The sequence below is a fragment of the Hevea brasiliensis genome, chromosome 3, assembly GCF_030052815.1.
Source record: "Hevea brasiliensis isolate MT/VB/25A 57/8 chromosome 3, ASM3005281v1, whole genome shotgun sequence".
Lineage (NCBI taxonomy): Eukaryota > Viridiplantae > Streptophyta > Magnoliopsida > Malpighiales > Euphorbiaceae > Hevea > Hevea brasiliensis.
Window position 1 is genome coordinate 7,542,285 of NC_079495.1, and position 72,089 is coordinate 7,614,373.

The 72,089-nt window shown below is 34.3% G+C and overlaps 2 protein-coding genes and 1 pseudogene across 4 annotated transcripts; 1 reads left to right on the forward strand and 2 right to left on the reverse strand.

Annotated features, from left to right (window-relative positions):
* Window positions 1–17,505: 17,505 nt before the first annotated feature.
* Window positions 17,506–29,287, forward strand: LOC110647298 (enoyl-[acyl-carrier-protein] reductase [NADH] 1, chloroplastic-like; annotated as a pseudogene).
* A 669-nt stretch (window positions 29,288–29,956) lies between these two features.
* Window positions 29,957–32,927, reverse strand: LOC110647297 (non-structural maintenance of chromosomes element 4 homolog A). Of its 2 annotated transcripts, XM_021801059.2 has the most exons (7): window positions 32,533–32,927; window positions 32,333–32,413; window positions 31,667–31,919; window positions 31,496–31,583; window positions 30,983–31,202; window positions 30,793–30,884; window positions 29,957–30,366 (listed from the first exon to the last, which is right to left on the reverse strand). In XM_021801059.2, the coding sequence occupies exons 1-7, from the start codon at window positions 32,705–32,707 to the stop codon at window positions 30,109–30,111; spliced, it is 1,167 nt and encodes a 388-aa protein (XP_021656751.2). In that variant the 5' UTR covers window positions 32,708–32,927; the 3' UTR covers window positions 29,957–30,108. The 2 variants fall into 2 exon arrangements, with proteins under 2 accessions (XP_021656751.2, XP_021656752.2); XM_021801060.2 differs by lacking the exon at window positions 32,333–32,413.
* Window positions 32,928–34,598: 1,671 nt separating this feature from the next.
* On the reverse strand, window positions 34,599–43,366 carry LOC110647301 (protein EMSY-LIKE 1). Of its 2 annotated transcripts, none has more exons than XM_021801065.2 (10): window positions 43,067–43,366; window positions 41,286–41,488; window positions 41,083–41,192; window positions 40,882–41,002; window positions 40,421–40,639; window positions 37,808–37,876; window positions 35,646–35,888; window positions 35,503–35,571; window positions 35,352–35,415; window positions 34,599–34,941 (listed from the first exon to the last, which is right to left on the reverse strand). In XM_021801065.2, the coding sequence occupies exons 1-10, from the start codon at window positions 43,092–43,094 to the stop codon at window positions 34,904–34,906; spliced, it is 1,164 nt and encodes a 387-aa protein (XP_021656757.2). In that variant the 5' UTR covers window positions 43,095–43,366; the 3' UTR covers window positions 34,599–34,903. The 2 variants fall into 2 exon arrangements, with proteins under 2 accessions (XP_021656757.2, XP_021656756.2); XM_021801064.2 differs by having other exon boundaries at window positions 40,421–40,642.
* Between the last annotated feature and the right edge of the window lie 28,723 nt (window positions 43,367–72,089).

Sequence of the window (72,089 nt, forward strand, 5' to 3'; positions counted from 1 at the left end):
AATTACATGATCTTTGTCTTTGATCCTCAGAATCTCTGTTGATGTCCATTCCATAGGATATTCCGCTCCAAGAACAGCGACTCATTAGGCCTACCCAATTAACACGTTCTTCATAGCAAATGAGGCAAGCAAATAGTCTGGCAATCGAACCGACTCAATACTTGCTGCTCTGCTCTAATGGCTAGTTGGCAACATGCATGCAGGGGATTTAGCTGCATGCCTAGCATGTGACACGTGTTTGCTGAGTGCTCGCATTCATGACACGCAATATATATATCTTAAGCCTTCTGATCAATGAAATCGCACTCTCAAGAATATGGTGTGGCTATCATTCATTTGCCCATTTGTAGTATGCTGATGATGTAAATTAACTACTTGGGGTTCCCTGTTAATGCAAATTCTAGGTGAAAATCTATTTCTTCCTTAAAAAAAATTTGAATTTTATAATTATTTTTTTTATTAATTTTATAAAAGGAATCATTTCATCAAAGGAGGAAATTTTTCTTGGATGACTCTCTTGGGTAAGCTAAACTAATCACTTGCTTCTTTTTAAATGTACTATTACTCGGAAATTAATAGGAGGGTGTGAGTTTAAAAATAAATTATTAAAAGGAGTTATGGTAAAAAGTATTTACTAAAAGGGGGTACTTTTGGTGATGTGGAGGAGAGAGAGTGACTCCGGTATAAATAGTGATCAAGTACTAAATTGTAAAATAAAAACTTATTTTGGATTGAAATGTATAAAAAAAAAAAAAAAAAGACCCAGCTGGGTGCTACTAGCTGATCAATAGTAAGATTCTCTCAATTTTCGAAATATCTGAAAAAAGTCTCAATTCCGAAATGTCTGAAAAAGGTCTGGGGAGTTGACCGAGGCAGCTGGGTGCTACCCACGGTAGCGCCCAGCTAGTGTGACCTGGGGCCCACCTGCCAGACGCTACCATAGGTAGCATCTGACTGCACATGCTACCCATGATAGTGTCCCACTCTCCTCGTTTGGCATGTGTCTCACTATCCTCGCCTTGTCTGGCATGTGTCCCACTATCCTCGCCTTGTCCGGCGTGTCGCAGTTCCTCATCTGGAGTGTAAGCGTGGTTGTGTGGTTTTGTCTCAGCAGCTGGACACGATTGATAATAGCGTTTTTGAATGCTATATAAACCCCCCCTCCCATCGACTTGAAACTAAGGGTGAGCAGATTTGGTTCAAATCGAAAAACTGAACAGAACCGAGTCAATTTGGTTCAATCGGTTCGATTTTAAAATTTAATAGGTTCGGTTCAATTTTACATTATATAAATTTCGATTCGGTTCGGTTTTGAAGAGAAAAAATCGGTTAAACAAAACCGAACAGAATAGTAATTTATATGTTTAAATCGAATCAAATCGAACTGAATCGATTTTTGAATTGATTTATTTTTATGGAGAATTTATGAATTATATTTAATTATATATATATTAATTGTTTAATTTCATTGATTAATGATTATTAGGTTCAAACCAAAGTCAAAATTAAATCAAATAATTTGAAAATTAAGTCTAAATTAAAAATCAATTAAAAATCAAAATCGATCGGTTTAAATCGAATCGAACCGAAATAGAGCGATTCGGTTCAATTCGATTTTTTACCTATTTCGATTTGGTTCGATTTCTAAAATACATAATTCGATTTTTATAATTTAATTTGGTTCGGTTCAGTTCGAACCGAATGCTCACCCCTACTTGCAACCATGAAAAAGAAAAAATTTTCACAAGCCTACTCTGCTCTCCCTCCAAATTGGTGTAGGTAAATTGTAGAGAAAAAATTTTAGTACTTATTTATTTGATTAATCCTCTTTGATTATAGAGAAAAAAAAAGGTAAGTAAATATGTTATGAGTTAATTTTTATTATTTATATTTCATAAATAATTTACAATATAAAATGTCATTTATAAATTTTTTAATACACTAACAACATCTCTATCTCTACTTGTAGATAAATTAAAGCGGATTCCCAAGCCCGGATAAAGGAGGAGGGTTGCGGTAGGTGACAACCAGCGTAAAAATTTCGTCACACCCTATGATATGGATTCAAAAGATATAAACGTTGGGGCGTCCTCTACTAACGACGCGCTACATCGGAGCCCGGGTGTAGTGATAAATATGCAAGGGTGTAGGGCGTTCACCGAAAGCGACGCGCCATGCCGGCGCCCGGGTGTGGTGTTAAGTGAGCAAGGGTTCCCACATCATGGACGGGTGTGGGTAAAGAAGTTAGTCCATAGGACAAATAGTAGAACAAATAGTGGAACAGAATACAAGATAGACATAGAAAACAATAGAAGATATCATAGAAGGAGACCAATTAGGAAGGAGCAGGATAGGAGGAGGATTAGGGTTGGTACTTGGAATGTTGGATCACTTACAGGAAAATTAATGGAGCTTGTGGATACCTTGGAAAGGAGAAGGGTGAATATTGCTTGCATTCAGGAGACTAAATGGGTAGGAGAGAAAAGTAAGGAAGTGGGTAATTCAGGGTACAAACTGTGGTTTATCGGAAAGGAGAGAAATAAGAACGGAGTGGGTATAATCATAGACAGAACATTGAAAGACGCAGTAGTAGCTGTGAAAAGAGTAGGAGATAGAATTATACTAGTAAAGCTAGTACTAGAAGGAGAAACAATAAATATAGTTAGTGCTTATGCCCCACAAATAGGACTAGACAGTGAGAGTAAACAAAGGTTTTGGGAAGATATGGATGATTTAATGCAAAGCATACCGAATAAAGAGAATGTTTTCATTGGTGGAGATTTGAATGGACATGTAGGAAGTGATAGGCAAGGTTATGAGAATGTTCATGGAGGTTTTGATTTTGGTAGTCAAAATGAGGAGGGAAAAAGCATCATGGATTTTGCTATGGCATACGACCTGATACTAGCAAATACCTACTTTATAAAAAGAGAGTCACATTTAGTGACTTTCAAAAGTGGTCAACATAGAAGCCAAATCGACTTCCTCTTAACCAGGAAGACAAATAGAGCTCTATGCAAGGATTGCAAGGTCATTCCAGGAGAGGCTTTAACAAGTCAACATAGGTTGGTAGTCTTGGATGTCAAGTTTAGGAACAATTCAAGTAAGGTCAGAAGAAATAGTGTAGCTCGAACAAAGTGGTGGGAGTTCAAAGGAGTAAAGCAAGTGAAGTTCAAAAATGAGCTTCTCGAGTCCGAAGTATGGAAGCTAGATATGGAGGCCAATGATATGTGGATACATATGGCATTAAAGATTAGAGAAGTAGCTAGAAAAGTACTTGGAGAGTCTAAAGGACATGGACCACCCTCAAAAGAGAGATGGTGGTGGAATGAGGAAGTACAAAAGGCAGTGAAGAGAAAAAGAGAATAGTATAAGAAATTACCTAAATGTGATAATAATGAGGCATATGAACAGTACAAGATAGCAAAGAAAGAGGCAAAAAAGGTAGTTAGTCAAGCAAGAGCACAGGCCTTTGAAAAGTTATATGAGAAACTTGGAACTAAAGAAAGGGAGAAAGATATTTATAGATTAGCAAGGAGTAGAGAAAGGAAATGTCAAGATCTCAATCAAGTTAGGTGCATTAAGGATAAAGAAGGAAAAGTGTTGGTGAAAGATGAGGACATTAAAGAAAGATGGAGAAATTATTTTAATGATCTCTTTAATAATAGTCAAAATGGAAATAGCGTGAATATAGATTTTAGAACAATAGAAAAGAATGTAAATTATACTAGAAGGATTAGATCTTTAGAAGTAAAGGAAGCACTTAAGAGAATAAAAGTGGGTAAAGCCTGTGGACCCGATGAAATACCAATTGAAGTGTGGAAGTATTTGGGAGATATGGGAGTGGCATGGTTAACTAAATTATTTAATAAGATTCTAAACTCAAAGAAAATGCCTGATGAATGGAGGAAGAGTATTTTAGTACCTATTTTTAAAAATAAGGGAGACATACAGAGTTGCTCAAACTATAGGGGAATTAAACTCATGAGCCATACTATAAAGTTGTGGGAGAGAGTTGTGGAGCATCGACTACGTCATGGTACTTCTATCTCTCTCAATCAATTTGGTTTCATGCTTGGTCGTTCAACTATGGAAGCGATCTTTCTCATTAGAAGCTTGATGGAGAAATATAGAGATGTGAAGAAAGATCTACACATGGTTTTTATTGATTTGGAGAAGGCTTATGATAGTGTTCCAAGAGAGGTCTTATGGAATGTGTTAGAACAAAAGAGGGTATCTATTAGGTACATACAAGTATTGAAAGATATGTATGAAGGAGTAACTACTATTGTGCGCACAGTGGGAGGGGACACAAGAGATTTTCCGATCTCAATTGGATTATACCAAGGATCAACCATAAGCCCTTACCTTTTTACATTAGTTTTAGATGAACTGACGAAACATATACAAGAGAGTATTCCTTGGTGCATGATGTTTGCGGATGATATTGTTCTGATATATGAGACACGAGAAGGAGTCAATAGGAAGCTAGAACTTTGGAGAAGTACTCTAGAGTCAAAGGGTTTTAAGTTAAGTAGAACGAAGACAGAATACATGCATTGCAAGTTCAGTGATGGCCAAACTGGTGATAGGGAAGGAGTTAGTTTGAATGGAGTGGTACTGTTCCAAAGTAATCACTTTAAATATCTAGGCTCAGTCCTTCAAGTAGATGGGGGATGTGAGGAGGATGTTAGTCATAGGATTAAAGCCGGATGGTTGAAGTGGAGACGTGCCACGGGAGTTTTATGTGATTGTAAGATTCCCAATAAATTAAAAGGAAAATTTTACGTCATGACCATACGACCGGCTATGTTATATGGTAGTGAGTGTTGGGCACTGAAAGAGTCGTATGCATCTAAGTTAAGAGTTGCAGAGATGAGAATGTTAAGGTGGATGAGTGGCCATACTAGACTAGATAAAGTCCGTAATGAAAGTATTAGAGAAAAGGTAGGAGTGGTGCCAATAAAAGATAAGTTGAGAGGGGGGAGATTAAGGTGGTTTGGTCATGTGAAGCGTAGACATACGGAGGCTCCAGTTAGACAAGTAGAGCACATTAGGTTAGAGGATAGAAAGAAAAAAAGAGGTAGACCTAAATTGACTTGGAGGAGAGTAGTACAACATGACTTAGAAGTATTACACATTTCTGAGGATTTAACCCAAAATCGTTCAGAGTGGAAAAAGCGAATCCATATAGCCAACCCCAAATTTTTGGGATAAAGGCTTAGTTGAGTTGATTTTAAAAAAAATTTGTCTTAAAATTAATATAGTATAATTTTCCATAATACTCTAAAAAAATGATTGTTTATTAAAATTCTTCCACACTCTAAGAAAAAAAAATTTTTTTTTGCAAAGTATAATATTTATTTTTTATTATTGTTGTTAAATAATATTTTTATAATAAAAATGACTATAGTATAATTTTATGCAGCACTCTACTCTCTCTCTCTCTCTCTCTCTCTGTAACAGTATCTCTTTAGAAAAAGTAAGATACAGTGTATTTTGAGGTATTTTTTTTAATTTCTGATGTTATATCATAAATTGTTATAGTATGATTTTTATGACGCTCTAATGTCTCTCTATCTCTCTCTCTCTCTCTCTGCCTGTAGAGAAATTAAGGCACAGTAAATTTTGAGGTAATTTTTATCTTGAGATTATTTTTTTATTATTGATGTTAAATGATAATTTTATAATATAAATTACTATAGTTTAATTTTTTATTATACTGTAAAAAAAATGATGTAGTATTTTTTTTTTGACACTCTAATCTCTCTCTCTCTTTGTGCTTGTAAAGAAATTAAGGTGCAGTAAATTTTGAGGTAATTTTTATTTTGAGATATTTTTTTATTATTGATGTTAAATAACAATTTTTTGATAAAAATTACTATATATTAATTTTTTTATTATACTATAAAAAAATAATGTAGTATACATTTTTGTGACACTCAAATCTCTCCCCCTCCCTCTCTCTCTTTGTGACTGTAGAAAAATTAAGGTGCAGTGAATTTTGAGATAATTTTTATTTTGTTGATGTTAAATAATAATTTTATAATATAAATTACTATAGTCTAATTTATAAGAACACTCTAAAAAAACTGTTGTAGTATAATTTTTTGTGACACTCTAAACTCTCCCTCTCTCTCTCTCTCTCTCTGCTTATAGAGAAATTAAGGTGTAGTAAATTTGGAGAAAATTTTTATTTTGAGCTAATTTTTGTTTATTATTCATATATGACATTTTATGATTATTGTGGAAAATTTTAAGGTAATATTTATTTTGACATTAATTTTTGTATTATTATTGTTATATGAAAATTTAAATAGAAATTGATGTGAATACAAAACTTTATTTGTTAAGTTTTTTATATAAGGTGTTATAATAGATATTAATACATTAAAAGATTAATAATTACAATGAATGTTTGTTAATTTTTTTGATAATGGAAGAGTAATAATACAGCACTGTAAGAGATTAATAAGTTGATTATTACGCTTGATAAGAATGGAAGGACAACAAATGCACAGTAGAAATTATCTCCGGTCAGGTCCATCATATCCATCAATACTCAGACACTAGAGACTTAATTGGTCGGAGTCCATTTGGGAAGGTACAATGCAGGAAGAGTTGTTAACCTGTAGAAAACATGCAGATGTTCTTCACTTGGATGCCCCTCCACAATTGATTGTCCCTCATTTGACAGAAAGTGGTTTTATTGGAGTATCTTGAATGAAGTTTTTTGCATTAGATTGACATCCAATATCAGCTCTTGTTGAAAGGTTAAGGCTTGAGACGCACACATTTATGTTACCAATAAGAGAGTGCACTATCACTCTAGAAGATATCGGGCATAATTACTAGATTGCCTATAGATGGTCATGTATAACTGGCAATTCTAGATTGGATTGGCTATCTATTTGTGAAGAATATCTAGGTGTAAGGCCACCTCCACATGTATATAAGGGATGTGGACTATCTATATGATAGCTTATGGGTCAATTTGAAGCTATTCTTGAAGGAGCAGATGACGCGACTTTACTTATACATGCATGAGTATATATAATGCGTCTAATTGGAGGTTCACTTTTCAATGACAAGTCAAATGCTTGTGTTAATTTGATGTTCCTACCATTGCTTGCAGATATGGGACAGGCTGGGCAATATAGTTGGGTTTCAGCATGCCTTGCATATCTGTATAGGGAGCTTTGCCGTGGAGCAGATCCTGAAACTAAAGAGATATCTAGTGCCCTTTTCATCTTACAAATTTGGGCCTGGGAGAGAATTAAGCAGGTTGCTCCATCATTACCAGATCCAACACTGCATAATGATGCTCCATTGGGTAGTAGGTACGTATGATAATATTATTTTTTATATCTAATACAAAATTCAAATATTTATAAATTAAAATATAAATTAATGTATTACTTTGCAGGTGGAGCAATATGCGACAGGTAACACAAGTAACGACGCATGTATTAATCCAAATAAGAGATAATATTTATAGAATGACGAATAATGATGTAAGATACATCTTAACATATTTCTATTAAATTAACTAAAAGAGTTAATCTTATTTTCATGATTTCCATGTAACAACTATTTTTCCCTCTGTTTATATTTATAGTTTATATGGGAACCATACACCCAAGATGTACTAAACGGTTTACCTGAGTATTGCATGCAAGGGGTGGGTGTATGGTAGGCAATGGTGCCACTAATCTACTTTCACATTGTTAAGTGGCACCAACTTGATAGGGTATTAAGGCAATTTGGGTTGCAACAGCTTATCCCTCGGCCCCCTCATCAAACAGATGACATGCATTAAACTTCACTGCGATAAGGTGATGGTGCGATAAAGTGATGGTGACTGGGCAACATTTAATGCCCAGTATATTAATAGATGGAATAGACGTCACCAATTCATTGTACTAGGTGAAGTTGCTACGAGGCCACTCCACCATCATTCACAATACATGAAGTGGTATCACTGCGTGTCTAGAAAATGGATCTCAATAACAGGAGCTGCTATAGGTTATGTGGTAAAGTGTCATTCTATATATTTTTTTTTCCTTAACTATGTATTTGCCTATTAAGTAATAAATGAAGTGTATAATTTTGTTATATTCAATATTATGTTTTACATAAAGATGGCTGGGAAGAATTGCTTATTACATTGGAAGACCCATCTGCACAGAATGTTACATATAACAAAAGATTAGTCCTAAACATGCTATAAGCCTTGGAAGAGGATAAGCGTCTTATTAATCGACGATCACCATATCCAGATCCGGTCCCACAAGCGCGTGTTTTTGGGGAGTTGTTAGAAGATCTATCGATTGCACGACCACAGCGACAGTAGAGAAAGCGTAGGGGTGGTCAAGCAAGACAAAGGGACCAATCGCAATCATATAGAATGCCCATCACTGAACCGATGCCAGACCCTGTCTTTTACCATCCCTTTGACAGTTTTGATGTAGGGGCACAACCTCCCACCCAAATTCCCAAAGTTGGTCCATCAACATCTATTCCGACGTTCACTGAACTCTTACAAAGCTAGTATACGGATTGGACCCTTGGTCCATCCATGCCAGGCCCTTTTGGACAGTGGATGCCATCATCCTCACATCATATGATGCAACAAGAAAGGACATCATTTGACTTCATTCCACATCAACATGAGAGGACACCATTTGATGCAACGTTCGCCTCTTTTTCTCAACCATACACAGATGTACCTTTGACATCACGGTATGGGTTTTGTGCTGTAGAAACTTCAGAGATGTATTTTGTACCTCATGATTCTGGTCTTGGTACTTTTGCATCAAGGGTGGGACTCTTTGGGAATTATGAATCCAATTCAAGGCAAAATGAGGCAGTCAATCTTCAAGCATGCGGCAAACTGGACGAGAACTTCAACTAATGTCCACACATGATGTTGATGTACCTGAAGATGAAGGAGAACATCACATACACGGGAGGTGGACTGGTGTGTTACATCATGCAGGACAGAGGAGGCGTCCGGGATGTGGCACGTGACCCTTTTTTATAGAACAATGTGCATTTATTATAATATCTGAAATTAATTGTATTGATGTCATTAATTTTACAAATGTAAACTTTGTTTATAGAGCAATGTATTTATAGATATAATAAACATAAGTCTCGAAATTTAACTTAACCATCAAGAACGTAGTTACTAATTTAAGTAAACATAATTTCATCAAATAGTAACAGTCATAAAAATAAAAATTATACATCCATACAATAATCAGTACAGTCCATACTTATGAATATTATGACTAGGCAATTTTCTTGCAATATCCGAATTTTTCACCTTCAATTGTGCGCTTGGCAACTTTGAAACTTTGATGAGTTTTTAGTTGTTTCATATATTCATATAATTGGAAATAGTTATTCCCAAATTCTTCTCTCACACAGACTGCATTAAAATACTCAAACATAATACAAATGTGACAGTATAAATAAATTTACAATCTATTTTAAATAACACTATAGTTATAAACATACTTGATCTTTTGTTGTTTTCTCTATGACAATATATCTCTTGTGGAACAGGTAGAGTTTCCATCCTTATTAAGGAACTCTCTGTATTTGGGATGACTTCCTTTAAGAAAAATGTTAAAACTAGTTCATCATAAATGTCAACAGCTTCTTGTTCCCAAATTCGAGATAATGAATGGAAATATCGAAGGGGAACAGTTTCAATCAGGACATTAACTTTTTCAGTTTCTTGTATCTGGTAGCTAGCGTTAATAATTTTTTGTAAGAAATTATTAATCTCAACAACATACTCTGTTATGCATATTTTGAGCTTCCATTTAAATTTATCAATATTCTGTAGCTTAGACCTAACATTTTCTATTGCAAATTGCCCTCTTAAAACGTTGGAAGTAAATTTCATAATGGCTATCTACAAAATAAATAAATAAATAAATAAATAATGATAGGACTATTAAAGGTGCAGAAAATTATGAAGACATAATAATGAATAAAGGTAATAATTGACAATATAGAATAATATTGTTATGAATTTATTACAATAATATCATATTACTAACAACATGGCGGAAGAGAAGATGAAAGAAATTTTACAAAATCATTATCGTCATTATCACTAAAATCAGAAATTTCATCATAATCAACAATTAATTATGATATAGTTGGACGTTGTTTTTCACCCACATCTTTGTATGGACTAAACAAATTGTGAAAATATTCAAGACGACTATTCATTTTATCTATCTTAAGTTGTAATTATGCTTTCACTTTGCATATTTCTTCTTCAGTATTCCTTTTTAATTTAGCTGAACGCACTTTCGGGATTGGTAAATCTTAGAATCTATAATATGCTTCCATCTCACAACGTATCTCCCATAATCTCTCCCATTCATGTTGTGGAGAAATTATAGCTTTACCAAAATCAACAATATTCTTCGAATGCTTTCATATATTTATGCATAGCCTTTCTGAATACATGTGTAATTAGGCAAGTTGACAAAATATCTTTTATGACCATACCATGTGCATCCATTGGGATCAATATATTTGTCTACAACAGCACCACTTACATTAACACATGATAGTGTAAAATGTTTCTTATTCGATGTAGCACCAACATTTATCCTACTCATATTACCTGTTACATGAGCGACAAAATTGAAATAAATTTATATTAGTACATTCAGAGAATTTATTCAATTGAAAATATTCAATTTCATTAATGATTTAGAAAAATACATAAATAATAATATTAGTGATCTACATTCTTCATAGGACAACTTTGTTTATTATGTCCTGCTTCATGACAAATTGAACAGTGGATCGTAGATCTCTCTCCCAATTTTCCCTTAAGCATCCAGTCCATTTTGTTCTTCCTTCTTGTGGAGTTTGGCCTCTCTTTCTGCCTTTTCCTTGTTGAGTCAGGAACAAGAGGATCGCTATCCGATTCTGGCCAATAAGCTTCATCTCCAATGGCATGAAATATTAACTCATAACATTTCAATGTTCATTGCAACTTATAATAATCAGACACATATTGCTCATAATCTATTACTTTGGATAGACATGCTGCAATGACATGAGAGTACGAAATTCGCATCTCTTGGAATTTTCCACAACTGCAAGTTTGATCATTCAGCGTCACCACCTGCTTTTAACCTTGCCTACCAGTCCTCACTTCAAATTCACAACAATTGGTGTTGAAGACCTGTACATGATGTCCATTAGCTTTTTGTACATTTTCTTGCAAAATTTTGCTACACAATTGCATAAACTTAAAGCCTATTTATTCTTGTTCCTAAAACATCGTGCGTCGTGCATCAAAATACTCCACGCATTGATAAAATATTTTTTCTGCCATTGCAGTTATTGGTAATGCACGTAATCCTTTAAGCATTCCATTCACATACTCAACAATGTTTGTCATCATTGAACCATACCTTTTGCCTTCATCGTGAGACTAAGTCCACTTTTGCAAATCTATCATCACTGCCCAATCATATGTTTCTCAATGCACATCTCGAATTTTGTTCATTGATTCATAAAATTTCTTCTTTTGGTTTTGATGTGCTGTAATCATTAAGAACAAAAATTTTTTTATCATTTATTGGCTGATATTATTATTCTATTTAAATTTTAAAAAATACATAATAGTATTTGTACTAACTAGCCTTATGTAGCACGTCTTTCATGATTGGATTTTTAAACTTGGTATTATAATTGCTTAAGATGTGTCGAATACAAAACCGATGATGAGCTGCAGGAGGTTGCCACCAATCATCCTCCATTGCCTTTATAATCCCTTTGTGTCTATCCGATATGACACATATCTCTTCCCGGTCAATGACAAATACTCTTAAACATTTTATAAACCAGTCCTAATTCCTTGTATCTTCATAATCAACAATAGCCCATGCAATGGTAAATATATAGTTATTTTCATCTAGGGCTGTTGCACAAAATAAACAACCTTTATACTTCCCGTACAGAAAGATGGAGTCAATGCATATGACAGGGCGATAATGCTTAAATCCCTCGATTAATTGTTTAAAGGACCAAAACATTCTGTCAAAAACCTTGTATCCCAAAACTAAATGATTATTGATAAATAATTCCTCATCTTCAATTAGGACAGAAGATCCAGGGTTTTGTTTACACAATGTTGTCATTAATCGTCTCAATCGACCACAAGATTCTTCCCAACCTCCATAAATCTTCACAATTGCCATATGCTTTGCTTTTCAAGTTTTCCTATAACTCCGTTCATAACCAATTTTGTCTTTAAATTCAGCTTGTAAAGCTGAAATCGTTACACTCAATTGTTCTTCAACTATAGGCATTATGAAATGACAAATCATTTTTGAATCTAATTTGCAATGATCCTTGGAGATGGCTGGATTTGAACACGTATGAGGTCCATTGTAAAGAGTAATTTTCCATACATCTAAACCTTTCTGTTGGGACGCATGCATTTTCTATTTACAGTTACTATTCTTATCACTGCATCTAATAGTATATATTCAACTTTTGGTCTCTTTCTTGCAAAAGTCATGGTGTCTTAACATATGATATTTTTTAGCAGCATTTTTAACAGCCTCTCTTGACGAAAATAACATCCCAACTTCAAACTCACTTGACTCATCCAAAAGTGAAGAAGACATCGGTTTTGAGAATGCATCAACAGTTAATACAAAAAAATCTATTTCCGAGTAAGGTGGAGGAGGCACAATCGGGATAGCTGGGTTTGACACACTAGTATTATAGTAATTAACCAAATTCAAATTGGCACCACAATCATCATTATCTGTGTCTTTATCGTCATAAAAAAATTCATCTTCATCTTCTGAATCTTCATCATCTTCGTTATTGATGCAATAATTACTGTCATTTGATTCATTTTTGTTATCTAATTGACTTGAACTAACAACATGACATTGAATTCGAACGTCAGTTGCACTGTTATTGACATCATCCGCAACCTCAGGATTTTCTAATGTACCAACACTTGATGGGCCGGCTTTATCTATGACATTTACACTACTATTGGGTCGATAAATGTCAACGTACAATTCTATCAATTCCAAACCTCCAATTTGCTCAATGAAATTAAATATTATTAACACATCATCATCATTTCTCAAATCCTTACAAGTCCAATTCAAAACACCTTTGCTTATTTTTGGTTTTCTAAATAGGATAGGCTCAAGGAATTCACATCCTTCTATCAGGAAAATTGTACGTACTATTCTCATTGCGAGATTTGCATATTTTAATCTACTACCAATGCTAAACACAGCTGATCTACCTTTACAATAATCATATCCATCATCACTCAAAATAATATTGCCATCCCAGTACACAACAGCAAAACGTGGACTTGACATCTTCACATGCAAAAAATAACAATTCTTACAATTTATAATATACATTTAAAATAATACGTAAACACAATACAAAGTTTAGATATAAAAATTTCAATATCATTTCAAACAATTGGACCAGTTAATATATGAGGGCAAACCGAAACATAATATAATTGGCTTTTTCATTAAACCAATCAGACCAATAAGCACAACAATATAAAATTTTAATCTTATTATTTGTAATAAATTAACGATTAACTAGGCAATAAAATATTTATCATTTTTTTTACATCAAATAACATATTCACAATTAAAGTATAGAATTAAATTTTTTTATAATAATGTAAATTTAAATATTTCACATATAAGACGTTACAAAAAAAAAAATTCATTTCAATCGATTTCTTTTACATTATTATACTTTTAAAATTTTTTTCCCTAATTTCAATTTTACAACATAATATATCAATTTCACTAATAATAATTTTTATTTTTACATTTTTACTAATACAAACTTTTTTCCACACTACTAAATTTATTAGACATAAAAAATAATACATATATTGATTTTATCCTATTTTCCTAAATCTAATAATATATTGACATTTATACTACATAATAAATTTTTTCTAATAATATAAATTTACCTCATATTTATTTTAAATACTATATAAAATTTTTCTTAAAAAAGTACGTAATATTTTATCTATATTTTACCTAATTAGTTTTATCAAAAAGTACAATAGATATTAAAAAAAATTACCTCAACATTTTTTTAACTTATTGTACTTTTAATATTTTTCATTATTTACAACTTTTCAATTACATTTTATATTAATTTCACTTAATTTTTTCCCTCAACAAATTTGTGAATAAATATACAAAATAATAATATTATTTTTTTCCTTTTTTGTAACTATTTTGTTATATTCTTTACACATAAAATCATATTATAAACCTAATAAATTTTCAAATTTAATTTTTACAACATAATATTTAAATTTTATTACTAATATTTTTTTTATTTTTACTAATGCAAATCATTAATTACACTATTATAATAATTATATAATATATAATTTGACTACAAAATTTTTAAAGTATTTTACTAATATATAAATTATTTTCTTTAATATCAAATTTATTATCACATATAATTTAAAAAAAGAAACACATATACATATATACTACACATACCTTAAAATATTGGAGAGAGCTTATGTATAAGATTTCATTGTCTGTCTATAAAATGAAATATGCATAAATGAGAGAGGGGGGGGGGGGGGGGTATAAATAGCACTATTAGGTGCTACTATAACCAGAGTCTACCTACTACTGATGTAACACTGTTGATGTGAAGTGTGAGTAAGACTGCTGATGTGAAGTGGGAGTGACGCATGGCAGCTAGGTGCTACCATGGGTAGCAACCGCCAACAAGCTAGATGCTACCATAGGTACCGTCTAGCAACTGGGCCCCACGCCACAGCAACTAGGCACTACCATAGGTAGCACTCAGCTCCCTTAGTCAACTAACCACTCTTTTTTTTTCTCATACATTCCCAGACATTCCCTTTTTTCAGACATTTCGAAAATTCAGAGAATCTTACTGTTGATCAACTAGGCGCTGCCATGGGTACCACCTAGCTAGGTAATTTTTTTTTTTACGTTTCAGTCCAAAATAAGTTTTTATTTTATAATTTAGTACCTGGTCGCTATTTATATTGGTCTCTCTCTCTCTCTCTCCTCTCCACATCACCAAAAATGCCCCCCCTTTGGTAATTTATTTTCAAACTCACACCCTCCTGGTAATTTCCCCACTATTACCACAGAAAATACCAATTGCCCATTATGTGAAATTGAATTAGAGGTTGTTGATCACCTTTTGTTCTGCCCATGTGTTTGTCAACTTTGATATAAGGTCATAAATCGAAGAAATCATAACGTGAAGCGGTGATAGCATGTCGTAATAGGAGATGGATAAATATGTAAACGTAATTATTGATATTTAAAATAATAATAATAATAATTATCTAATGATATAATTTTTTAAGACCTATTATATATACATGTTTGTTCATATTAAAGTCCTATTCGACAAAGGCGTTAAGGTAATGTTTGATACATTATCTCTCTTATTTAAACTGTTTGATAATATAACATTTATATTAGTGTTCAGATATTAAAAGAGTGATTAATAAGAAGTTAACCTTTTAACTTTTAGAGGTTGATGAATCATTTTGATTAGAGTCAACAAGATGATACTGTTATTTTTATATTTAATAGCTAATCTAATAACTATTTATCGAATATTTCTGCTTAAATCACAATATAAATAGTTAATAGTTAATATCTAACTGCTAATAATTATTAAAATAATTAATAGCTCCTAAAATATCTAATATTGTTAAATGGAACCTAATTTATCATTCTATGTAAATTATCCTACATGAAATTTCTCCATAATTGGTGTGGGGTTGCTGTCGTTCCCAAATCTTTAACTTGTCTTCTTGTTGAAGGGGAGACTCTGGTTATTGGAATAAGGTATGGTTTTCTCAGCTTCAAAAGATCCTAACTAAGATTGTCTTTTGAACAAAGGGCCAAATAACACGGCTTCAATCCGACTGCCATGGCTGAGATCATGTCTTTTTCTGTGTAAAACTTTATCAAGCATAGGAGTTGAGGTGATGTTGTTAAAATTTGCCAATAGATAAGGCAAAATATTTTTGACATGCATGGAAGTCATTATGTAATTCCTTTATCAACAACAAATGGTATTTGGTGGATCGACATAAAGGCGTCTTGAACATAAAATGATTATGCAACGACACAAAAAATTAAGAGTTACATACGATGGGTGAAATAAATTTATATTTAACAACATATCTTTTGAATTTGAAAGTTGGTGATTTTGTTTTTCATCCTTTAATGGTGGAGAAAAACATGAATTAAATTTCTCAAAAATTGTGAAAGAAATTGCAGCTGCTTTTGTATATATCCATCATCATGATGTAATAAGCTTTTAGGTCATTTTTTGTCATATTTGATGTGACATAATTAAATTTTTAATGTATTTATAATTATATTATATATTTAATTATATTATTTAATAAAATAAAAAAAATTAATGTAATGAGATGATAAATATAATAATTATTATATAAAAAGAAATATAATTATAATTATTTTTTTTATTTTTTTTTCATTTATTGTTAATACTATCATTATTATTACTATCTGATTATCACTGCTTCGATCATTATTTATTCTTACTCTGTAACTATTACCACCACTAATATCATTCTATTATCACTATTGCTATTACCACTACTATTACTTGACTATTGTAATCACTACTTAGCTACTATTACGTCTATTACCACTTGATCATTATCATCACTACTTTACTTCGTCGCTGTTGCCACCACAACTTAACTATTGTTGTCGTTACCACCACTATCACCACTTAGTAATCACTGCTACTTGATAATTAATCAATGTAATTAATATTACTTATTATTAACATTATAAATAAATAAAATAATTAATTATACATATATACATGGAAAATTTAATTATACAATAACTAAGCTTAAGCCAATTTTTTACTTTAATTTTTCTCTTTGAAACAAAATTTCCATATACTTTATTACTTTATTAAATTCATGTAATTTTTTTTTAATTTGCATTAGAATAAATTATATCTATTTTTTTTTTTCATTTTCGCAATTCATGTAACTTATATTCTTTATAATTTTATTCACTTTGTATTAATATCATAATGTGTAATAAATTCTAAATTTAATAAGATATATGTTTTATTTTTTAATCTATTATTTACATACACTTGCAATCATTATTTTCCTTGTATAAATTTAATTAGCACAACTTTTCCAAAATTTAAAATATATATATATATATATATATATATATATATATATATATTTATCTTTTAAAAAGGAAAATTATCGGTTTGTCTTGAAATTAAACCAAATCAAACCATTTACAAATGAAAATCGAAACCCGTAAAAAGTAGAATTAGCCTGCGAACTTAAATGAAATCTAAACACGACCGGCTAGGCATGAAAGTATGAAACCATAAAGAATCAAATCAATTTGGTCTGATCCTGGTTGTCCCTCCTCAAATCAGAATCGGCGGTTTGGGCCGGACCGAACCGCTGCCCCAGGACCACATTCGACGGGGCGCCAAAGCCAGCAGAGCAGAAAGCCCATTCCACCTGTTTCCCTCGGCAATTCCAAAGCTTCTCAAGTCCCGACTCCTAGAAAAACCACAAGTCGGTTTCATCAAATCCCTCGCAGATCACATATATAACTCTTACATTATATACACATTTATGTATATATCCAACTCATTATTTCCTCCTCTCAAATTACTGGCGTCGCACTGGTGGGCTTCCATACCATCTCTGTGATTCCAGTTCAGTGAGTTTGTATTGTTGTAAGCAAAGAAAATGTTGTTTTAATCATTGGGATCTTCTCATTTTATTACATTTTGTGTTAAATGTTTCAAAGGCTCATTGATCTTCTACTACCATTTGCATATGAGATTGTATTCTGTGATCAGGAAGTAAAATGCTGCTGCTACTGCTGCATTTATCTACATCTGGTTGAACCCATTTCCTGTTTAGTAGCTTTTAACAAAATCCTTTAATTTGGCATGCTGAAATGTTAGTTGGGTTTGATATATGTTGTGATATTGGCTGGCTATTAGGGTCGTAATACTCTTCTATTGGTACTTTGTTGTTCATAGATGAGTGCTTTTAGCATTTCCAATGGAGGCCTTCACTACTTTTGACATAAAATGTTTTCCATGTAAATTGTTCTTCTCAAAGAATTGGGAATGCTTTTGCGTTTCCTGGTTCATGGCTAAATTTTGCTTGTTATTGTAAATAATTTCAGCCAGAAAATCATTAACGCCATTTTTTTATGTGCATATTCAAAATTTGCTACTGATTAGAATTCTTTGTTTTGGTTACTTCTAGATAAAGTAATTCTAGTCGGTAATTTAGTGATGAAAATGTTGCTTTTTTGACTTTCAAACTAAATAGATTTGGTTTGTGATTTTATTGGCAATTTTGATGATCTTCACATTCTGTAAATTGTATTGTGGATAACTTCATTGTGATGCAATTCTACGTAACAGTTTAATAAATAGGCATTACTATGTTCCTGTGTTGATCATGTATCATTTTGCTTATCTTGCAGGCCATTGTGAACTTTGGTAATTTGAAATAAAAAACATGGCTGTGGCTGTGACTGTGACTCCTATTACACACATGGCAACACTCAATCCTTGCCTATCTTATTCTAACAAAGTATTTATGTCAAGCATAGCTAGTTTTAGCACCTAGTCTAAAGAGGAATCTTGGACTGGGCTCAAAAACTCTTCTCACATCCTATCAAAGCAGCCATTCTTACAAAGCATTACTTTAGCGCCTATAAAATATAGAAGCCTTGTTACTAGAGCAATGTCTACACCAAAGGAGAACAAGCCTCTGCCAGGATTGCCTGTTGATTTAAGAGGTTATGCATCTTTGTTTGTTCTTCAAATTTTTAAACAATTACGATATCTGTATTTTCACTCATTGTGAAATTTTGTACTTTATTCAGAATAACTGGTACAGAATAAAATATAAAAAAATAAAATTCCCATATTGTGCTATTGCTGTCTACTGTAAGCTTAGAATGGTCTTACAAGTGCTTAGGCTTGACATTGAAGTTTTCTCGTGTTGCTCCTAATGATTCTATTTCATTGGAAATCATAAATTTTGACATTGATGTAGTATTAGAAGAAGACTCAACTTAGGAATTGTATTTAGTATATAATTAGGAAGTTTGAATTTCTATTGTTTAGGAATTTTATTATTATTCAGGAATATTTATAGAGTTCTATTAGATGTATTAGTTTGTTATTTGGGAATCTTGTGTTGATATGGGATTCCTAATTAGTAGGGTTTTCTTGTTTAAGGATTCCTAATCCTAGTAGTAAAAAGACTAGTTATTTTACCATAAATACATGTCATCTAGGGATTTTATTGAGAATTAATATGAGTTTTGAGAATTTTTTTTCTCTTCCTTTGTATCTTGAAAATTTGCTTCTCTTGATCCTCTTGTGTTCTTGTTCTGCATCAGATATGCTTCTTTCTTTACTATGTGCTTGTAGCCTACAAAGATCGTTGCTTAGGCAAAGTTCCCCTAAGTTATACCCATGGAACTAGCAGCATCTGAACAATATGTCAATTTGGTGTTGCTAAATAAATACGTGTGTTTGAACTTTGAAGTTAGATTTGTTTGCTTGTGATACATACTTTGGAGAACCACACCCCAAAAGCTAGCCATTGAGGTTGTAAAGCTCAAGTCCATATATGGCCCACATCGAAATCTCATATTTTCAATGTGAGACACAAGTTACCTTGCAATTAGGATTGTAACATTCCACCACGCTCCATAGCCTTAGTGCCTACGCAGGCTGGAGTTGCACTAGCTTAACTTAGCCTTGTGTGAGTACTGCAATTCTAACATCACCACGTGCACCACGCGATTGCAACAAGGAGTCATAGTGGATGGTTCTGATACTATTAACATGAACTTAGGAGATCCACACCCTAAAAGCAGCCATTGAGGCTAGAATCTCATACTTTCAATGTGGACACAAGCTACCTTGCAATTGGGATTGTGAATGTCTAATTCTATAAAATAATGTCAAATAAAATAGACAAAGCAGATGAATACATTTTCCGTAAATATGAATTATGAGGTCAAATAAAAATGCAGATATCATTTTTCTTTCTATCACATTAGTGAGGCATGGAAGCTTGAAGACTAGGAAAAGAAACTGTAACGTCCCGAGAATTCTGAGCTCTGAATAGTACTATTTCCGGTCTGTGAATAGTATTATTCAAAGCCAGCATAAAGAATAAAAATGAGATAGAAATTAATTAAGATAAGCAGAATAAAAATTAAAGTGACCATCGGGTTATGGACTTAATCGGTATTATTGAAAAAGATGAACTATAACTCAATGAAGGGCATTTTGATCAATTCACTTGAAGAGTTGACTTTTGATCAAAATGTTAATTAAATTAAGCGAGAATGATGTATCAAAATGAGATTTAATTAATTAAAAGAAGTATGAAAATTTAATGGGGACATAGATGGAATTGTTGAATTTTAATAATTATAATTAGAATTATACTTATAATTATTTAGGTAATTATGTAACATAAAAATATTAATTATAATGCCAACTCATTAAACACCTCATCATCACCATCACCTCATCTTAGTCATCTTCATCTTCTTCTTCCCTCACCTTGCCGTCCACTCTCTCTCTATATCCTCTATTGAAGCTTCATTTCCAAGCTTTAAAATCCATAAATTCATCCATCATTTTTATAGCAAATCAAGAGAAAACCTTATATCAAGCCTTGATTTGAAGAAAGCAAGCAAGGATTTTAGGAAATTTGGAAGATTAGTGAAGGAGTGTTGGCCAATTGAGGTAAGTTGAGATTTGAGCTTAATTGGTTATGAATTTATGGAATTTAGGTTTGATTGTGGAGATTTCTATGAATATTGATTGAAATCATGGATGCTATTGAATGAAGGAATTTGGCTTGGGGAGACTAAGAAGACGAGACAAGGGTTTTGGTGAATTGAAGGTTAATCAAGAGTGATTGAGACTTGTAATCAAGGTTAGTGCTAAGTAATTTCATGAATTTTGAAAGTTTTTGCTAATTAAGTTAGGATTTATACAATTAGGGTTTTCATTATATGAAGCCTATTTAATGCTATTATGCTTGTATTATGACCATTTGATGTGTATTTATTGAGGAACATAAATAATATGGTGAAGAAATTAAATGATTTGGTTTTGGTGCATTAAGTGTGAATCTAAACAGCTTGAGTCTAGTGAGATTAAATGCTCATAACTTGAGCTACATAATTCCAACTGATGTGAAACTAATGGCAAATTAAAGATAAGACAATATACTAAAACTTTCATAAGGATAAGTTCCTCCAATTTTGTGTGTAAATACCTTGAATAATTGCTAAAAAATAAGTCACAAAATCTGGAACCTAGGAGTAGGACACTCTAAATAGTCCGGATTAAATGAGTATAACTCACTATAGGAAATTCCAAATGAGATGATTCTTAATTTGTAGAAAAGCTAAGATATAAAGAAATAACTTTCATGAAGAATAGAATGACAAATTCTAATTGCAACTTGTCCAAATTCGGGCTCCAAAAACTGCCTAGACCCTGTCCTGTTATTAGTAAAGAATGCATCTGAACATGTCTTGTTTGCTTGGACATAACTCACCGTATATAATTCCAAATGAGGTAAATTTTACCTTGTTGAAAATCTAAGATATAGAGGAACCACTTCTATGAAGAATACTTGACCTGAAACTGACTGGAAGATACCTAAATTATGGCTGGAATTCGGAAATGCAAATATGGAATCCTGAAAATGACTAAATGAATAGTACACACTTAATTGAGCATAACTTACTCTACAAAACTCAAAATTGAATAATTCTTGAACCTGTGTAATCCTAAGACACAGGGGAACAATTCGTATACGGACCATGATGCTAAATTATAACTGTAGCCTATTCAAATTTGCTTGACAAAGTGAGTCCAGAAATCTGCCTGGATTCTAGAAGTGACCTGAAAACTGGAAATTGATCACCTAACAGTTTTGGCAAAATGGCCATAACTCAAGCTACATAAATGCAAATTGAATGATTCTAAAAACAAAATAAACATAGGACATAGATCTATAATTCTCATAAAGAATGTATGGCCTAATTCCTGTTGTACCTTAGTCAAATTTACTAAGGAAGTTGAGGTACCAAACCTAGAAATTATGAAATATAAACATAATTCTTTAAAATGTGAATTGTGATGAATGCTAATGGCATGTTAAGCATGAATGGCATATGAAATTGTATTTGGAACCAATGTTCCCGTGATGAAAGTATGATAACGAAATGATGAAATAATGAGAATATTTAATTGCTAATAAAAATAAATTAGCCCAAGTATGCCTAAACAGTAGTGGAATGGTTGGATAGATTGACATACCAAGAAGGGATGAGATTAGCAGTACTGCCCATGACTTCTATGCCCGGATACCATTGGCAGGCACCAAGTATCCAATATGGTTATCACTTATTCATGATTGCTTTAAATAATTATTGGTAGGTATCAAGTGTCCGATATAATTATTCTCATGGCTTTTATGCCCAATTATATTGCATACTTGGCAGACACTGATGTGTCCGACGGTATGACGGCCCGAGACACCGAGTATTCAACGCCAATAAAACCCGCATATCCAGTCCAAACGGTCCTGTTAAATGTTACTTTGGGCACTAAGATAAATTGAGAAAGTTGAATATCGAAATAAAGAAAAGGAAAGATCCTTTGAAACCAAATATTTTCAAAGATCGTAAAAATATGGAAACATGAGGAAACGAGAAAAGAATATTGCGAAAAGTATCCAAAATCATTATATAGTTGAACAAATGAAATGACTATAAAATTTTGATGTTATAAATTCTATATTCTTTTAAATGGTTTATGAATATTTAAATGTGCATTTTCCTTATTTCATACAAGCATGAAAATTATTTTGTTTGTATATTGTACTTTTATTATGTAGTGCACCACTAAGCAGAAATGCCTAGCACGATGGTTTCTCCTCGTGCAGGTCCAGGCAATAAGACTCAGTAGACTTGGACAGAGATTTTGGACTAATCTGCAGTAGTGGTCATTGTCACTTCCGTACACAATTCTGGTAGAGATCGGTGGCCCAAAATAGTGCATGACCATGTGTATTGTAATTAAACACAAAATTTGTAATTAAATTTTAAAATGTATGATAAATGTGTACATTTTGTAAATGAATGAAATGAAGGAAATTTATGTATAGAAATGGATGTGAATAGATAAAGAAATATGAGTTGTGATTTTGAAATTGTTATGAATTTGAGATTTTCCAATATGGATAATTGTAACAGGTCAATTCTTTAACAGGTAGAATATTAAAAATACGGAAAACTCTTGTAGTTTCCATTTAAAATTTCCTTGGTTTAAATTATGATGAAATTAAGTTGATATTCAATTGAATAAGACAAGATTAGGTGCTTTGGCATAAGATGTGGCATTCTTTTGCTTGGCTACATTGTAGATTGGGTAAGGAGGTGTTACAAAAGCTATAGGTTGGCTGAAATTGTGTTCTGTTAGTACATTTTCCTGAAAAGCAGTGGTCATTGGTGTGAAAAAGGAGTTATTTGTTCATATGTTATCATTAAACTAGTCTTAAGATGTAGGAGTTAGGTCTAAATGGAGGGGACAGAGAAAAGTCCGAAGGCAATGGAACCCATACTGTTGGCTGCATACATCTATAAAGAATGCTGGAAATAAGATATTACTGTTTTACCGTTCCAGTGTTGAGCATTGGCTTTTGATAATTTTTTCCATGGTCAGTTGATTCTTGATACATCTAACAATGGGACAATTGTTTTCAGGTAAGAGAGCATTTGTTGCTGGTGTAGCCGATGACAATGGATATGGATGGGCTATTGCAAAATCTCTTGCTGCTGCAGGTGCTGAGATTATTGTTGGTACATGGGTACCTGTGTGTAAATTTTTCTAACTTAATTCCCTTCTGGTGTTTGAGAGTCTGAACTAGCAGATAAAGCTGTACAGTTTCTTATGAAAAGTTTCATCTGTCCAGGCACTAAACATATTTGAAAGCAGTCTACGGCGTGGGAAATTTGATGAATCACGCACGTAAGAACATATTCGGTGTTTCCTCAATTATGACCAGATAATTAAATGCTCGAAAACCTGTCACTAAATCCCTGCTAACAGATACTTAAATTGATTGTTCAGATTGCCAGATGGTTCCTTAATGGAAATTACCAAAGTTTATCCAATGGAATCAGTTTTTGACAGTCCCGAGGATGTTCCTGAAGATGTAATAATAATATTTCATCTAATTTATGGGATGGACGGCATATAATTACATTATATTCTCGGTTATGCTGTTATTTGTGGGTCTTTGCAGGTAAAAACATACTCAGGGGCCTCAAAATGGACTGTTCAGGTATCGTTTTAGACTTTTGGCTATGTAAAAGTTGGTGTACGCTGTGTGATGCTGCAGGTAATAATAATATTGTTGTTGGTATGATTAAAAATTAAAATAAAATTTTTAATTGAAAAATAAAATTCTAGTTTTATGATAATTCAAATATTATATTCATATAATTTTAAAAGAGTACTATTTATTACTAATTAGAAATTTTATTTAGTCATTTTTCAGTTGATGTCAAATTCAATCCTTCTACTATAACTATGTAACACATAAACTATATGCATACTGCTTAATTGGATGCCAAATCAACAGTGATAAAGAAATATATCTCAAAATATTTATTACTTGTATGTTGTGATGCATTGAATAAAATGCTATTTTCTTTACATGAATATATGAATTTCCAAATCTAAGCCTCCTTTTGTTTTATGGAAAATATTTCCTTATTTTCTAGCATTTAGGGAACTAAAAAAAATGGGTCAATAAAAATATTTTCCTGATCAAAAGAAAAATTAAGTCATTTTTAAGGAAAATGACTTTCACTTTTCATAATAAGAAGTCATTTTTCATTTTTAAAATTTTGATAATCTTATGATTTCCTCTAGAAAATGAAAGATTGTCATACTATGCATGACTTAAGCACATATAGTTTAACATTACAACCAAATAACAGAAAATATTTTTCATAAACAAATTATTTTTTACTAAACAAATGGAGCCTAAATATCCCTCTTTCAAGTGTATTGAGACAGTGTATTTAATATCTGTAAAAAAATAACACATGATATCACTTAACCATAATATTAACAAGCAAAAAATTACGATATTTCATCACAATATTTGTAGTTAAATTCATCAAATAGATTATTATTTGAAGATTTAATAATTATTGGGTTACTTAAAATCCAAATATTTTTTAGAATAAAAATGTCAACTCAAGTTTATTATTATTTTAGAAAAATTGTCAATATTGTTCACTTTTAAAAAGAAAATGTGCAGGAACTTAAAAAAGCTAAAGAATTCATCACTATTTTAAAAAGAGTGTCAACAGTTTAGAAATCTAAAAAAATGCATAAATTATATTATTATAAAGATGAGGATTTTATTTTTCTTATATTTTGATGGAAGTCTTGATATTTCATCAATAAAATGATAGTTTAAAAAATAAAATACACTTCAAGAACTAAAGTAATTTAAAATAAAAATAGAAAAAAAAAAAAAAAGAATAACAAAATTTCTTGAGAGCAAAGAGAATAGCAAAATTCAAATCAGAAGAAAAGAGCGGCGGGGGCACCAGTGTCACGTCTATGTTTCTTGTAGCTAGGTTTGAGACTTTGAGGTAAAATAGTGTTACACATCAGACCTGCACAATAACTGAAATAGAGAAATAGGGAGAGAAAGAGATAGAAAGGGACTAGGTGAGAAGAGAATTAGACTGGGTGAGGAGAAATAGAAAGGGATGAGATTAGAATCAGAGAATAAGAGAGGGAAGAATTTTGCATTTGTTATTGATTGTAGGTGCCCAATTACAACTATTCTTCCCCTATTTTTACTAACCCCTACAAAATACCAGAATATTGCCCTGTCTATTACATTCAGTCCACCAGCCCACCTAAGTCAACTCGTCTAGCTCATCCCATCCCTTAGTCACAACAAATAGTCACAATACTTCCATAGGAACAGTGACACAAAGTTCATTTTTACTTTTTAGAATGTATAATAATTTGTTTTATTGGTGGAGTCATTATTTTTGCTTTATCTGATCCATCTACTAGTTGATTAGATGGACATGATTTGCATTTTTTTTTTTTTTTGGTACAATTGGCTCCAACCCGGACTCAAACTCAAGACCTCATAATCCAAGAGACGACTTTAGTACCATCGAGCTAAAGCTCATTAACGGACATGATTTACTTTTAAAATAAGATCTTATTGTTTAACTAAGTTCCATTGTTTTGACACGTGATAAATCATTCTTTAGATTAAATTGTTCATTTATGAATTAGCATGCATATACAAGATGGTCAAGGAAAGATATGGAGTAATAATGTGTTAATATTTTATGTGAATGTTCTGAATCCTAGTTTACTTCTGCTGTTTTCTATATTAAAAACAATTTGAGTCACAATTTCTTTGTTCTCTTCCTTGCTCTCATGTCTATGATGCAACAATTTGAATGAACTAGGAGGTCAGCGTTCAGCATTGCATAATATAGTTCATGAAGCGTAAAGTTGCTGCTTGGATATTGGGGTTCGCTATGTTTTCTATTTTGTATAGAAATGAATTCACTTCCTACTCAACATATCATGATCTATTTCCAGCCTTGAAATTCATCAATATATTCCTGTTATTTTGCTGAGTGGATTTAGTGTATTTTTTACCGAAGCCATACTTTTGGGTTTAAAAATGGGCTGCAGTTACTGATTGGTAATATGTAATATTGTCTTGCAAGAGCTAGTTGAATCAGTGAAGCAGGATTTTGGCAGCATTGACATCCTTGTGTACTCGCCAATGGGCCAGAGGTTCAGTGCCATTGACATTTTCCTTTTTTGCACTGCTCTTTCTAGATTGTTGTGGTACTTAATCTTCAATTGCTCAGGTTAGCAAACCTCTTCTGGAGACATCAAGGAACGGATATCTTGCGGCCATCTCTGCATCAAGTTACTCATTTGTTTCCTTACGGAAGCATTTTGTTCCTATATTGAATCCAGGTACAGTTATTATCCAATTTCCTCTCCTATTATATGTAATTTTTATCCCTATATTTATCTCACTCCACCCTTCTTCTTTGAAAACCCAAATGGTGTATTAAGATCAGAATCTTGGTAGGCCAAAGAGTGTTGTTAGAACTTGACTTTTGGTGTTGAATGTTGATGTTACAGGTGGTTCTTCAATTTCTCTAACCTACATTGCTTCTGAAAGGATCATTCCAGGGTACGGCACGTTTGGGATTGCTTCTCTATATCTCACAAAAAACATTACCTTTTTTTTTTTGAAAAGAAAAACCATTTCAAATTGTTTCACATGCACAGATATGGTGGAGGTATGAGTTCAGCAAAGGGTGCTTTAGAAAGCGACACACGGGTGGGTTTTATTGTTTCTTTAACATAAACTGCATCTCACTTGCTGATCATATTCTAGCATCCATTTCAAAATTTTCAACTTTTTTCTGTACTGATTCAGGTTCTAGCTTTTGAGGCTGGAAGAAAGCACAAAATCAGAGTCAACACTATATCTGCAGGTAAATTGGTTACTTAAGATTCAGAAGGGGTCTAATTACCCAAAACTTGGAACTATTTTTTGTCATGCTGGCCCATGCTTGTGAATTATTGAGAACTCCTGATTTCAAACTTTAAGATTAGAGACTTTTTGATGTAGCTATAGACTCTACTCATCTACTGCATGCATGTGATTCAAATATCATTATCACCATCACTTGTTAATTATTTAGAAGATTTCTAGTAGAAATGCATAGACTCTTTGTGATCCTCTCACCTCTTTCTATGGATGCACATGCTTCAGCTGGACTCCGTTACAACTTGCTAGCTTCTCTTTGACTCATCACGCTACCAGTTATAGCTTATCCACTCCTAATGGGGAAATAATTTCACTGACTTACCAAAATATAGTTTGTAAATATAACTAAAACATCCTGGTATTATCCACATTGACGGAAGCAACCACCTGCATATAAAAAATGGCTGCCATGGTTCTCCAGAGGCTATAGCTGAGGATGAGTTGTGTCCATATACTACTCAAGAATCTGCCCTTTTTGTCTTATTGGGAACTGGATCTTAACCTTGCTCTCTTGAATTTCTGGAAGTGTTGATGGTCAGTGGTATCTGAAAGTACGGATGGGTCCCTTCAAATTACACCTAACCAACTAGTTTGAATTTGATTTTCCAAGAATTGATAATTTAAATTTTATTAGTTGTGGTTTGATGCACATGATCTTTACAATAATTTGTTGCACTATTAAGATGCAAGTGGAATGATTAGCAAGATTTCCAAATGGTCTTGCTATCTTGGCTTGCAAGAACATGCAATTAAATTCATTCCCCCCATCCTCTCTCTTTTCCTCTCCATTTGAGCAAATGGTAGACAATGCAAAATCCAAAACCTGCTCAGAATTTGTATAAACTATTTTTCTTTAACCTGTTTTCTGGAACTTACAATTATAGATGTGTTATCACATTTTCATGCTTTTTGAAATTCAGGTCCATTAAGAAGTCGAGCTGCAAAAGCAATAGGCTTTATTGATATGATGATTGATTACTCATTGGCTAATGCACCTCTGCAGAAGGAACTATCTACAGGTGAGTATGAACAACCCTATAGCTTTGTTTGCATTTGGTTGTACTGCCAAAATATTTATTTTTTTTTAGGGGAGAGGAATACTTAGCTAGTTTCTGTAAAATATGAAGTTTCCTTTAATCAATTTCCCAAAATGATTTTCTTTTTCCTTTCTTCATGATGATCTTCTCTTTTGATTGTTTTTTTTTTTTGTACCACAAGTAAATGACTAGATTAAACAATGCTTTACAAATTTAGACCAAATACTGCAATTGAATTACATGCATTGCTTCCCACATTTTTCTTCCTTTAAACTTTTCTAAACGTGAGTTCATTGAAACAGAAGAGGTGGGGAGTACAGCTGTCTTCCTGGCTTCACCTTTGGCTTCAGCTATTACTGGTGCAGTTGTGTATGTGGACAATGGTCTAAATGCAATGGGAGTAGGAGTTGACAGCCCAATATTTGCAAACCTTGACATTCCAAAGTATAACTGAAAGTCTGGTTGAAATTAAAACATTCTTCACTTGACTTCCCAAAATTTTTCAAAATATATGTTGTTTCTTTTTTTTTTTTTTTATTTAATCTATAATCTATATCATGTATGGGGAATAGCCGACTTAAACCCCCTTTTGATGAGAGGATAATTTATGACATTTTAGTAGGAATTATTTCTTCCTTTAATGTCTGCACTGATACGCATGTTTGCTTGCTTGGCATAGAAATTTCCAAATTAAACACAGCTGGGCTATTTAGTAAGAAGAATATTCATTTCATATTCACTAGTTGCTTCTGATAAACATAGGTCTGGCACACAGCTAGGCTAGTTTACATTACCATTGTTAGCTTACCATTCCCTGCCCAACTTGGAATCACAATTTACAAATCCCACCTTACCTATTACTAGAGAAGTACACTAGCTAGGTATATCGTCACTAAGAATAGTTAGAGACTTGTCATTATCATGAATGTTTGCGGTGGCCATGGCATATAACCTACGCAAGATGAGCTTCAGATTGAGTAGCAATTCACTATATTTACTTCATTCTTGTCTGCAAAAATTTTGCTCAGAAATTCATAAGGCTGTACAAAAGATTCAAAAACCACATGATCCTTTATGACAAGCTATCAAAAAGAAAATCTTCACAGATGTCAATGTGGGCGTATGACAGAAAATTATAATGTCATTCATAGTAGTGCTAGTTACAAGTAGGATTCTTGACATGTAGAGAGCTATTTGACTAATTGACTATATCATTTACAAGGAAATCCTAATTACAGCAAAAACTAATATTAGTGCTTTATATCCCCACAATCGTTACCTCATCTTACGCTTCCCTCTCCGAATGAGGGCTGTGCTTGCTCGAGTATTATCACTCTCAGGCGATGAGTCTTCCACAACTGTTTCTTCCTGTAACACCAAGCCACGGTTCCTGGACAACTTCCTAATGGGAGTGGTAGGTCCTGCTTCTTGAGATTCTTCAAACGTTAGATTTTGTTGGCCATCATATGTTAGGTTTATTTGATTCCTATTTGGCATCAACTCCTCCCCAACACCAACCAATGAAGTCATTAACTGCAAATTTCACATTGGCACATGTTTAGTGGGAAAAAAAAAAAAGAATTTTTGGAAACCATACACAAGCAATGAAGAATTAGTTGTTCTGTCAGATATATAATCAGAAAATAAATTAATAACCCAGAGGCAAGTAGGCTGAACAAAATAGAGCTAGCAAGTACAGAGGGCTATTTGGTATTCATAACACGGTTTCCAGTTTATAAGTAAAATTAAGCATCATATTATACGGTCCAGCTACAATATATATTCTGCTCAACAGCCAGGTAGTAGGTAGGTTACAGTAATATGTTCAACAACATCATACCATCTTCGCCCACCGCATTTACCAGGAAAATTGTCCTTTTAAATCATTTACAGATGGCACGAAGTTCACAGATATTGCAACCAATGTAAATCTAGATTATGAAATCAGCATCCAAATACCTTCCAATCCTTGAAGTCGAGTTTGAAGACAAAGTGCCTGTATACAACCTCCCCTGATATAACTGCACTGGCAGCAGCCGCATTCCTTGGAGCTGACATGTAGAGAGAGAGAGAGAGAGAGAAGAGCAGTGAGAAACTAAACTTACCCTCTTACAAAGATATGGAAGAAAAAAGCATTTAAGGATCTTACAAACTAGATGCCAGCCATTCTCATTCACTTTTATTTCAGCTCGCCCATCTTTAACTAGAAATGACAAAGTAAACAAATTCTCCACGGTCTGTGCAAATGAGTTTCTATTCAACACTAAATTTTCGAGCTTGACACTTTTTTTCTTCCTTAAAATATTAAACATTGTTGCCATATTGTTGTCTGTATCCATTCTCTCTTTTGCCAAATGGTCATCAACAACCTGAACAAGGTAAAATTCCATGAGCAACGATGGGCAAATTATGAAATATGTACTCAGGAAACACATGAAATTGCAGATAAATAACATTTATAAAGCAAGGGCGAATCCTGAATAATTAAGAAGCTAGCAGTTTCAGGTTTCAACTTGGTTGAAACAGAAATTGCAAATTTCAGTTCTTTTGTTAAATATAAAGCAATAAAAGTCATCTTCAGTGGCTGTCCAAGGTATAATAAGTCCTTCCATCATTTTTTAGTGAGATATGAAAAAGTGTAACTTGGTTAAAACCATCTTACCTCTTCAGGCTGAATACTCTCAGTTGGTTTCATACGTTTTCTAACAGCAGCCTTCCGTACCTTTAATTCGGTATCTGCAGCCCCAATCCTACAGATGAAACAGAAATGAATCTATAACTATTGAAAAATTATAAAATAATAATTATAATCATAAAATTCTGTTGCTATTACATTGTATAGCACCCAGGACAGCTCCTAAATATATGAGATACTGCAACTCCAATATTGTTCCAGCCTAGTAAGACCCTGCCAGCTTCTGCGCTGCTGCTAGGCCCACCTTGTTGCCCAAATTCTCTAAGGAGACAAGTTATATAATCCGAGGCAGTTATTCCATCATTGCCCTGTGCCTTGACATAGGTGAACAACGACTTTGTGATGTCTAAAAGGGCCTCTGCATCAGCAACTTGTTCTCTTGGTTTCTGTACTGAAATTCATAATGGGGGGTGGGAGTGTTAAACAACAGTTAATGAAATCATAAGCAACTACTAACATCCTAAAAAATGATAATGCAATGAAAACGGAATCAAACAAATGTCATTAGCAAATGCCATTTATAAAGTAAATAGATTTTTGCAAATAATAGAATATAATCATTTTTCATTTACTCCACAAACAAACTAATCAGAGTAATGAATGGGGTCATAAAAACAAAAACAGATAATTACCAGACATCAAGATTGCTCCACGACTAGCAATGAGTGGCAAAAAACTCGATTCTCTAATCTTAAAATGAAGAGAAAAACTAAATGCATCCATCTTAACCAGATTACAAATTTAATCAACAACACAAATTAAACAACAACTGCCAATCACTAAACAGAAAACAATAATGAATACCTAGGTGGTGCAAGCTTTCCACTTCATGAAAGATTGATCGGAACTTATCAGAATCAACCTTTCCAATATCATCTCTTTCGTCTACACAAACAGTTCCAATAATAATAATTAGTATCTGAATAATTGGGTTATATTTAATTTTTATAAACCAAACAACGATTGTAGCAAAAACTATAAATTAAAAAAAAAAAAGAAAGTACCAATAATGAGGTTCTTCACGGCGAGGTACCGTGCTCGAAGAGCTGCGCCACCGGCCGCGACTGCACGGCCAGATTCACTCGTATCGGCTCCACCATCATCTGCTCGAGTACTACTAACGTTAACACTGGTAGCAGCAGAAGCATTTCCCGGTTCTGGTTTCACGGGTGGGGGCATGGATATTGGATTACGTCCTGAAACTGGAACAACTTCCAGAACAAGAAACGAAAGAGGAGAAGTTGAAGAGGTGAAAAGTCGTGATTAATGGAATATTGGAATTGGAAAACCCTAAATTCTGAAACTGAGAAATCATTAAAGCCCTGCAATGGAGAGATTTGAAGAGTCGTTTTCCCTCCTTCCACTCTCCCCAGCCGCTTCTCTCTCTTTAGCTGTCTCTCTTTCATGGCGCTTATTTATAATGGTAGACTACTTCGGCGTCAAGGGACGGCCAACGTGTGGATTTTCAGAGTACACGTGCGACTTTATTAATAAAAACAATTATTTGTAAATGACAAAAAAAGGCTTTTTAAATTATTGAAAAATAATTTAAAAGTGGGTCACTTAAAATTTTTTTTTAAAATAGCTAAAAAAATTCATTTTTAATTAAATAAATATAAATTTTTAAATTTTTAAAAAATAACTCGATATTCATCTATTCGTACTTAATTTAATTTGAATTTAAGTCATTTTTACTTTCTTTTTAAATAATTTTATTTTGTCGTTATAAATTCATATTTGTTTAATATTTAAATATATTTAAAATTTCTTTTAATTAATTAATTTATTTAATTCTAAACGTTATTAAAATTAGCAATTTGTAGCTCTACTCGAAGAACGTTTTGAGTTGTTTTATTTTTTATTTAAATTGAGAAAAAAAAGTAAAAAATAGTGATAATTTTCTTTCTTTGTATTTTTTTTTAAAAAATAAATAAATTATTTTATTTTTTTTATAAAAAATTGTAAAGAAAATAAATTTTTTTCTTTTTATAAAAATTTTAATTTTTTATAATTTTACCTATTTTTTATTTTTATACAAATTAAGAATTAATTATAAAAAAAATTCAAATTTTTCGTAATATACTCTTTGATACTCATTATTTCAAAATTAATTAATTTCTTAAATTTTTAAATTTGCATATAGTTTAATTATATATCCGTTTTACGATCTGCAGGAAATTAATTTTTTCGGGTTTATGGATATCTCTCCACAATGGTGCTGGTGCATCCATACTCGAAATTGGGCGGATGCCGAGGTCTCATAGAGGGAATTGCATTGAGGCTAGTGTTTCCTACCGAAGGCTTCCCACACCAATCGCCGTTACTACCGTGACACTAGCCATCAAAGGCTTCACTGCCGTCAGCTTTGACATGAGAGGTGTCGGAAGGTCCACAGGCAGGTGTTCGCTCGCTGCCTTAGCTGAAATCCAAGACGTTATTGCTTTTTGCAGATGGATCTCCCAAAGCTTGCCTACTGCTAAAAAGACAGGAAGGCGTTCAGAAGTGTAGAACAGTTAAGAGAACAAGCAAAGGTCTGCTGGCCGCCGTGTTCAAGCCCTTCTTATATTTGGAGTTTGCCACTTTGAAATCGAGGGACCTGCCTATGATGCTCGGGTGGCCGATCTAATAGCCGGTTTCGTTGCATCATTGAAGTTATTAGCAGCCTGATTTCCCTGCCTTTGTTTTCAATGGTAGAGATCAGCACTCCTGGCAGACCAACAGGAATGTATGAACCAAGTAACCAACCACACGATAGCTAGGTGAAAGCCAGGTAGTGAATAATTTATGTTTAACAATTTGCAAAGATGTTGATAAAAACCTGATGCTATTTCTCAATCAGCAATGCTTGATGAAGTGGAAAGATGGTCTGCTGGGGTTCAGGTGTAAAGAGTGTGATTAAGACAGACCTGTTAGTGTACTGATTTGCAGTTTTTTATGCAATCAGGGATAGACCCTGAAGTGTTTTATCCCAAAGATGAAATATCTAAAAGAAAGGCAGCCATTTTATCCAATCTTTAAGCTTGCATTTCATCAGCAACCATGCATAATTTTACAATATGGTCCAAACCCATGAATTAAACAATTAGCTTAATTAAATTTGAAAATCAGTCTACAAATTTATGGTGGTCCCCATAGGGTAAAATCAAGTGGCTGTTTTGCCATGTGTGCCTAAAAAGTTAGGCCATGTGTGTGTTAGAAGTACGGAAGAGGTACAAATCCAACCAGGAAAAAAAATTGAAAGAAAACAATGTCACACAATCTTGCTTGGTTGACGAAATTTGATGAAGCTATAATCAACAGTTTCAACGAACCATTAGCCCTTCCTCTGACCATCATTGTAGTTTTCTGCCAAATTCTTTTTCTCAACCTCTATTCTCATTCCATTGCTTGGCCATGCAAGAATTGGTGTTCACCTGATTTGGAGCAAAAAGGAAGGAAAAAGGAAGGAATTTAAGGACATTCACATAACCAAGTTATCAAACAAGATAATGCTGACTGGATATGCAGGTATCTTTCTGACAGCCTGAACAATTATTCTCTACAATCTGGAAATTGGCCCCTTATTGGTCTATTGTCTACGAACCTAAACTTGTTTTCCAAGCACCTGGACAGTCTTAAGTTAAAAATTGTCCACTCAAATTTCCATTATAATAACTAAAAATAATGCTCCCAAAAATTCAAAGGCCAAGTTAAGAGCATGAAAACTTTGGTTAATAAACAGGATAATAAACTAACATTTCAGTAAATGATGAGTATAGCAGGTAATTGTCATCTCCAAGACAACCATATTCAGAGGTATCTCATGTATGAATGTATTTATTACCACTTTCACCGTCAGATTCATCTGCAAGCCTTGTAATCGCCTCGACAAGTGCCTGTTCATGCTCCTGCATCATGCAAAAAAAACAAGCATGAAGTCAGTATGCAGCAAGACAAGACATGTTTACTCATACACAACGTATTGATGGTCTTACTTTTAGCATCCTTTTTGCCTTCTCGAGTTCATGGGGATCAGGATGACTTAAAGCAAAAACCTTCTCCACCTGTTACATGAATTGCAAGAAAAATAAACAAAATGATATATTACTCGAAACAGATTCCATGCTATCAAACATACCTCCTGAACTAGTGTCTCTGTGTTGAATAATTCAATGTCATCAGAAACTTTCTTTGTAAAACCATTCTGTGTTGGCAGGAATTCTCTCCTGGATTGACCCTTTATGGATCCCCTCCCTCTTCCAACACTGGGATAGCCAGCATGGTTCATGGATTTCTTGATTCCACGGCCTGGCCCACCATGGACACCACAATGAGAAATTCCTGGATCCTCCCCTTCCCATTGGATATCCTCTGGAGATATCTGTAAAAAGAAGGATACAAATATTTTCCTCTTTAAAAAGATTTCACCTGGGAAAGAAAGAAACAGTCGGGGGTCCTTAAACAGACAAAGCAAGCTACCACAAGCAACAAAACTAAAAGTCACTACACAAATTAGGTGTAACACACGGGAAAATAGAGAATAGAATAGGGGGGGACTAAAACCGAGAGTATCTTGCCTATGCAACAATTTTTATCCTGAAAAATCTAATCCAGTGACTTGGGACCAACTTGCTTCCAAAAGCCTACTATTAATAAAGTATGGCTCTGTATCATGGTAATATAATTTAAGTATCGTTTAGAGTGGAGAAAGAAAATCCATATAGCCGACCCCAAATTTTTGGGATAAAAGCTTAGTTGAGTTGAGTATCTTATCCTTCTAGTAGTCACTACACCCTACTTCCTTTCCTCCCTCTATCTCACAAAGTCAGACAGGCAGAAAAAAAAAAAAAAAAAGCCACAATATGACTTGCACATCAAAAGTTTAAATTTTTGGAAGTAAAAAATCATGCTTCTATAGCTATTTACTGCCACATGTTTAGCAATGATAACCTCTACCATGCATCAAGTGCAAATCTAAAGGCTAAAAGCTATCATTGGACCATGCTTTCATTAATCCACCATCTCAATCACACAAATGTATTCTAACGTAAGTATTTAAGGTTTTCAATTATTTTTTTCTTAAAATGATTTGAGTAGTTTATTTTGTAATCCCAATGTCATGCAATTATTTTATCATTCTTACAAGATCGGCCACATTTACTTCACCATAGCAGCTGAATTCCAACAATCCTTCCCCAAACCAAATATTGATCCAATTTGTTCATGACCAATGTCCCAACTGGATCTACTCTTTAAAAAAAAAGTCCCAACTGGATTAGCATATCGGCATATAACCTATTTTTAGGGAAAATTTGCATATACTGCTGCAGTCATCACAATTAAATGCAAATTTCAAAAGAAATGCCCATTATTTCCTCTTATATATCTTTGCTACACTATAGAGATGGCCACTTTAGTTGATCTATATGAATGATAATGATTAATTCTGCTCATTATCCCCTATTATCATAAATTTGATTAGGCATACTCCAAAGAATGATTAAAATGAATAAGTTTTTCCCTTTCCATTCCATAATCATTCTTAGATTTAGTTTTGCTTCCCACTTAGTTTTGCTTCTAATATTCCCCAACCAGCTTTGTTGTTCAATTTCTTTTTCTTTCATTATTTGTCCTTTCAAAGCAGAGCTACAACATTGGAGTCACGATTTTAGTGTAACAATGATTATCTGAATCAAAATATCATATTTTGCAACCCACTGCATTGTTGCTCATCCATGCTGTCATGAAACTGGACTGTCAGCGCAACTGCATAATAGGTGTACTTTTTGCTTCACTTAAATTAAAATAAAGTGATGCAAATTCAGATTCAGTCCATAATAACACAGTGCTCTTGATACAGCCTATAGCAAGATTAGTAAAAATAATATCAGTGCTTCATTAGAGCCTATGATGAGATTGTCAATCTAAAAACCAAATGTAAACATTTTATCTCTTAAACTGATCAACAGAAGAAAGAAGTCAACATTCCTTCAAATGGCATACAGTTGTAACAGTCTAACTTGTTTAATCACAAGACTACATGGGGACCTAACCAACCTCAGTTATGCCCCCCCATGCATGGTCAACCTTGCAGCTCTCAAGTTCTAATGGTACAAGGGAAATTAAGTTCGTGAACATTTTGCAAGCATATGAAGATAACCTTGCCAACTTATATAGGATGAATTTATATAGACTGTGCTATGAACAAGCTTTTCAACTGGTTTCAGCATTAAAACAATAGCTACTGAAACGAGGAAAGGCAAAATGACAGTCAGCTCAAGAAAAATACCAGAAAATTACCTCTTTGAGGTTAACCCATTCCCATGTCTCATTAGCTGTACTTATATCATAGACTAGAGCGTGTCGGCCCTGTAAATTAATAAAATCAGGTAACTAAGACAATATTACAATCAGATTATCCAAGCAAGAGAATATATTGAACATGATGTTACACAGTCAACAACACCAGGATCAATACCAGGGATGGATAGAGTGATAAAGATAAAACTGATAAAAATATAATCAGGTAGTGTCTTAAATGAATCATTTCTGAGAAATTATTAACCATGACCCTATAACAACAAAGATACTAGTAATTAAAAGTAGGAACCCATATCGAAATGCCTAAACTTTTTACCATTCAACAACACAATAGCAACTAAATCTTAGTCCTAAACTAGTTGAAGTTGGCTATATGGATCCTTTTTGTCATTTAGCTCTGTTAGAACTTAGAAACCAACTCCGCATCAATATCCACAAATTGTAAATCTTTCGATATAATTTCCCTCCATGTCATTTCAAGTCTCCTATTTGCCTTCTCTCTGTACTTATCACACTTTTATACTGAGGCATTTGGTACTCTACATTGACATATCATCTCAATCAAACCTCTCTTATTTTATCCCTAATGTGTGCTAGATATTCTATCGGGTGAATGTGATTATTTCTAATTTTATCCATTCTCATAATACCAGACATCTATCTTAACATTCACATTTTTGTCGTATTCATCTTGTAGGTATGTTGTACCAAGTCTAACGTTCATTGCCATATAACATAGTTGGCTTAACCGAAAATCTATATAGCATACCTTTCATTTTTTTGAATCTTACGCTCACATAACACGCATAACACACCTGTCAGACTCCTCTATTTCATTCGTCCTATTTTGATCCTATAAGTTACATCATCATCTATTACTCCATTGTTATGGATGAAAGAACCAAAATACTTAAATTGGTTGTATTTTGGCACTAAAATTTCATCCAATCGAATCTCCCTCCATTCCTTCTACAATAGATAAACTTGTCATGCATATATTCCATCTTACTTCTACATAGCCTAAAATCTTTGCTCTCAAGAGTTCTTCTCCTCCAACTTTTAATTAATTACTTCACTAGTTTCATCCACTAAGACATCATCTACAAATAATATGCACTATGGGACATCATCTTGAATATGACTAGTTAGCTCATTCATAACTTAGGTAAATAAATATAGATTGCCAGTCCCTAATGTAAACTTACTGTTATAAGAAACTCATCTATATCCCTCCTATTATTTTTACACTTGCAACCAACCTTCACATATATCCTCAATGACATTTATATATTTGAGATTGTCTCTTTTTCTTCTCCAACAACCCCAAAAAACTTCCCTCGATATTCTATTATATTTCTTTTCTAGGTCAATGAATACAATAAGGAGATCCTTCTTCCTCTTACTATAAATTTCCATTAATCTTGTTAATGGAAAGATGGGTTGTTTTACATTCCAAGGTACCAAAAAAAAAAAAAAAAACGCAAACACAGACCTTTTTGCTTTTTAGTTTTAAATTCTCCAACTTCAAGTGTGTTACAATAAGGCCTAATACTTTTTTATTTGAGAGTATCAGGTACCAATTAAATAAGAAGAACCAAAAATAAATAAAATAAAATGGTTAACTGAGCTTAAAAATGCATAATTTATCACATTCAGAAATTGAACATAACAAAGCTCAAGAAGTCACTCATACACAATCTCCCCTTTCTTTGTTTCTCAATTCACTCCTATTCTTTTACTCTTTCATCTTCTTCCATTTGTCTCATGAATCACCACAAAATCAAGACAATCTCTTCCAAAATTATTTCCATGATATCAATCCCTCCTCTAAATCATCCCCAACCATCAAGTTCAATGACTCAATCCCAATTGTCCATGCAAGACACCCACTCTCTCCATGAAATCATCTTCCACTCCTCTTCAATCCCCTTACTCACCAAGTTGACCATCCTTTGACAACATGCTTGCTCCTCTAATTCCCTCCTCTACACCTACAGCACCACATTTCACGGCTCCACTGCTTTTCTTCACTTTGAACAATGAACATGCAAACTCCCTTAAAAAGCTACATGTGGTTTATGGCGATTACAAGCAAATAGTGAGAGTATGATTTTCTATTGTCATAATGGATCATATACATTTGGTTATGCTATGGCACTAGCCATAGATTTTTCAGCCATTTCTGAAATTGCTTTTATATTAACAAATTAAAACTATTTAAATGTCATTAATTTACAATTACTCTACACTGGTCAGACAAAAAATCCTTAACACTTGTATTGCACATGTCAAAGTTTGTCAAATTAGTACTGGATACCCTCAAATTGAAAAGTACAGGGGCTCATTGTAACATCATTTAAGCTGGATGCCAAAGTCAAAAAGTTCAGGGGTAAAATGTTAAAAAACTGAATAGTCACAAGAACTATTGCCTCACAAGTGGAGACATTCATAGATTATAGATCCAAAAGTAAGAACTCAGCAATATAATGGCTCATCAAGCATACTCCAAACTTATCTTTCATGCACTAGAATACCTTAAATATAGATTCCTCAAATAACTACAACATATGCCTTTTCAATCCTTAAACATACCTCAACAGGGTTATAATCGGTTATGACAGCCTCATAAAAGTTGTTGTCCTCTGGCCATCTTGTCCACACTTTCCTTCCAATTAATGGATCAGAAGTAGTTGCTTCAGCATGTTCATTTGCAGCAAGGGCTCCAGAAGCGATGCGGCTAACATAACGATGGTTTCCAGCAGGACCTGTAGAAGGGTATTGCATATACTTCATTGAAGGCATTGGTTGACCCTGCTAAAGAAAGTGGAAGAGGAAATCCAAATGGCGGTCAAGGTAAAATTTAACTTTATCTATTAAAAACAATTAACATGCTGAATTGGGCTTTCAGTTTCTCTTCAATTTTCAGCTCCATGAAAGAGATTATAAAGACAATGTCACCAAGACAGAAGAGGCTAGAGAAGATAACAATGAATAGATCAACTGAAATAAAGATAATAAAGCCTACAGCACCACATAAATACTAGAAAAGATACCGTTTGAGATGTCTTCTGTTTTTTACGGGAGCCTGAAACACTTGGACTGGGTACAAGATCATGAACTGGCTGTGATGCACTGCTCCTTGCAGCTTGGTGTCCACCGGCCTGTCTCCACTCCCTGTTAGAGTTTCCAACACATAAGCTATTTCACACTAACTACTGATTCTCAATTTCAACTGCATCACAAAGCATTCAAACCTGATCCTTCTAATGATCTCATCCCCATTAACTCTGGTCAGAAGCTCTCTGTGTTGATCATCTGATACTCTGAGCTCTTTCCTAAGTTCTGTTATTAAACCCTCCTTCTCCTGAATAAGAGACATGACAAAGCATTTAAACATGAGTGGAAAGGCACATGATTCAAGTATACAAAGATGTGCAAACATAGAGAAAATAGATACCCAAGAAATGGCATCAGACTGAGCCTTAAAAGCACGCAATACAGCACTGTAAGCTTCTTGTTCAAGTTGATGAATTTGAGCCTCCATGTCAGTATGCATTCTAGAATATGTGGTAGAACCAACAGCAGATCTTCCGTTTCCTACAATTCTTTCTCCTTTTGGAATTGTATTTCGATGTGATGGAGGCAGATCATCATCAGTACCTGCAGTTCGGGGATATCACAACAAAATCTATCATGATATATCTCTGCCTTTATCACGATGTTCATGTTATTAGTAAATTAATACACACACACACACATCCATCAGATGTCTATATTTTTAACATTTTATTGATATTCTATGTTTCATATAATATCTTTATATCATATACATATACAAATATGTGCACGAAGAAATACTTTCGCTAGGGCTCCAAGAACTTTCTTTCCAAATTTGGTGTAATTTAAGCAGAAATTCAAATGATTAAAATTTCATGAGTCTTTACAACTTTAATTGCCTTCATTTTTCTTAAAGAAAGAGAACATACAACTGCAAACATTTTTTTCAGTACTTGCAATTGCAAAATAGTTAAACAGAATCTCAGCACGTGCACATTTCATCCATTCATTGTATCACAACTTAAAACCAAATATTTAAAGACTAGTACATAATTCATTAAAGTTAAACAACTTTTTTCTTGAACACTGTAGTAAACAATTGTTGAAAGTCTAAAATAGAATTGCTTAAAGTCCCTCATTTTATTCGAGTTATGGGTGCAAAAACATATAAGAACACGCTAAACAATGCTCAAATAAAAAATAAGCTGAGCAAACAATTAACTTTATTATGTTATCTTTTCCTTTCCTGATATCAAACTGGAAGAGGATACTTTATGCTTCTTCTGTGACTATTACCTTAGTTTTTTTTAATTTAGAAAATTTGTCTTCAGCGAACAAGAAATAAATGAATATAAAGAAGTTTACAAAACAATTACACCAATAATAAACTTCCAGATTTGAATTTTTTGACTTCCCAAGTCTATAATCAAACTAATATGGTTGAATCTCACCCCTTCACTTGTTTTGACCTCAATTGTTCAAATTTTCTAGCTCTCAAGTCAATTCATTGCCTCAATCTCTTTTTCTTTGTCCAACATTAACATGCTTAAAAACAATCAGATGACAAAATTTTAAAAAGTGCTTAAGCTTTATGGCATAAAAGAAAACTGAACGAACACAAAAGAGAGAGAGAAGAAGAAGAAGACCAAGAATTAACGCTCAAATTGTCTAAAAAAGATAATTAAGACCTTCAATCGGAAGCTAACCTTTCTCTCTTCCTCTTTAATAAACAATTGTCTATGTTCATAAAAATCATGATAGATATTCAAAAATTTCTAATTGCAGCGCTAAAAAAAATTGTATCCAACTATAAAGAAGCAGCAAGTGAAAAAAAAAAAAAAACAGAAAGCCAGAAAAAGTTTTATCATTAATTGCATTTCACAAATCAATCTCCGAAATCCAAAGAACTCCAAATGACAGTTTCATATTTGCCCTTCAAAACCCAGAACCTTAGTATCTCCCTAGAAAGTTCATGCGCACAAGAAACTCCCAGTTCAACGCCTAATTAAATCCAACCCAACAAAACCCCAAGCCTCAAAACCAATTCCCACTATTACAACGATTCAATAAAACAGAGACCTTTATGGCGTACACAATGTGAGAATAAACAAAGAAACGAAAGAAGGAGAAAAAAAAAAGAAAAAAAAAAGAAAGAAAAGAAAAGAATGCAAGAAAACACACCGCTACTATCTGAAAGTTCATAGTCCATAAGAAGAACCACCAGAAGGCCGCTCAGTTTCTAAAGCATTGCAATTGGCAATAATGGAGCCATACAGATACAGATGAATATATGAAGAGAGAGAGAGAGAGAGAGAGAGAGAGAGAGAGAAGGAGGACTTGTGAAGAGATTTATGGGATCTCAGTATTGATGAAGGTGCAGAAAGGGAGAGGGGTTTTGCAGAGAGGAGGGAGACAAATCGGTAGGAGCGAGGTACAAGCCAAGGAGGGACTTTGGACTAGAATGCTTCTCTCACAGGGCAGAAAGGGGCCTTTTATTTTTGGATTTCGGACTTTATTTTATATTTCGGGTTTTACGGTTCGGGCTTGTTGGAAAATTTATTACATGGAAACCTCGTACGTAGAAACATCGGTTGGGTCGACCCGATGTACGATGATGCATAATGGTTAGATTTTTTTTTCTTTTTTATTAAAAAAACACTAAGAATGATTCTTTTTGAATAAATCAATTGCTTAAAGCTTAGTTTATTTCAGTACTGGCTGAGGAAGTTTAACTTAATTTTTTTAATATTTTATTTAATTTAATTTAAAATTTTTAATTTAAATATTAAAAAATTGAGTTTTTTTAATTTTTTTATTTTGAATCAATATGTAATAATATGAAAATTTTTTTTAAATAAATAATTTATAAATTAAACTATTATAATATTATTTTATTAAATAAATATATTTCATGAGATTTTTTTTAAGTTTTAAATTTTAATTTTTAAACTTTTAATTAAAATTTCTTTGATCGTGGAAATCTATAATTTTATATTTTAGATAATTCAAATTTGATATAATTATTATTATTATTATTTAATTTTAAATATATTAAATTAGAATTGGACTTAGTTAAAAATAATTTTTGAATTTTCTTGAGAAGATTTAGAAAGTTTATGAATCAATTTATAATTTTACTTTTAGATTTAAAAGAAAAAAAAAACTCTAAGTTTAAGAAACGGGATAGTTGTCCCCCCTCCTCACTCTCACTCTCTCTCTCTCTCTCTCCTTATTTTTCTTTTTCTGGCCATAACTTCCTTCTCTGCTCACTATTTCTAGCATTCTTAGCAAAACGCTCCTCTCTTTATGGGTATTGTGTATATACCAAGTTTGCACGATATCGTTCTATTTGCACAAATCGAGCTTCAAAAGTTTTAGTCTATTTTGACTTTTGAATTAATTTCTCCCAAATTAAAAATTTTCTCAAAAATTTGAGTATACCAGCATATTGTACACTTTGAGAGCTTCAAAATGATATTGAGAATTTTTCGACACTAAAAAATTTTCGAGACCCATGAGCCTATTGGTAAGATTTCAGCCTTTAAAGTCATTTTTTGGATTGAATAAAATTTTTTTCTAACTTCTTATATTGTGGGCTTCGTGTAGGACCTTTCATTTCGAAGGAATTTCACTGACGCCCGAGACTACAATTTTAGTTTGGATGCGCAGGCTCTGGAACCCACCTCAGAAGTAGGTCGATATTATAGTCGTTCATATCATTTTCAGATGTGTCGGACACGTTTCAAGTATTAAAATTAGCACAGGTAACCCCGAATGCAAATTCACTCTTTTTGCCTTGAGTTGAGCTATAGTTTGATAATTAATAAAATATTGATGAGTATATGAAATGCAGTAATTTTAGTTGTAATATTAAGATAATATTATTAAAGACCTCCATGGATATTTATAGAATTTTTAAAAGTGAATTGGATATTTTTAGACAATGGTGAATTTTAGACCCTTGAGCTGAAGTTGAGCTATAGCACTGATTAGTTGCTTTTGGCAAGACCCGAATGAGCATTGTATTATATTGTATTATGGGCCTGAGGCCTTTGGGTTATTGAGATATAAATTATATTTTCTTGCAGGGAGGTTAGGTTTTAGGTATAGGAGAAACTCTGCTGAATTTTCGACATGAACTTAAGAAGTCTTTTATTTCTTTAATTAATTATTTTTGGTCTATTCTTGATAGTTCTTTGATATGTTTGCTTAGGTTATTCAAATCAACCATTTTCTTATTGTCAGCAGAACCAATAAGCATTGGGTTGCACTGTGAGTTGAATATTTATTATATTTTGTAATTTTAATATTATTTATATATTTTTGACATGCTCATGTATTTTATAAATATATTTACATGTTTAGTTAAATAAATTAGGAGCACTCTTATTGCTGCATATTTATTTATCAATATTTACTTGTATTTGTCTCATTGGGGATAATTTGAAGCTTTATGTGTGTTATATATAGATATATATGACACATGATAGATATGGATCGGATAGATAGTCGCAGCTGAAGGAACGGAAGCGTGAAAAACACAAGTTTATACCATTGAATTCAAAATTTTTTACCTAGGGTCACATGCATAATGCAAGATTTATTTTTATCTATTTGATTTCAATGATAAACAACATATTAAAACTCTTTTAATATGTTTTTGGATCTGTATTTGTCATTTAAGATTTTAAAATTAATCAGATTAATTTTAGAACCCTAGATTAAATCAAGAACGATTACACTAACCTCTTGATGTACTGCAGCGTGTCTGCGCCTTTGAGATTCGTCTTCAGGACACCAGATGTTGTCCCTCTAGCTTGTCCACACTAAGAACACCTATGGCAGCCCTTGAACAGCTTCTAAAGCTTTTTCTATTAATTAGAAATTCAAGTTCTACTTTTTAAGAGATTAGAGATGTAAACAGGACACTAGAAACAATTTTTAGCGTTCTTAATTCAAGAGATTGATGGCTAATCTCTTTGAATTGATGAGAGATGAAGAAGAATAGATGAAAACCCTCAAAGTGGCGTGACAAAGGAGAGGAGTGGCTGCTGGTTATTTTTTCTTTTCATAACCACACTTAAATAGCTATGTTAACACATTAAACCCTTGCCACATGTCACCCTTTGATTAGCTCTAGGTTTAAGTGACCCAATCACATTGTGCCAAGCGTCAAACCTATATTTAATCTTGATTTTAATCATCTTACATGATTAAAAAAAATATTTGGCAAGCTTATGTGTAATCCCATGTGTCACCATCTCATGGTGCCACGTGTCACACTGTGAAATGACCAAAATGCCTCTGTGTCTTAATTTTGAGTTCTTAACCCAAAATAATTATTTTTCTTCTTCTAATTAATTTATATCAAATATAAATTAATTAATTAATCTCTATTAATTAATTTCTCATTAATTAAATTCATATTTAAACACTTTAAATATAAATTTAATTTATACTACACATCCAATAATCTAGATTTGATTTCAAGTCATGCTAGGGACTTTGCAATTTAATTGTAAACCAAACCTATCTAATTAATCAATTAAACTCTTTAATTAATTAATTAAATCATATTTAAATAGGTGATAACTTGTGTATATGTGTGACTTACTAGGCTCATCACTAATTGTCAATGAGAAATGATATCAACTCTTAATATCATCAGAACTCTTTCTTACCATAAATGATTTCTCTAAATCATTTTATGCGCCTCATAGACCATGGTTAACACCTAGCATAGCATACCATGGCCACCCAATTAGTAATAAGGTTTACCTTAAATGAACCTATAATCATATGTTACCATGCACTAGAATCTCTCTGTTACAAAATCCCAACTCAAGCTGGACTCATGGTTTATGTCAAACTCTATTTGCTATGAATATTATGTTCTCTTTTAATTCCAGTTCTTGATTAAAAAGATTTTTTCATCAGAAACTCTTTTCTGAATAAATCTATCTGTCCTGACCAGGAACTTGAAACATCAAGAACAATTAAATGAACATAGGATTTTATCTCTATTTACTTAGAGGAACAGATTCCATCTTGATCAACACCTACCTCCATATATAACTAGTAGGAGCCAACACATGGCCATATACCCATACACAGTACAAGTATGAAAGCAGTATCAAACTCAAACTACCTATATACAAGATAACTAATCTATCTCACCTCAAAAGATTATATGCATAGATATGATTTATGACAAAACATTGACAAGAGTAAACTCCATGTGCTTGTCATAAATGTCACTGGTTCGGCCTACTTATCATTTATAAGTGCCTATCATGTTTGTTATATGGCATGAGACTCACTATTCCATCTTATTTATATCTCATATAAATAACTTGGGAACAAACATAAATACAATCTTTCTGGATAAGTCATGTCCTTATTATGAAGTATCCTCAATTGTGAACCTATTTATGATACTTTGTGCTAGAAATATTGTCACTCATATTCTTAACAACTTAAGAATAATATTTCTAATAAAATATCAATGGACCTTTTCTATTACACATAAATATATTATGTAAACAGAAAAGTGGAAATGCCTTTTATTAATAAAAATATATACAAGATACATACTAAATGATATGCTCTAGGGCATACTATTAACAATCTCCCACTAGCACTAGAGCCATTCATTACAATATCTTAGACCTATCTTCTCAAGATGTCGATCTAACTGAGTCTGTGACATAGGCTTAGCGAATGGATCACCGGATTTTCACCGATGCTATTTTCTGCATGGCTACATCGCCGCCCAACTATTTCTCCGATAATGTGGTAGCGCCTTTTTATGTGTTTGGATTTTTGGTGAGACCTTGGTTCCTTAGCTCAGAGGATCGCTCCATTGTTGTCACAAGGTAATGGAACCGGCGACTCAATGGAAGGAATTACCGTAAGTTCATCACGAACTTCTTTATCCAAACAACTTTCTTTGCAAAGATCGATGCAAAGAATATACTCACCTCTGTAGTGGAATCTGCAATCGTGCTCGCTTGGAACTCTTCCAACCGATCGCACCTCCATTACAAATGAACACATATCCAGAGGTAAACTTTCTATCATCGATATCCGATTGAAAATCGTAATCGTATAACCATCCAATTGCAAGTCTCCACCTCCATAAATCAAGAATAAATCCTTAGTTCTTCTCAAGTACTTAAGAATATTCTTGATACTATCGATGTTCCAAACTCGATTGGATTGATACCTGCTAGTCAAACTAGCATATGCGATATCCGGCCTAGTACACAACATTGCATACATTAAACTTCCAATAGCCGAAGCATATGGAATTCTGGCCATCTTATCTCTTTCTTCAGGTGTCTTTGGAGACATCTCTTTAGAAAGATGGATACCACGTCTCACTGGTAACAATCCTCTCTTAGAATCAAGCATGTTAAACCTCTTTAACACCTTTTCCAAGTATAGACTTTGGGATAAACCAATTATTCTTTTCGCTCTATCTCTATATATGCGAATCCCAAGAATATAGGTTGCCTCCCTAAGTCTTTCATGGAGAATGTATTTGACAACCATACCTTTATAGTCGCCAACATACCCGTGTCATTACCCATCAACAAGATGTCATCCACATATAAGACAAGGAAAGTGATAGCACTGTCACTAACCTTCTTATATACACATGGCTCATCCTCATTTTTGATAAAACCAAAGGATTTAATGGCTTCATCAAAACGGATGTTCCAACTCCTCGAAGCTTGTTTCAACCCATAAATGGATCGCTTTAGCTTGCATACCTTGGAACCATCTTGGGATTCAAATCCCCTAGGTTGTTCCATGAAAATGTTTTCTTCAATGTATCCATTGAGAAAAGTCGCTTTGACATCCATCCGCCAAATCTCATAATCATAGTATGCACTATTGCTAATAAAATCCTAATTGATTTAAGCATGGCAACAAAGTAGAAAGTCTCCTCATAGTCGATTCCTTGCCTTTGGCGAAACCCTTTCGCTACTAGCCTTGCCTTATAGGTCTCTACCTTTCCATCAGAACCAATTTTCTTCTTAAAAACCCATTTGTTCCCTATAGGTACAATACCTTCAGGTGGGTCAACAAGATCCCAAACTTGATTCTTATACATGGAATCAATCTCGGATTTCATAGCATCAATCCATTTTGAAGAGTCTATATCTGATATAGCTTCGTCATAGGTAAGTGGATCATCTCCATGATCTACTTTTTCATGAGTAGACAACTCTTGTTATTCTTCATGAAGAAAACCATATCTTACTAGTGGGTGAGATACCCTGGTTGTTCTACGAGGAACAGCTGTAGATGTTTCATCAACGGGTATAGGTTGACTAGATGGATCTATATCCATCTGATCTGTTGGTTAGTCAGAATTCTCCAATTCTAACTCCATTTGCCTTCCTTTGCCTCCTTCTTGAACAAACTGTTGTTCAAGAAATGTGGCATCTCTACTTATCACAACCTTTTGTGAAGTAGGCAAATAAAAATAATATCCAAAACTATCTTTTGGATATCCAACCAATCGACCTTTTTCTGATCTGGTCTCCAATTTATCAGTGTTCAGCTTTTTGATATAAGCTGGACAACCCCAAATCTTAACATGCTTAAGACTTGGTTTTCTTCCATGCCATATCTCATAAGGTGTAGAAGAAACTGATTTTGATGGAATCCTATTCAGAATATACAGAGCTGATTCTAATGCAAATCCCCAAAAGAAGATTGGCATATCAGTATAGCTCATCATACTACGTACCATATCCAATAGGGTACGATTTCTCCTTTCAGATACACCATTCAACTGTGGCGTTCCTGGAGGAGTCAGCTGAGAAACAATGCCATGCTCTCTCAAGTATTCATCAAATTCAGTACTCAAATATTCACCTCCACGATCTGATCGAAGAGCTTTAATACTCTTTCCTGTTTGATTTTCTACTTCAGATTTAAATTCTTTGAATTTTTCAAAAGATTCATGTTTGTATTTCATCAAATACAAATACCCAAACCTTGATTTATCATCAGTAAAGGTAATAAAATAATGAAAGCCCCCTCTAGCCATTTCTTTAAATGGACCACATACATCACTATGTATTAGCTCCAAAATATTTTCAGCTCTTAGCCCTTGTCCAACAAAGGGTGATCTAGTCATTTTGCTCTGAAGGCAAGATTCACAAGTTGGAGTAGGCTCAGAGGCCAATGAGGATAGAATCCTCATTTTCTCCAATTTTGCAATCCTATCTTCTGCAACATGACATAACCTTAAGTGCCAAATATATTTTGAACTTGAGTTGGTTTTCACCATGGCATTACATTCTTTTAGATCACTTGCATTCAATTTGTGTTTGTCATTATTATCCAAATAATAAAGACCATCATTCATATAACCCGAACCAACATATTTATTTCCAAAATAAATATTACAAACATCATCTGTGAACTGAAATTCATAGCCATTTCTAGTCAAACTAGATATAGAAATGATGTTCTTAAAAGCATCAGGTACATATAAAATATTATCCAAACACAAAACATGTCCAAATATGTAAAAAGATTTAGATCCTATGGTTAAAGCTTCAACAGTTGAGCCATTGCCAATCCGGACTCTAATATCTTGAGAACGCAAGCTGCTACTATTTGCTAGTTCCTGCATTTCATTAGAAATGTGAGAACTGGCACCAATATCTAAAACCCAAGCTGTAGATGAACTATAAGTATCATCAGAATCTAAATAACAAGATATGGACATACCTTCCAAAGGTGTATCCTTCTTGTCCTTCAGAGAAGCAAGATACTGCAGGCGTTCCTTTTCCAAAGGCCCATCCTTTTGTGATGGAAACATTTTCCTTTGCCTCCATCAGCTTTAGTCTTCATTTTCTGTTTAGCTATTTTCTTGGAAGGACCAGGAATCTGAGGTTTCTTTTTCTTATTGTCCTTCTTCTTGCTGGACTTTCCAGCTGAAGAAGATGCAACCAAAGTTACCTCTTTTCCTTTATTGCCTGGCATATTCTTTTGGGCAATAACCAGTATGTTGAGTAAACCAGCTAAGGTGCATTTCTGTTTAGTCATATGGAAATTTGTCACAAAATTCTCAAAAAACTCAGGAAGGGACTGAAAGATCAAATCCGTTTGTAGTTGGAAATCCATGTTGAAGTCAAGATGTTCCAACTGCTCAATTAGCCGAATCATCTTGTGGACATGATCCCCAACATTCTGTCCCTCAGACATCCTCATACGGAATAGCTGTCTAGATATCTCATACCTAGCATTCCTGCTGTGCTCACCATACAACTCTTGTAGGTGAAGGAGGATCTCACTCGCACTCTGCATGTTCTCATGTTGCTTCTGTAACTCATTACTCATGGAAGCAAGCATGTAACACTTAGCTCTCATATCATGCTCCTTCCACTTGTCCAAAGTTTCATGTTCCTCTTGTGTGGCCTCTGGAGGTAAGGGACCAGGAACATTTGAATCTAGAACATATCCTATATGTTCAAGGTTCAGGACAAGTTTCAAATTTCTTAGCCAATCAGACAGATTAGGTCCTGTCAACCTATTGTGATCAAGTATGCTTGCAAGGATATTGGATGGTGGTGGTTGTTTTGTGCTCATTTTTATCAGAAAATTAACTGCAGAAAATAACCAGATTAATTAGTAAATATATCATGTAATTAACCAAAATGATTATGGTCTTTTAATCAAATTGGTCCTCCCACTAACTTAGCGAATCCTACACTTCCAAAGTAGAAAACGGAAATCCTAGTTGGATGGATTTCTAGTGGGTGATTGAATTCTTATAATTCTATTGATCATCCTCAGGTACATCCATTATTGGAATTACAATAAACTATAAGTGAGCAACTCCTTGCCCATCACATCTCATGTGAGGTTCAATCCTTTACCTAGCCCCTAATGCTCAAAATCTCAGGTACATCCATTATTGACTTATCTTGCATTAGTTAAGTTGATCCCATTGAGCAAGTAATTATGCAAATAATTTTAATGTCCTCAGGTACATCCAATATTGGCCACTAAACCATTTACATATTTACAACATCTCATGCTTAACAATTATTCTTAAGAAAATCTCTTAAATTAATTGCATCTTATGCAACTATTTAAAATTTCTTAAAATAATTGCCCCAATGGAGGGCCTATGTTATAATTACTTTAATTATAGCATTTCCAACTTAATCATTTTTTTGGAAGATTTTATGGTCATTCTAATTACTATTAAGGTCTCACTTTGCACATTATCCATTTAGCATGCATATATCATATAATTGTATACATTCCCATACATCTCATGCATTCATGGATAAGCAGTAAATATGGTATGATCATGGACTTTCTAAGGGATTCAATTTTGAGCCACCAAGAATTGAATCAGGGCATTCCTAGGTGCATTTCATTCATTCATTCATTTTACAAGAGTTGCTGAAGGAATACATAATCAACACTTGATCTTGAATTCCTCCCACTGGTCCCACCAATGCTCTTGACCTCCTTGAACTTCTTGCAATCCAATATTACATGGTAATCCTTGGCATACCAAGGCGAATTTACAAGAACTTAAATAAATGAAATTACAACCCAAAAATTATTACAAACTTAATAATACATACCCAAAATAAATTAAAATAAATTAATTAATTTACAATCCCAAAGAAACATAAAAGAAATAAATCCAATCACATTGGTCTTTTATAGTCCATGATCATCCATCATGCATATCACTATTTAACAATTAAATAAAACATACATACTTAAATTAAATTGAATATCTCATATTCAACTTAAAAATCCAGATTTGAATATGATTCAAATAAATTTAAAAATTCAGATTTGAATCTCATTCAAACAAATTTAAAAATTCAGATTTGAATCACATTCAAACAACTTTAAAAATTCAGATTTGAATCACATTCAAATATTTTTTAAAAAATCAGATTTGAATCACATTCAAATATTTTTTAAAAAATCATATCTGAATTTTATTCAATTAATTTTAAAAAATCAGATTTAAATATGATTCAAACAACTTTAAAAATTCAGATTTGAATCACATTCAAACAACTTTTAAAATTCATATTTGAATCACATTCAAACAATTTTTAAAATTCTGATTTGAATCATAATTTAATTGTGTGATAAAAATTCTAATTAAACAATTTAATTAGACATAAAATGGATCTTAGATCATACAACAATTGCACATTCACCATTCATTTACCTTTGCACACCATTGTGATGCATCAACCATGCGCACCATGGTGTTCATCATTTGTGCCGCCACCTTGACTTTGCAACCAGCAATAAACTTTTGATCTCATGATCAAACACACAATTAAATCATATAAACATCAATCTAAATGGCAAATATAGTGGCTCTGATACCAATTGAAGGAACAGAAGTGTGAAAAACACAAGTTTATACCATTGAATTCAAAAATTTTCACCTAGGGTCACATGCATCATGCAAGATTTATTTTTATCTATTTGATTTCAATGATAAACAACATATTAAAACTCTTTTAATATGTTTTTGGATCTGTATTTGCCATTTAAGATTTTAAAATTAATCAGATTAATTTTAGAACCCTAGATTAAATCAAGAACGATTACACTAACCTCTTGATGTACTGCAACGTGTCTGCGCCTTTGAGATTCGTCTTCAGGATATCAGATGTTGTCCCTCTAGCTTGTCCACACCAAGAACACCTATGGCAGCCCTTGAACAGCTTCTAAAGCTTTTTCTATTAATTAGAAATTCAAGTTCTGCCTTTTAAGAGATTAGAGATGTAAACAGGATACTAGAAACAATTTCTAGCGTTCTTAATTCAAGAGATTGATGGCTAATCTCTTTGAATTGATGAGAGATGAAGAAGAATAGATGAAAACCCTCAAAGTGGCGTGACAAAGGAGAGAAGTGGCTGCTGGTTATTTTTTCTTTTCATAACCACACTTAAATAGCTAGGTTAACACATTAAACCCTTGCCACATGTCACCCTTTGATTAGCTCTAGGTTTAAGTGACCCAATCACATTGTGCCAAGTGTCAAACCTATATTTAATCTTGATTTTAATCATCTTACATGATTAAAAAAAACATTTGGCAAGCTTATATGTAATCCCATGTGTCACCATCTCATGGTGCCACGTGTCACACTGTGAAATAACCAAAATGCCCCTGTGTCTTAATTTTGAGTTCTTAACCCAAAATAATTATTTTTCTTCTTCTAATTAATTTATATCAAATATAAATTAATTAATTAATCTCTATTAATTAATTTCTCATTAATTAAATTCATATTTAAACACTTTAAATATAAATTTAATTTATACTACACATCCAATAATCTAGATTTGATTTCAAGTCAGGCTAGGGACTTTGCAATTTAATTGCAAACCAAACCTATTTAATTAATCAATTAAACTCTTTAATTAATTAATTAAATCATATTTAAATAGGTGATAACTTGTGTATGTGTGTGACTTACTAAGCTCATCACTAATTGGCAATGAGAAATGATATCAACTCTTAATATCATCAGAACTCTTTCTTACCATAAATGATTTCTCTAAATCATTTTATGCACCTCATAGACCATGGTTAATACCTAGCATAGCATGCCATGGCCACCCAATTAGTAATAAGGTTTACCTTAAATGAACCTATAATCATATGTTACCATGCACTAGAATCTCTCTGTTACAAAATCCCAACTCAAGCTGGAGTCATGGTTTATGTCAAACTCCATTTGCTATGAATATTATATTCTCTTTTAATTCCAGTTCTTGATTAAAAAGATTTTCTCATCAGAAACTCTTTTCTAAATAAATCTATCTGTCTTGGCCAGAAACTTGAAACATCAAGAACAATTAAATAAACATAGGATTTTATCTCTATTTACTTAGAGAAACAGATTCCATCTTGATCAATACCTACCTCCATATATAACTAGTAGGAGCCAACACATGGCCATATACCCATACACAGTACAAGTATGAAAGCAGTATCAAACTCAAACTACCTATATACAAGATAACTGTGCTATCTCAGGTCTAAAGATTATATGCACTGATATGATTTATGACAAAACATTGACAAGAGTAAACTCCATGTGCTTGTCATAAATGTCACTGGTTCGGCCTACTTATCATTTATAAGTGTCTATCATGTTTGTTATATGGCATGAGACTCACCATTCCATCTTATTTATATCTCATATAAATAACTTGGGAACAAACATGAATACAATCTTTCTGGATAAGTCATGTCCTTATTATGAAGTATCCTCGATTGTGAACCTATTTATGATACTTTGTGCTAGAAATATTGTCACTCATATTCTTAACAACTTAAGAATAATATTTCTAACAAAATATCAATGGACCTTTTCTATTACACATAAATATATTATGTAAACGGAAAGGTGGAAATGCCTTTTATTAATAAAAATATATATAAGATACATACTAAATGATATGCTCTAGGGCATACTACTAACAAGCTTGAGCAAGTCGCGTAGGAACCCTATCCTTATAGATATGAAAAGTTGGAGTGAGGCATAGCTTTGAGTTGATCTCATTGGCTCCCACACTTGGATTTAAGTGAAAATTAGACTTGAGTTGAGCTTGCTGATGGGTCTTGGATTAAGAGAGTTGAATAGGGGATTAGCTCTAATAGTTATGTATGAAAATACTTTATTGGATATGTGTGTAGCTCCAAATTATCTTCTTGTGTGAGTATTGGATGAATTACTTACTGTATATATTCGATGTGTATTTCATATTTAGCGATGCATTAGTTGTAGATAGCTATAGAAATTATATTTATAATCAATATCTAAACTCTATGAGTTGAACGCTCACCACTGTTCAATTATTTTTCCCCGTGGATATTATTTTAGAGTTAGTCTGCTTTCTTTCTTGCAAGGACTTGAAATGGTTAATGTATTAATTGTAAATTTTATTATTCAAATCTAGAACTTTGCAGTGATTGTAATGGTATTCTTGTAATATAAAACTAATGTATTTAACTTAAGGTGCTTGTGTGATGTTGTATTGAGGGTGAGTTGAGCTCCCCATTTTGATATTGAATATTGATTTGGCTTGTGAGAGTGAGCTAAGCTTCCCAATTGTGATTTTGGTTGTGATACAGGTCAAGTGAGTTTTCTCTTCGTTAGATTGTCTATTTTATGGCTAGACTCTATCCATTTGTTTTCTTGATTTTAGGCTTTCCTTTTTGGGTTTTGTTGTTAGGTTATAGACTGCTTGGGCTTACTACAAGTTTCGGGGGCCTTATGCCGACCCAAATCCTAGTACCGGTCCGGCCTGGCCTAGAAATCGGGTCGTAACACAATAAATTAAGAAATTAAACCTTTTAATTTTTTATTTAAATAAGAAAAATCAATAAATTTATCCCATGAATTTTAATTTTTAAATTAAATGAAGTTTAAATTAAAACTTTTGAACTAATTTAGATAAAAAAGTTAAAAATGAATGAAACTAAATTGAATATTTTGCCATAAATCAATAGATATTTAATTAACGTTGTGCACTATTATTTATAATTTTTAATTCATAAATACATTTTATAAAGGCAAAAAAGGCATCATCCGACTCTTTAATTAATTTTTATATAGTCATATTAGACTTCAATTTTTTTTAGTTATTTAATCCTCTAATTATTAAAATTAATCAAATTAATTATACACATTTAAATTTTTATCTAATTTCATCTAAAACTCATCACATGACAACACACGATATAACATACATTTTCTTCAACTTACCCTCCATCTTTTCATCCTTAACAAAATACATTTTCTTCCAATTTCATTAAAGAAGCCTCTGCTATCATTTCTTCCTTCCTCCAAGTTTCTAGACTTCGCGCAAGATTTGCTTTGCTTTTGTGTGGCTCTAGATTTTCAAATTTAAAGACACACAGAGGGATGAGATTCGAACCCATCCTAAGGTGGCAGGTTTGAGGGATAAATTGCCCAAATACCATTTCTTAATGAGGATGAAATTCAAACCACACACCTCCACTCATAACTAGGAATGACAATAGGGCCGATCGGAGGCGAGGATCACTCCTCCCGTTCCCTCCCCACAGGAGTTTGGGGTCAGGGCGGGGCATTCCCCTTTGGGGTGCGAGGCGGGGCGGATTTCCCCGACTGAAATTTTCCTTATATTTTTTTATTTTAATTTATTAATATATAATATAAATTTATTTATTAAAAAATAAAATATAATTAAAAATGTAAGTTTTACATATTATTTTAACTACATATTTATATATTTTATTTAGATTATAATATTTTAAAATATATAAATACATAAAAATAAATTATTTTTAATAAAAAATAATAATATATTACTGTGCGAGGTGGGTTATGGGGTTTCGGGGCGAGAAGAAGGACTTCTCGTCCCCACCTCGCACAAATCGAGGTCGGGGCGGGGTCAGGGAAAATTGATTGAGTTCGAAGTGGATCGGGTCGGATTCAGAAACTTTTGCCATCCCTACTCATAACTTCATTTTAAGACTAAGGTGGTGGCCAACAAAGCTAAACATGATCAATGGACCAGTTTTGAGTCAGAACAATTGATTTCAATCCTTATAATAAAAAAGCTCATGACCATATTGCAGAGTTTTCTCTCCCCCTCTCCCTTTATTTTTATCTATTTGAAATCTTATAATTCTTCAACTTCAATTCAGTTAATACAAGCTCTAAAAGTCCACACGGTATTGCGGTTATTATTTTTTTTAATTTATTTTTAATATGATTAATAAATAAAAAAATATTTATACTAAAAATATATTCAATTTTATTTTATAATAATAATATAACTATTATAGTTATAAATTATAAATAAAATTATTTTTTAATAATTATTAAAATCATTTAATCAATTTAAAAATAAATAAAATTCAATTATTAGTTACATATAAACTAAATTTGCATATTTAATTAGAAGTGAATAATATTCGGTTTGAACCAAATAAACAGAACCAAACTGCTTTAATTCAGTAATTCAATTCAATTTTTAAGATAATTTAATTCGATTCGATTTTACATTTTAAGAATTTTAATTATTTCGATTTGGTTCAGTTTTGAAGAGGAAAAATAGGTTAAACCGAACTGAACCGAATTGCTTTATCTATTTTTAAATTGATTTGTTTTTATAGAAAATTTATGAATTATATGTAATTTTATATATAAAAATTATTTAATTTCATTAATTAATGGTTATTAGGTTCAAACAAAGATCAAAATTAAATCAAATAACTTAAAAATAAATTTAAATTAAAAAAAATCAAAACTCAAAAACTGATCAGATTGAATCGAATCAAACTAAAATAGAGCGGTTTGTTTGTAACAACCCTACATGCATAGTCCTGTGCAAATCACTGTTTCAGTGACCGGTGTCGGTCCAAACAATTAAGAGGATTAGAATCACATTAAAGTCACCTAGAAAAGCCCTGAATAAAAATTAATAGTGATTACCAGAAGATAAATTACAAATAAGAAAAATAGAACATAAAAGGTTAAATGAGCTGGGGGTCACGGCGATGGGTGGCCGCACCGAGAAGCGACTGCGAGATCAATCAAAATCCTAATTTCATACGGGACATTGTGACACTACAGTTCTAGGAAAAATTGCGAAGCTAAGGGAAATGTGAAAATCACATAAAAAGGTAGAGAACCAGATCAAATAATTAGATCAGGGTTCCGGAAGAAATACTGAATTATTAGTAAACCGGATCAGACCGGTGAGTGGTAAATTAGTCAATTCACCCCTAGAGGTGACTCATGGCCTAATTGTCTAATAAAATATGAGAAATTAAAATTTTGAAATATAGATTTAAATTGAAGAAGTTATGGAAAAACAAAAGGAAAATAAAATAAAATAAAATAAAATAACTCCTTTATGACATTACCATGACACCATAAATCTTTTAATTTTTAATTATGAAAATTTGGGATAATACTATATTAAGAGACCAATTAGAAAAAAAAAAGAAATATAAATTTGTTCTTTCTTCTTCAACATGGACGACACTCTCTCTCCCTTTAACTCTCCCAATTCTCTCTCTTGAAACCTACATGAAAGCTTATTACCAAGCTTTCTAACCTCAAATTTCACCATAAATCTTTTGGGAAAAATAGTACAAACTTTAAATTGAACCTTACGAGGAAGATTAGAAGGAGAAAAATTGAAGGAAATTGAGGGAAATTGAAGATAAAATTATGTTCAACAAGTAAGTGCTTCTTTCTAATTTACTTTGAATAAATTGCATAGGAATGAACTTGAATAAGTAGGAATTGCATAGAAAATCAAGAAATTTGTTATGTATAAAGCTTCATGAAAATTTGGCCAGCCTAGGGAGGGATTGAATTTGATGAAAAATTTTGGAACTAAATGTATATATAGACTAAATTGAGTATGTGAATATTAATTGCACACTTTAAGTTCATGGATTGTGCAAATTAGACAATTAGAGCTCTTGACCCTTAGGGTTTTGGAGGGAAATTTTGAGAATTTAGTAAATTAATATACTTTGACCTAACTGAGGTTTAAAATGGTTAATTGGTGTAATTTAGATTGTGTTTGAATGGTGAAAAGTGAAGTCAAATTCAGATTGGTAGGGGTCTAATTCTAGACAACCTAACCTAGGTCCCTTTCAGAGATCAAAACTGTAATTCTGCCACTCCAATTGGTGTGAGGCCAATTGGAGATGAAAGTAGACATATAATGCCACAATTGTAATGTGGAAACCATGCCCTGAAACTGATATTAAGTTAGTGAAAAATTAGGTCAAATTTGGGTAATGCACACTGCCACTGTACAAAAATGACTAAATGAACAATATTTGTTCATTTGGCCATAACTTGGTGTAGGAAGGTCCAAATGACCTGAATTTTATACCGATGGAAAGCTGAGATATAGCACTACAACTTTTACGAAGAATAAAACCCAAATTCTGACTATAACCCATCCGAAAAGTGAGTTGAAGTTGGCATACCAAAACTACTAGAACCAGAATTGTGCCCAGAATTCTGGGTTGTTACCAATCCGATTAGCCTTAGAAAAATGGCCATAACTTGAGCTACAAAACTCCAAATGGAGTAATTCAAAAAGGGAATTAAAGCTAAAATATCAAGGAACAACTTTGATGGAGGACATTTAGCCAAATTCTCACATTAACTAGACTAATGGAACAATAGAAAATAATGACCCAAAACTAAAAATTTACAATGTCTCTTAGGAAGCTTAGAAATTGAAATGGCAACCAATGCTAACCAATTTGACACTCAAAATGTGGTATGTGGGTGTCATTAGAATTAACATACCCCTTAAGTATGAAAAAGTCAACATTTTGATTTGAATAGTGCCATGAATAGTGCCACTATACACAAAAATGTAAATGATCGAATTTAAAAACCGTAATGAGTAGGATAAGTCTGCAAAGAAATTGTTTTAATTTAATTATTAGAAATGGATACTGAAGCACTTTAAATTTATGTGTTTCAATTAGAAAGGGATCTTCAAAGGAGAAATAAAAATTTGAGTAAATTGAGTCAACAAAAGAGGTTTATGCACAACTAGTTTTAAATTGTTCATATTTTGCATATTTTATTTGATTAAATGATTTTAGTTTCTTTATGTATTATGTTTACCAATTATTGAATTTATTTCAATGATTATTGAAATGTGTTATGGTTTGAATGAGTTTAGTTTTGGAAAATGAAATTAATTATGATTTTATTTTGTTCTGAATTGAATGAAACTGGCTTCGAAAAAATTTTGATTGAAATATGTTTACATGGTTTACATGGAAAATTTGATTTGAAAAATGGTTTATACTTAACATGGGAAATGGATTAAATATGTTTGAAATTGTGATGGGCATAAAAAAATTATTGGATATTGGAATTGACTTTGAATTGAATTATATTGTGATTTATGCTCACAAAAAGGACAAAGAGATCCATGATGTATTTTATATCTCATTATAGATGCTTGACTAAGTTATTACCCGTCCCTCATTTGTTGAGGAGACACTAGAGTTAGCTTTGTTTTGATTACCATGGTACGTGCATATGCTTAGATTCTCCTCTTATTAGAGGTTTGATCTAAGTTTCTCATGGCCCTTTTGGAAGTTACATTGTTGTGGTGTTGTAATGTGCACGATGATTCGATCTCCCCGACCATAGGGAGTTAGAATCGCTTTGAAGATGGCCCTTACGGATTAGTCTGGCATAGTTAGTGAGATAAATAATGGTTTTGGAAAGTGAGAAATGGTGATTTTAAACTATTATTTGAGTAAAATTGATTTGAAAGAGACTATTTGTTTTGTAATAACTATTTTCATAGTTGATGGAATTGTTTCAAATGACCAATTACGATTGGAAAAATTTTAATTATTGACTAAGATCACTTAATTATTTGATTTGTACCATTGAAAATATTTACTTAATTTTATGATTTTTGAAGAAATCAACATTTCTAATTTTTGTTCTAAATTGTCACCGTATATATATATATATATATATATATATATATATATATATACACACTTTAAATTATAGTTGTGCACTACTGAGTTCACCACTCAGCGATAGCTTTGTATACTGTCGCAGGTAAAAGGACTATGGAGCAGCTGAGTAAGATTCCTTCAAGACTCATTGGAACTAGCTCCGGGTATATCATAGGTATACCCTAGTATATTAGATTTTGATGTATTCATGTAATTATATGTATGTAATTTTATTTGAGCAGTTGTACAAAAACTCTTATAAAATATTTTGGTATGTAATTAAATGCAAATTGTTGTAATGTAAATTTGAGATTTTTTATTTACCTATATAGTTTTGTAATATTAATTTTATTACCTTAATGAATGTAATATTCAAAATTCTTTCTGAATTTGGTAATGAATGAATTGTTTCCTCTATGATGAGTTTGACTTAAAAATTGAATTGAGTTGCTTGTATTGATTTGGGAGAGGAAATTGAGTTTATTGGAGTTGTGGTTGAGAAAATATATTGGAAGTGTTTTTTTTTTCAGGTTTTGAAGAACTGTTTTCTCAAAATACAGCCGGCACTCTGCCAAAATTTTAAAAAATTTTCATAACATCAGATTTTAATCGAGGATTTAATCCATAACCAAAATTTCAATTAAAGGCTTCTTAATTGTCACGACCCAACCTATGGGCCGGACCGGCACTAGGACCTGGGCCAGCCTAAAGCCCCCGAGGCCCGTAGTAAGCCTAACTGTTCATTAACCCAACTCTAAGGCCCATTTGGACCCAATATCAAGAAAACAAACGGACAGAGTCCGGCCATAAAATGGACTTTCCAACGGGAGTTTTCGACTCACCCGACCTGTAAACACAATAAACAATCCATTGGGGAGCTCAGCTCACCCTCCACATACTAATCAACATAATATTTAATTGGAGCTCAGCTCACTCATACAATCCATCAAACTGACTTAAAATTTTAAGTTTACAGGTCCAACATGAATATAATATTACAGACCAATTTCAAATAATTCTTGCTAACACATGCGGAAATTCTAGGAGTAATTAAAATTACACAATATTGATAAACAACTGCGAGGTAAAAAGCGAGTTAACCCGAACAAAATATCCTCCTGTGGCTGTAAAAATTTTTGAGCAGTGAGCGTTCGACTCGAGAGTAAAATATCAATCTTAACTATAATCTCTATAACTATCTGAAACTAATGCAACTTTGTAGAGTGAAATGCAACATACACAACATTTTCACATCATAACATCAAAAAGGTAATTTGGAGCACTCACACACCTGTAGTATCAATCATAACATATGGGAGTGATCCCTATCTGACTCTCTTAAATCCAACTGGTGCGGTGAATTACTCAAGCTCGGACTTCCACTTAATAACCAAATCGAGGTCCCAGAATTACTCAAGCCGTGACTACCCCTCGAAGGAGCGGGTCCCTGAATTACTCAAGCGTGACTACCCGTCCTATCCATAGTCCACACCACATCACACGCACGCCAACGCACGCTGCTCCAAATTACCACAACAACATCCATGGTACATCATGATTATGAATGCAACATAAATCGTGCCTAGAGTTTAACTACATAAATATATGCATATAAGTGATGCATGGGCATCTTGAACATATAATAATATCGAAATTATAATTAAAATTAATATTTTACTCACGGACTTGACGACAAATTCTTGTGGCGGTGGCGGAGGAAGAAGAAGGCATCGGCTCACGACAATCATATTACATTTATTTAATACAATCGACTCAATACAAATAAAGAAAAAGACCAATTCGTCCTAAGTCGTGCAGAAAATCGTGAGTCTCCCTATACCTAGGACCTACCCAACTGCAAAGGGCTAAAACGCACTTCTATACTCACAATCCATACATCAACAGTTCAATCATATCACACAGCCCCTCTGGGCCCATCAAATCAATCATCCATCACAATACGCAAAATTTCAATTTAGTCCTTATTATTGATCATTTTTGCAAAAGCGCCCAAACAAGCTCTAAAAATTATAAAACTTTGCCCCGGTCCTTAGCAATATTACTAAGCTATTGCAAAAGAATCGTAATTTTCTAAGCTACCACGAATATTTTATGGATTTTTAATCCTATTTAAGCACTAGAAAATTACGTAAAAACTAGGTTGGGTTTACCTTTGCGATTCCGACTTGAGGGGCGCTCGGGGCGTCGACAATGGGGCTAGCCAAAACCTCGGCCCAATTCGGAGACTTTTAGGTCACAGTGCATGCGGCGAAATTTGCGAACCGGTCAAGCTGCCGAATTTCCGCGAATCGAGGATACCTACGAAGCCCATAACACGGGGTTAGCACATAAATTTTTAGAATTTTCTAAGCTCATTTAATGCTCGAAATTACAACTGCGAAGTTAGTGGGACCCACCGAAAAGCGGTGTCGGAAAAATTCGAAATTTATGTCGTTGCGAAGCTCTCGGCGAATGGAGCGTCTTTGGTGGCCTCGGTTTCCTCGTGGGATTCACGGTTTTCGAGAAATCTAGCCCAAAATTCGAAATGGGCTAAAATCTTCCAGAGCAAAAATCGGACAAACCGCTCGATGGATTTCGGCGTTCTTGGTGTCTATGGAAAGCTCTCGCCGAGTAGATGATTTTAGACACAAGACCGGTCCAATCGGTGGCGGATCGGCGGTTGGCGGAGCTGGAAGCGGCAGCGCGAGGAGGAGGAGAGAAAAGAAAGAGAAAAGAGAGGGACGGCGGGAGAAGAAAAAGGAAAGGGAGCGGTTCGATTCGACCGGTCCGATCGATCCGGTTCGATTCGGCGGTTCGATTCGAAATACAAAATTTTGAATTTTTACTACGCCTCGGAAAGCGAGGTCCAAAAATTAGAAAAATTTCGTAAAACTTCGAGAAAAATACGTAGACTCCAAATATATTTTTAGTTTTGCCACGTGGTCTTTAAATTAATTTTTAAAAATCATCAAAGTTTATATTTTCGGAAAATCGAACCCGATTTTTAAAATCCGAAAAATCTCAAAAAAATTCCTAAAATTTAAATAAAATTAAAATATCAAAAATACTCATAAATAATAAAATTTGGGGTGTTACATTCTTCCCCCCTTACAGAAAATTCGTCCTCGAATTTTTACACAAGGCAGAATAAAACACATGATTATGCATTGAACAAGTAAGGGTACTTGCTACGCATGTCCCGCTCTGACTCCCAGGTGCACTCTTCCATTGACTGACTCCTCCACAAAACCTTAACGATAGGGATCTGTTTGGATCTCAATTTGTCTCACTTGGTAGTCCACTATGGCTCTGTGCTCCTCAAATGTCAAGTTCTCTTTTAGCTCTATCACATCCATTGCGATACATGAGAAGGATCGGGAATGTATTTCTGAGCATGGAGATGTGAAACACGGGATGAGCGTGAGAAAGGTTGGGTGGTAGCTCCAGCCGTGAGCAAGCTGCTCCAACTCTATCGGTAACCTCAAAGGTCCAATATACCGAGGTGCCAACTTGCCCTTCTTTCCAAATCTCATGACTCCCTTCATTGGAGAAACCTTGAGAATACATAGTCGCCACTTGCAAACTCCACATCCCTCCGTCTGGAGTGCATAACTCTTACGCCTCTTGAAATTTGTCCTCGATCGTTCCACGATTAAAGGAACTACCTCACGAAGTGTCTTGCACTAGGTCTACATCATGCACTTTCGCTTCCCCATTTCTGTCCAACACGGAGAGACCTACACTTTCTTCCATATAATGCCTCATAGGGTGCCAACCCTATCTTTGGAGTGATAAGCTGTTGTTGTAGGCAAACTCCACGAGCTAGTTTGCTCATCCCACGACCTCCAAAATCCAAGACACTCATGCGAAGCATGTCTTCGATGTTTGGATCGTCCTTTCAATTTGTCAGATGCAATACGAGGGTGGAAGGCATCTTGAAGTTCAGCTGTGTGCCAAGTGCCTCCTGCAACTTTCTCCAAAATCGAGAAGTGGCGGGGCCCTGTCATCGGATATTATGGGCAGGAACTCCATGCAATCGACTATTTCTCGAATGTAGAGCCGGGCATCTTGTGCCACAGTATGTAGTCTTCTGAGTAAGTGGTGATTTGGTCAAGCGGTCTACAATTACCCATATCGAGTCATATCCTCGCGTGAGTGCAGGCAACCTTGATCCACAAAATCCATAGTAATCATTTCCCACTTCCATTACAGGATAGGGAGCTCTTGCGGCTTCACTGACGGTCTCTAGTGTTCAAACTTCACCTTACGACAAGTCAAGCACTTGGACACAAAGTCTGCTATGTCTCTCTTCATGCCATTCCACGGTAGCTATCTTTCACATCATGGTACATCTTGGTGGAACACAGGTGAATCTTGTCTGATGTATAGTGTGCCTCTTGCATGATTTCATTCTGAGGTTGTCCACATCGGGCACACATATCCTAGAACCTTGCACTAGGGCGCCATCATTGGCAAATCCAAACTCACCACCTTCACCTTCTTGTACTCTTTCTATGATCTTCATCAATTGTTGGTCTCTGTCTTTGGGAAACTCTAACTCTGTCCCTCAAGTGCGGCCTCCTTTGAAAAGTGAGCCAACAATACCCCTCATCTGAAAGATCTAGGATTAGACCTTGATCCATCAACTCATGTACTTCTGAATCAATGGTCTTTTCTCTCTTGAAATGTGCGCCAAGCGCGGAAGATTTTACGCTCAAGGCATCTGCCACAACATTGGCCTTCCAGGTGGTGCTGGATGGTGCAATCATAGTCTTTGAAGCTCCATCCATCTCCTCTGTCTCAAGTTTAAATCCCTCTGTTGGAAGATGTACTTTAAACTCTTGTGGTGGTGTATATCTCGCACACTTCACCGTGCAGTAGTGTCTCCAGATTTTAAGTGCAAAGACTACGTAGCCATTTCCAAATCATGGGTGGGGTAGTTACTGCTCATGCCTCTTGGTGCCTTGAAGCATAAGCCACTACCTTTCCATTACGCATCAAAACACACCTAGGCCAACTCTGGGCGTCACGATTACACGGCGTATCCTTCACCACTCACGGGTAGTGTCAACACGAGCGGTGGTTAGACACTCCTTGAGCTTACGGAAACTCACCTCACGATCATCTGTCCAAATGAATGGAACATTCTTCTGGTCAACTTAGTTAGGGGAGCCGCTATCACGGAGAAATCTTGCACAAAGCGCTGTAGTAGCGGCTAAACCAGAAAACTTAGCACCTCGGTGGTATTTGTAGGCCTAAGCCAATCGATTCTGACTTCAATTTTCTTGGGATCCACTTGAATACCGTCACTTGAAACCACGTGTCCCAAGAAAGAGATGCTTTCTAGCCAAAATTCACATTTAGAAAATTTGGAGTATAGCTGGTGCTCCCTCAAAGTTTGCAACACCATCCTCAAGTGCCACACGTGTTCTTCCTCGGTCAGAGAGTATACGAATGTCATCTATGAATACGATGACAAAGCGGTCCAAAAATGGCTTGAACACCTGTTCATCAAGTCCATGAAATTTCTTTGGTGCATTAGTGAGTCCAAAAGACATCACCAAGAACTCATAATTAACATATCTTGTCCTGATAGGCGTTTTGGACTCGTCCTAATTCCTGATTCTCATTTGTTGGTAGCCTGACCTCATGTCTATCTTGGAAAAGAATCTAGCTCCTTGGAACTGATCAAACAAATCATCGATCAGGAAGTGGATACTTGTTCTTCACGATCACCTTGTTCGGTATGCGTAGTCGATACACAACCTCAATGACCCATCCTTCTTTCTCACAAATAGAGCAGGAGCACCCGGGGTGAAGTGCTCGGACGTATGAAACCCTTGTCCAAGAGCTCCTGTAGTTGCTCCTTGACTCTTTCAATTCTGCTGGTGCCATCTGTAAGGTGGCATCGATATGGGGTTTGTACCGGAATAACATCAATGCGAACTCTATTCCCCTTTACGGTGGCAACCACAGAGCTCTTGAGGGAAGACATCCATGAATTCTCGACAACGGGAACATTTTCCATCTTGACACCTTCTACGGATGTATCTCTCACCAATGCCAAATACCCTTGGCATCCACGCCTCAACATTTTTCTAGCACTAATTGCTGACACCAAATTATACGGAGACACGCTACTGTCACCATCAAAACTAAACTCTTCCACACAAGGTATGTGTAAGTATACCTTTGTTCCTGCGGTCTAAGGTGGCATAATGAGTTGCCAACCAGTCCATCCCGAGATTACATGAAATCCATTACTGGTAGAGGAACCAAGTCTGCTGGGAGGATCTGTCCATCCACTACCACTGGGCTACCCGGAAATACCATGTCTACATCTATGTTGTCACTAAGTGGGGTAGCTACTGACAAAGGGCACTCTAAAGTTGTGGGGTTTCTACCCAACCTCATGGCAAACACGGGGAGACAAATGAGTGCGTAGCACCGGATCTATCAAAACCACGAGCCTCATAAGAACGGACCAGAAGAATACGTGCCACTACTGCATTTGAAGCTTGAGCATCCTGGTGGGTCAGGGTGAAATCCAGAGCTTGACCCCTACACTGAGTGGCAGTACCCTGATTCTGACTTCTACCTCCTGATGTGCCTCCATATCCACGTCCCCCTTGTCCTCGGCCTGTTGGCCACTGTATTGCTGCCATGTTGGAAGCACCGGATACAAGCGTCGAGGAACATTACATGAGAACCACTGTGACCCCATACGTGGCTCATTGAACATGGGGCATTCTCTAGCAAAGTGACCGGTTGGCCACACACAAGCATACTCTGATCCCATCAAACAAGGTCTGAATGTCCTCTTCCACCTTTGTGCACAAGGTGCCAAGGAGGATCTGAACAGGACCAGAACTCTGTACCCGGCTGTTACCCTTCTTTGGATCCGTACCACAGTGCAGATCCTGCGTGGTCGATTATGCGAAACCACTTCTCTTGCTCCTACCCTTTCCTCTGTAATTACCACAGCCACCATGTCAGGAGTACCCATGGAAGGGACACACGAGGAACCCTACGCTCTGTTTTCTTTGCTCTTCATTTGTCATCCACGGCATAGCTAATCTCAATGCATGCAGCTCGATCAACCACCACATCAAAAGCGATCCGACATCATGGCGAGTTCGCATACCTCTGTCAAGCCCCTTTAGGAATCTTTTCACCTTCATAGTCTCTGTAGATCTGCTTTGTAGGGCATATCTGCTCAATTCGAAGTGCAGTAGCATATTCATCTCTGGACACGCCATTCTGTCTTAAGGCCTCAAAGGCCTTTGCTTCGATCTCTGAAGCTTTACGCACAACCGATTGATAAAAGTTCCACAAGCGAGGCCCATGTCAAACCCTCCATCAGGGTAACACGTAGTCATTCATCCATTGTCTAGGCATGGGCCCCATGACGTCTTTGCATACATTCTATCAATCTTCTATCGGTCAAGCTGTAATTATATTCTGCTGTCTGCGAGAATCCAAAAACCGATATGCATCGTCGACACATCATAGGTACGAGCACCAACTTCTTAAAATTTATGATGCATTTGTAAGGTTCCCCTCTTGAGTGCGGTGGGCTGCTGCTTTGTGGAGGGTGGACCATATCTTTGCGCCATCATGTCGATGGTTCTCTGCGAACCGGCTAGAGTAGGCGCCATGGGGTCCATGGGACCTGTGCCATGAAAGACTGTTCTTGAGCGTGGGTAGCTGCTCTTCTACTTGGCGACTCTAGGCCTCCTACCCGCCTCCTCGGGCGGGCGCCTCATCTGTCTTGACACCTCGTCGAGCACATATGGTTACAGTGCGATGGCGGCTCTCACCTGCTTCTACGCATTTTCACGAAATTCAGTGACATTAGCCCACAAAATTCAAAATTGCACATTGCACGACTCTATAGACTCATATTTACACACAATATATGAAGCAGAAACTAGAAGCAAAGACGACAATGCAAGGCGAATATGGACCCTATTTTTCCGCATGTGACTCCTATTAGACTTTTCCCAACACTTTAGACAACTTTTCCCTAGGAATCTGGAGCCTAAGCTCACGATACCACATTTGTCACGACCCAACCTATGGGTAGGACCAGCACTAGGACACAGGCGACCTAAAGCCCCGAGGCGTAGTAAGCCTTAACTATTCATTAACCCAACTCTAAGGCCCATTTGGGCCCAATATCAAGAAAACAAGCGGACCAGTCAGGCCATAAAATGGACTTTCCAGCGGGAGTTTCGACTCACCGGCGACTGTAAACACAATAAACAATCCATTGGGAGCTCGGCTCACCCTCCACATACTCATCAACATAATAATAAATGGGAGCTCGGCTCCTCATCCAATCCATCAAGCAGACTTAAAATATTAAGTTTCTGGTCCAACATGAATATAATATTACGGACCAATTTCAAATAATTCTTGCTAACACATGCGGAAATTCTAGGAGTAATTAAAATTACACAATATTGATAAACAACTGCGAGGTAAAAAGCGAGTTAACCCGAACAAAATATCCTCCTGTGGCTGTAAAATTTTTGAGCAGAGTGGCGTTCGACTCGAGAGTAAAATATCAATCTTAACTATAATCTCTATAACTATCTGAAACTAATGCAACTGTAGAGTGAAATGCAACATACACAACATTTTCACATCATAACATCAAAAGGTAATTTGGAGCACTCACACACCTGTAGTATCAATCATAACATATGGGAGTGATCCCTATCTGACTCTCTTAAATCCAACTTTGGTGCGGTGAATTACTCAAGCTCGGACTTCCACTTAATAACCAAATCGAGGTCCCTGAATTACTCAAGCCGTGACTACCCCTCGAAGGATCGGGTCCCGGAATTACTCAAGCGTGACTACCCGTCCTATCCATAGTCCACACCACATCACACGCATGCGCCAACGCACGCTGCTTGCTCCAAATTACCACAACAACATCCATGGTACATCATGATTATGAATGCAACATAAATCGTGCCTAGAGTTTAACTACATAAATATATGCATATAAGTGATGCATGGGCATCTTTGAACATATAATAATATCGAAATTATAATTAAAATTAATATTTTACTCACGGACTTGGCGACAAATTCTTGTGGCGGTGGGGCGGAGGAAGAAAGGCATCGGCTCACTGACAATCATATTACATTTATTTAATACAATCGACTCAATACAAATAAAGAAAAAGACCAATTCGTCCTAAGTCGTGCAGAAAATCCGTGAGTCTCCTATACCTAGGACCTACCCAACTGCAAAAGGGCTAAAAGCACTTCTATACTCACAATCCATACATCAACAGTTCAATCATATCACACAGCCCCTCACAGGCCCATCAAATCAATCATCCATCACAATCGCAAAATTTCAATTTAGTCCTTATTATTGATCATTTTTGCAAAAGCGCCCAAACAAGCTCTAAAAATTATAAAACTTTGCCCGCGGTCCTTAGCAATATTACTAAGCTATTGCAAAAGAATCGTAATTTTCTAAGCTACCACGAATATTTTATGGATTTTTAATCCTATTTAAGCACTAGAAAATTACGTAAAAACTAGGTTGGGTTTACCTTTGCGATTCCGACTTGAGGGGCCTTCGGGGCGTCGACAATGGGGGCTAGCCAAAACCTCGGCCCAATTCGGAGACTTTTAGGTCACGCAGTGCATGCGGCGAAATTTGCGAACGGTCAAGCTGTCGAATTTCCGAATCGAGGATACCTACGAAGCCCATAACACGGGGGTTAGCACATAAATTTTCAGAATTTTCTAAGCTCATTTAATGCTCGAAATTACAACTGCGAAGTTAGTGGGACCCACAGAAAAGCGGTGTCGGAAAAATTCGAAATTTATGTCGTTGCGAAGCTCTCGGCGAATGGAGCGTCTTTGGTGGCCTCGGTTTCCTCGTGGGATTCACGGTTTCGAGAAATCTAGCCCAAAAGTCGAAATGGGCTAAAATCTTCCCGAGCAAAAATCGGACAAACCGCTCGATGGATTTGGCGTTCTTGGTGTCTATGGAAAGCTCTCGCCGAGTAGATGATTTTAGACACAAGACCGGTCCAATCGGTGGCGGATCGGCGGATTTGGCGGAAGCTGGAGCGGCAGCGCGCGGGGAGGAGGAGAGAGAAAGAAAGAAAAGAGAGGGACGGCAGCGGCGGAGAAGAAAAAGGAAAGGGAGCGGTTCGATTCGACCGGTCCGATCGGTCGGTTCGATTCGGCGGTTCGATTCGAAATACAAAATTTTGAATTTTTACTGCGCCTCGGGGCCAAGCGAGGTCCAAAAATTCGAAAAATTAGTAAAACTCAGAAAAATACGTAGACTCCAAATATATTTTTAGTTTTGCCACGTGGTCTTTAAATTAATTTTTAAAAATCATCAAAGTTTATATTTTCGGAAAATCGAACCCGATTTTTAAAATCCGAAAAATCTCAAAAAAATTCCTAAAATTTAAATAAAATTAAAATATCAAAAATACTCATAAATAATAAAATTTGGGGTGTTACACTAATAAATATTCAACGTTGCCACCACTATAAAAATGATCGAAAATTATTTTAAAATCCCTTATAGTATATTTAATGGGTTACCAATAGGCGAAGTACGGTAATTCATTAGGTGTACTACGGGAGCATGTTATGCCTTATAGAG

Excerpts from the sequence above, each read along its gene's own strand:
- LOC110647297 (XM_021801059.2), bottom strand. The coding sequence starts at position 32,707 with ATGCCCCCACCCGTGAAACCAGAACCGGGAAATGCTTCTGCTGCTACC. Across the intron at positions 31,584-31,666 it reads TGTCCTGGGTGCTATACAAT|GATTGGGGCTGCAGATACCG; the intron begins GTAATAGCAACA and ends TTTCATCTGTAG. Across the intron at positions 30,367-30,792 it reads TCGACTTCAAGGATTGGAAG|TTAATGACTTCATTGGTTGG; the intron begins GTATTTGGATGC and ends TGAAATTTGCAG.
- LOC110647301 (XM_021801064.2), bottom strand. The coding sequence starts at position 43,094 with ATGGACTATGAACTTTCAGATAGTAGCG. Across the intron at positions 41,489-43,066 it reads TGAACTTTCAGATAGTAGCG|GTACTGATGATGATCTGCCT; the intron begins GTGTGTTTTCTT and ends CCCGAACTGCAG. Across the intron at positions 37,877-40,420 it reads CCGATTATAACCCTGTTGAG|GGCCGACACGCTCTAGTCTA; the intron begins GTATGTTTAAGG and ends ATTAATTTACAG.